Here is a 72,089-nt window from a genome sequence, read left to right as displayed (position 1 = left end):
TAGTATGTGTGCACGTAAAGCAATTGATCGCTTAGCAGTTTTGATTTCCAGATAAAAAAAGATGCATCCAGCTCACCGACTTCACCCCGAATTAAGCAGCCATCTCATCCATATTTGGGATCCCCGCTGCAGTCTCATCAAACGGCTGAAAAAATTCACAGGACGGTTACGACTGTGTAACGCGAGATTCAGCGATACCTCTTTAGGCGTGTACATTTGGGAGTATTTTCCTGGCGCACTGGTGTAGCTGTCAAGCGATGCACCCCTGCACTGGCAGGTAGCTGATGGACACAGAGCCACAAGTAGGCTTGTGCAACCGTTCGGCGCAACCGGTAGGGGCTAACACCCAGCCGTTACGCCGACGGTGGCGAGGCCGGACGACTACGACGCACAAGCCAGGGACGGCCGCCTTACTCACTCGTTGTGGCGATGAGGTTCATACTCGCTTCCCATGAGAAACTGCTGGCTTCATATCCGAGCCAGGGAACTTTTTGTGGGATATTTCTGTTTGTGTGATGCAGCAGGACCACCCTTAAATCGCTGAAATAGGTCGTCAATGCCAGTAATGCTTGAGCATTGAAAAGCTCTGTAGAGCTGGAAGCAACAACGAGGTATGATGTGTTGCAGTGCTACAGTGTTTGCAAACTGTGGGTAACTTGCATTTTACATTTGTCAATATTGCTACTACTTGTTAAGTTTTACTACTAGGAAGCAGCGAAATAAAAGAGCGTGATTTTTTTTCCAAAAATTGGCGAAATGAAAAGCCACATATGTGTTTCCTATAAATCTGGTCCTAAGTGCTTTCACAATGTAGGAGGGCGTCCATTATTTTTTTTCCTAGCTGCCGCCTCGGTCACAGTACGCACTGGCTGTATGCGGCGAACAGGTAGCGCTTGAAATAATGACAAAATTGGCCAGATGTAGCAAGCATTACCCAGGGCGATGTTAGCAAACAAATCAGTGGCGCCTTTTTCCCAAGCAGAGGGGTCAGGGTGTGCTGAACTCTAGCGTTTCCTCACAGTCTTGCGCCTGTAGCCACGGAAGCGCCTTTTATGCATTTTTTATAATAAAGACGACCGCAGTATTCATTCCCGCAACTTTATTGAAAAACAGTGATTTAAGTACGCAGGCACACCAAAACCCTACACGCTTGAAAAAAAAAATGTTTGGGTCTGCCCTTGGGTGGGAACCAAGATTTAGCACTCTGGTCAGTGCTTAGAATGCACTTTTCGTCACAATTGCTAGTTTTTATATTATTTATTCTTCTGAGGAAATTCATATAGCTAGCTGCCAGAAGCCCATTTCAGGTACAATTTCTCTTGCAACTTCGAATTTCCTTACCAGTGGCCGGCACCTGCAATGAACACTCGAATTTAAACCAGACAGGAACCATGCATATCCGGGCTTGGACTTGCAATCAAAGAGGCCTTCATATTTTCAGCTACCCCCTCCGATGATTCGTACTCTTAATGAAAACAGCGCTTGATTTTGTTCTGAAAATTGCCGGGCTGGAACGTGACAAAAAGTTCTACGCTTCCTAGAAATTTTAGCAAAAATGCGCGTCTACCGCGCAGTAAGGTGCTTTGTCAGCTAAATTTGTGCTGATCAGATTTTTCAGCCCAGCGGGCGGCTGCGGTCTTGTAGAGAGTGCTTGTGTGTCTGTAGCGCAATAGAGCAGTAGCTTAATAATGAACGGAATGTTTCACCAAAAACTGATGCTGAGTATTGTTGTTGCACCTGTTGCTTTGTTTCACATACTGCTCTTCTACATGCCAATAAATTACTTCTGTTCTGTGATATAGAAGTTTCATTTTATTAGTTGGTTTGTCATTGAGACTTAACTGCGGTAAAAACATAAACATTGGTCGGGATAGACGAGCAAGCTTGAGGGGTTCGCCAGCTGCGCAATTATGTCGCAACATACACTTCAGCTTTGCTTCAGTCGTGTACAGTCACCATCATATGACACAAATGTTAAGTCGGGAGTCAAGTTTGTCCCTTCAGCTTACAACTTGGTTCCCACCAAAGACAGTTTCTTTGTCCCAAGACCATGCATACAATCAACAATGCAGGAAACGACGTCAGTGATTCTGGCAACAACGTAGCAGGCGTCACTTGTATTCTCAGGAACTGAAGCTTCTTGGGAATATATGTCAGTTGTTGCCTACAGGGATTACAGTAATGAATGATTGCACATTTTCTTGACAGCACTTTCACAATGCTAGCCTCAAACCAGTAAAACACAAATATTGAGCTGCCACTGGGCAACCAATACGCTGTTGGTGAGGACTAGCAGAAAATCAGCCTAGAAACAGTCGACCCATAACACACACACCACATGGGTTTCAGAGCTTTAGCAGCTAAAAAGGTATGCGACTTCCTTGCTGTTGAGGTTAAAGTTTTAGCGTGAGCAATGTGTAAAATATGCAGACTGGTGCAGAAATAGACAATCCATATAAATTTGGCCAACGAAACGAACAAGAGCAACGGCTTTCCCTAAAAGCTTCGAGGGCACCGACATGGTAATGAATAGAACCATCATTTACGTCAACTCTGTTTATTAGAGATGTTTATGTGTGTCTCCTAAGCAGGGGCGGCTCTTGGAATGATTAACAGCCCTCCTTAAAAACTTCCCATCTACCCCGCCCTTCTTTGCACCCCAAAGCAGTGCCAGTGGAAGAAACCCTGCGCAGGATAAGGTTTTTTTTAACTCTGAAACAGCACTGAAACGATAGAATCTTCAAAAAGAAAATATCAATTTTTTTTGTATTCGAACACCGAAATCATATTTACGTCGTTTGCATTGCAAACCAAGATGTAAAGCACATTGATGTGTTCTCTGTTATTTCGGTGGAGACCAAGGTATTTGCTTAGTGTGCGTTTTTATCGCCCAGCACCTATTTCTCGTGAGGCCGACATCGACTGCGGGCGCCTTCGCCAGGACTCCAGCACGCCAACCTTGGATTTTCAGCCAGCAAGATGTAAATAGTGTTTGATCATGTCAGAAACGTCTAATGAGCTGAATATACCCCCTCCCGCCTTCGAGGAGTACGTTGACCATGCACGGTTGTCTTTGTTTGCATAATTGCTGCACACAAGCGCGGTTCACATGGTTCGAGTACAACAAAAGTGTGACTATTACAGAGTGCTACCTGTAGTCAAAGCATCCACAACCGGGTCTAAAATAAATGAGTCTTCATTAAACTCTGTATTTTGGTAATGCTCTGAAACGCATAACTTCTAGCGCTGGCACAGCAGCAGAAGTAGATATAACATGCTCTGCTGCAGTTTATTCCGTGGCTAGCAAGCTGGGCGTCACTGAAGCAGCCATAGGATTTGTCGTTTTTTTTTCGCTTTTCGCGGAATATTTCTGGCATAGCGGCACTTTCAATTTCTGCGGTTTTCATTATGTTACGTTGTTTCATGCGAAATGCGCTGCGTCAACATCAAGATTAAATTTTGGAGGAGACACTTAGGCTCCGTTTTATGGGTATGACACGATAGCGTAATAAGTAGCCTCCTATATATGCAGAAGGTCATTATCGGCTTTCAACTCATAGATACCTGGAAGTCCCCATTAGCCCTCCAGACGCAGTGGTGCAGCGGTTCAGCGATGCGCCAGTGTCCTGCAATGATAGGTGCTGCCACCGGTGGGCCTTGTGTGGCCCTTTAACTGTCATTAAAATCATTAACTGTCACCTGCCACGGTGGGCGGTTTGCTCATAATCCAGGGCGAAGGTTGTGATGACACCGCCACGTTACGCGACATAGATGTCCTACCAGCCTCCTAGGTTGTTTCGCTTGGGATTTGTCGAGGATTTTTCGCTAATGATGAACGGCGACGCCAACACCGGATTTTCTACGACCCGAGCAATCAGTGGCGACACCGAATTTTCAGTAGAACAGCGCCTCATGCGTATGCGCCCTGGACAATACTGTGGACGATAAATGATGCAAAGCGATTCGTGAAGCCTGCCGCAGTACTGATTCTTAAGTGGAGTCGCCCCTGCCTGGCTGACGGTAATAGCGCATGTTTCAAAAAGCAAGTTCTGGTACTCCCCTGTTAAGGTACAGTCGGGGACAAAAGTCTCTGCACCACGCGTTCCTCATGCAATGCCGATGGCTTAACTATTAGCCGGCGGCTGGAGACCACACCTGTAGAAATGAAAAAAAAAATCTGACACCTTCACAAGTGTGGTCTTCAGCCGGCGGCTAATAAAAAAGCTACCGGCTTCGTTTAAGGAATGTGTGGACCAGAGAATTTTGTCCCCGACTGTACGTGGTCTCGAAGCCTGGGTTCACTGTTACGCAGCCCGTACCTGACTGCTTCTGCACGGCGACCCGGTATTACCGGCAGCCAACGCATTCTACGGCACTGGGCAAGATGGCGCAGCTATCGAACTGCACCTTCGCAGAAATCTTATGTCAGTGATGCATGATAGCTGCATGATAGGGCTCATATCACTCAGAAGTCCACGTTGCCGAATCGCTGTCGCCGTCTGTTGTGTTCGCAGCGGCGGAGGACATATCGCTTTCGTCACTCTGATCGTCGCGTTCGGAAGGGCTGCCATAAGAGCAATCGTTTTCAATGGCACTGCTCTCGGCCCTGTCACGAAGAGGCGCGATGTGATATGTTACTGCAACAAGGTTGGCTGTCCACCGAAGTATATACAGTTCGACCGCAGCTTAGTTTTCTAACTCAATATCCCGGCACAGACAAAATTTTAACGGCTGAACTTAGTGCGACAAGCAACCCGCACATTTTTTGAAGATCACTCCGCGTATTAAAACGTACCAATTCGCCGACGGCAGATCGGCAAGCTGCCGCACGACTGGCTGAAACCCTCCGGGCGTTGTTTGACTGCTACTACTCTCTGCGGTGAGATAAAAAGAAAAAAAGCGGGAGCCGAAATATTAAAGCCGATTTGACCTTAACATCGGCCACAAGGGCTATAATTCAAAGTTTATAAGAGAGCTCAGAGCGTGTAGATGGAGTTCCCGCGATTAAAATACGAACTCGGGAGTCTTTAGTGTGCCTTTAATCTTGATAAAGAAGAGTAGCGACAATCTCCACAAACCACTGCCCTTCTCAACGCTCTTTCGCCCAGAGAGCCAAGTGGAATGGGCTTCCTGCCCACGCAGCTCACCACACTAATACAGCACACTTCTGGTAGGTAATTAAAAAAAATCATTAATAAGCTGTAACAACTCATCCCGAACTGATAACACCCTCAAAAAACGCATTCCGTGTAGCAATAAAAAAACATAGACATCCCTTATCCTACCTTTAAGAGTACAATGCAACCGATTTTTCATCGTTATTTTTTACCGCGATCACCTTTCTTCTTTTTTGGTGAAACTAGTTCTTCCATGTCACTAAGCTCTCGGCCAATTCCGCACTTTGTGAAAAAGAGAGATTAGGTTTTTCCTTAGTACGGTACCTCTAAAGTTGCCGCGTTTTTTCAAGGTTCGTTTGGACTGTAGGTCATAGAAGCTGAGAGTGCCGCCTCCCAGGCCTCCATAGAAGGGTGGGAGATGAACGACTCGAAAGGGTGGGGATTGGAAGGGCAGGCCCAGACCATGTGGAAAATGTGCGAGAACGTCTCTCCGCACAGGCTGCAGCCAAAATCAAATTCTGAATTTAAGTGCTTCAATGCTGCCGGGCACAGCATTGTATTTGTAAAAATTTTGAGGAGCCGGTCGTCTGCTCTCCGGAGATTCGTACATTGTTCCGGAAAGCGACGATGACTGTGCTTATAATACACAGTGATGTCTTTGATTGTAAATAAAGATTGGGCAGGCTTGTAGTAGACTTCCAGAGCAAGTGTGAGTGCCTGGATAGAGAGCGCGCGGGCAGCCTGATCGGCTAACTCATTGCCCTGGAGTCCCTGGTGGCCGGGAGCCCAGATGAGATTACAATTTGGAGCAGCGCTGGATCGATAGGAATTTTTTTGCATGCGCCAGGAGAGAGGAGTTATCCAACCCAACCCGCAAATTCTGACAGACCCCCTCCAACTCGCTAATGATGTGTTTCACTTGTGGGAGGGAGAGTGCGAGCGCAATCGCGATTTCCTCCGCATGTGTTGTGCTGCAGGCGCGGAACTTGAGTCCTGCCACTGTGGTGGTGTTGTGGACAACTGCTGCGGTGAACCACACCCCACGATGGGGACCGGCAATTTCCAGGTGCGCGTATCGCCGCAAAGCAGAAGAAAATCGGCTGGAAGAAGAAAATCAGTATCACTGGCGAAAAAGTTCACATATCTGGCCGAGTACGCCATGCATATGGCGACATTCCATTTACCTAGCCGTATGTTTCATGTTTTAGCCATATATTTTATGTCACCTTGGTAATGGTCTTATTTCCCACTGGTGTGCATGCCAGGTGATTTAAGTACGCCTAATAATTTTTTACTTGCAGCAGAGCCGTGTCCGTGTTCGTTGCTTTCCTAATATTTGCCGTTCCTGTAGCTTTGTTTTAAGATGTCGAGAACAAACTCTGCCAACCTTGGGTACGCCCTTGCGGCAGAACTCCGACTGAAAAGTAAATTCCTTTTTGTAACGTTCAAAACTTTTAGTTTAGTTAACAATTTTATATCTTCTCAATAAAACACCTGAGTAAAAGAACAAACTTACTGAATGAAAGTATGTCACTGTGACTCCTTTAACCGAGGACCATTTGACCTCCTCTGCAAATTCCGAGCTTTCTACCTCGCAGCTTTGTAGAAACCATCTCTGAGCCCTCGATAAATGTAGCAATTTCCAAATTTAATAAATCGCCCAGAATCTCCGACGCATCATAATTCTAACCTTATGGCGCTCAGATACCTGTTCTGCGCTGCCACCTGCTGTGAAATCAAAGCAACGCACAGCTAACATTGGCTGCAAGCAGCTAAGTAAATCGGCAGTGCAGCTCAATACATATTCTGCCAGTCAAAACTTGGGCGATATGCTTCTTCGCAGCTGCTCCAATATGCGCTATCTTCGCGGCTTGTCCTCCTTCTGCGTTGTTAATTTACCACTGAATTTAAGCAAGAAAACCAGCGGCGGTAATTGCTGTCGACTGCAGCGGTTTCGATACTCTTCTTTTCACGGGTGCAGATGTGTAGCCGATTTCAGAAAGTCCCCCACAGCCTTGTTTGAATTGTGGTCACTTGAAATACTAAGAACTATCTAGAAAACACAACTCTACAAAATCTCTCTAAAGCACTGAACTCACTTAAGGCCCACAATTATATCACTTGCGGTTTTAGGCAGGAGCCAAAACTAAAGTGAATTAAGCGACTATGGCGCTGTTGTCGGATAGGAAAGAAATAATTGTATATGCATGTCCAACATACTTGGACAAAAACGTTGAGTATTAGAAAACCTAAAAGGTAATGATCCATTCTTCCAATATATAGCAAAATCTTTTTTTGATAGGGTTTACACTGCTTGCGTCGAGAAGTTAAGACTGCTGTAGAAAACCAATGAGGAACGCTTTTGACGATAACAAGGTAGTTATCATTAAAAATATTCAAGCCTGCCGACGGCAGATCTCTGGATATGTTGATTGGTGTAGTGAAATCCCGCAACATATGAAAAATTTTGCTCATAAACTTTTCCCGTTCCAAAATACTTTTGCTCAAAATAGTTGGGTATGGTTCAAGCCCCCCCCCCCCCCCCCCCCCCCGCTTTCATCTTCTGGACAAGCGAACTCGCACGACGCAGTTGAGAAGCCGTACGGAAGAAGAAAGTGTGTGAAGCAAAAGATAGGGGGTGCAATCCCAAACCTCCATTTTCTGCTAAAACACAGCTTTCTTTCTCACAACGTCATCAGTACCTAGTGAACTTTCAGGCTGACATGCGAAACAGTGCGGGGTTAGAATTGTGATAGCCACTTTCATGCGCTAGGAAACCTTATCCCTGCAAAGCCAAATTGATCCAGGTTCAGGGATGTATCCCTAGCCAGAAATGTGTCATTCGACTCGACCGTGTGCCAACGTACAGCGCACCGATGCTGCATAATAAAAGAGAAGGAACACGGCAACATCAACAGCTACTGCAAACCTCTCTGGCGCTTCCCTCAACCACGAACGAAAATCGCACACTTACACGCTTCCGCCCTTATAATAAGGAACATTTAGAAGCTGCTATTAACGCCACGTGACTGCATTCCTAAGGGCATGCACCAGAGGACTCTTTCAGCGTCCTTCGTTCGCTTCCACATCAGAAAAAAGGCGCTAATATTGACCAAGAAATATTGACCAGTGCCGTGGCAGACGAGTTGCTGTCGCGGGTTGTTTAACCAAATAGCTCTGAGAAGTGCGGGTTTCTAGCTTGCAACTAAAAAGATGTTAAATGCACCCAAATATTTAAATTCATCAGACGTTTACTGCGCAGTAAGATGATTTTCAGGTGCAGCTGGGGTGATGCAATTGCTGATGCCATTCGGAGGTTTAATAGCCCTTTGTAGAAGTATGAGATGCTGGTTAGGAGTGTATGGTACAAGCTCATCATTACGGCTGCCGCATGATCGCTCATCAGTTCATGTAAGACGGACGTCACGTCCAGCTTGACAGGAGCAGCGAAGTAGGGCGGGATGTGGCGGTGCGTCGTTCATGGTTTTCCAGACGCTGTAGGAAGTAATGGGGTGTGCCGGTGGGCGGTTAACGTTTGAGATTATGGCGGGCGCGACATCAGTGGACGAAGCCGAATGATTCCGACAACCATTGCTATTCGGCTCTCAACTTGAAAACTCTTTTAAAAAAACGGGCCAGAGCACAGAAAGAGGTTGTGGACAGAAGTCTTGTATGTGTAACGTATTCCACGGTATCAGATTTGCAAACTACATTTGGTAGTAGTATTTATTATCTGTTCGACGCTTGCTTGAAAACATTTAAAACTTTAAACAGCGTGCGTATAAGAAACGACGAAAATTAGGAGCCATTTTGGATGGCAAAAGTTAAGTTTTTGAATGTCCGATTTGTCCAGTCGCTTTTCCAACTTGCTGCCAAAAAAAAATGAGGAATAAAGAATGGTCTTATAGGGCTGCTGCGGTGGCTCAGTGGCTAATGCGCTCAGCTGCTGACCCGAAAGACACGGATTAAATCCCGGCCGCGGCGGTTGAATTTCGTTGGAGGCGAATTTCTAGAGGCCCGTGTACTGTGCAAATTTTACTACACGTTGAAGAACTCCAGGTGGTCGAAATTTCCGGAGCCCTTCACTACGGCGTCTCTCATAGCCTGAGCCGCTTTGGGACGTTAAACGCTTGTAAACCAAACCTAAACCATCATTGGGAAAGCCTGGAGGAGGGCACCAGTGCAATCCAGCAAGGGAAGGCATTTTGTTTTCTCGGCGTTTCTGATATCGTTTAGCATACAAATCAGGCACATTGCCAGTGAACGTAGGAGCGCTACGAATACTGCGAAGACGTGGGAGGTCCCTAGTTCCGGATGGAAGGGACTCTTCACACGATTACCCACTTCCCTCAGTCCACCCTCCAACTCCACTCGGTCGTAGACACAACAGGAGCGGCAAAACCATATCTCCAACAAATTCTTCGCGAATTCCTGTCGGACTGAGCAGCGGAATGACGGCTCCCCGGTATTCTTTGCTGGCACCCCATTTTGGCTCCCCCCGCCAATTAGCACTGATGCACGCTCAGCCACTTTGTGCCAATATTTGGCAGCCTTTCTCTTCGGCAACTTTGCTTGAGTTTGGCACCACAGCCCCTCTGCCAGAAGGTGACTACTAAGGGTGCAAACCTTTTGAGTCGACAACACAGAGTAGTATTTAGAGTCGTTCATGGAAACCTGCAGTGTTTTCGGCCCACAATGATGCAACGCTGATCAGTATGTCTCCGTTCCGAAGAAGCCCACAACCTGCTGAAAATGTGAAGACCTGCAGATGAAATAGCAGGTAGTAGCAGCCTGCAACGGCGGCAGGGCGGCAGCGCGCCCTCTCCTTGCGCCTTTGCCCTGCCGCCTGACAAACCACATCGGTTTTACTGCTTCAGCACTGTGCAACAATGTCATGCTTTGTCTGTGCCATCCGTGACGACGCGGAAGCAGGCTCGTTTCCTTCGCCGGAGGGTTCCACAAGAGAAATGGCGGCGCCACCCTTTGTTATTTTTTGCGTTAGTACAGGATTCCTGTAGCCTACAGGAAAGTTATTAAAAACTAGGTTTACGACACAACCAACTTTGAAGGCACCGGCGGCTAGAAGAGGCGTTTATTAGAGTACCCGTATATCTTCTCAGGTTGTCAAACAATGACAGGGAGTGCCAAAATTACCCACGGGGCCTATGTGTACTCGATATCCGACTGTCTTCTCAAGATACGTTCCTGGACAGGAGATGACGATGCACGTCTAGGATATGAAGCTGGTCGTGGTGAAACTTCAGGAGCCGAAGGTCGAGACGACGCAGGAATTGCAGATACTCCAGGAAGAGTTACAGGCAGTGAACCAGAAGGCAGAAAGAAAGAGTGCAGAGAACTGCAGTACACGCTGAGAGCCTGTTGGCCAGGATACACCAGGTGAAAGTGCAGAACCATGGTATGGAGGCGGCGAAAAAGGCTGGCGAGAAAGTCCGGTGTATGCAGGCGGTAGCAAAGGACGGGGCTGAGGCTCCGGGTATGGAGGCGGTTCCAGATAAGGCCAGGATGCAGGCCTGTCATGTGGAAGCAGTGGAGAATTAGGCCAGGATTCAGTCCTCGTGATTGCTTGCGGTGCCAACAAAATGCTGGAGTCAGTCCCCGGATACGGAGGCGGTGGCGAAAATGGCCGGCCTAGAGGCCCCACGATTTGAGGCGGCTGTGGAGGCGGTGGTGGAGGAAGCCCGGATGAAGGCCCCGAAGGTGAATGTGTTAACGAAGCCCGGGATGCACTCCTCAACCTTGGAGGAGCTGGTGATGAACGCGGCGTGAATCCTCGAGGCGAGTTACAAGCTGGGATCCTGTAAGCAGAGGATGTAGACTTGACATTATGTGTACACTGAGCTCAGTGTAAAAAAAGCCGTAATAATGGCGAAAACGCGTGCGGTCAGATTAATTTCACATTTGTTGGCGGAGGGAAATAAGCGCGCAAGGGCAGTATCCTAGCGACTCTACGTAGCCTGAGTGTGACGAGTGTGAATATCCGTGTTATGGCGGGCGAAAGTGGAAAGGCTTGGTCGTATATCTGGGCATTTCCTCCTGCGGGAGAGTGAAATAGTCGACCCTCGGCGTATTTTTTTTTCGTAGTTCGGCCGCGAATACGACCGTACATAGAAGAGGCATCGCACTTTCTCTTTACTCTAGCAAAAACGGAGTGTCCATACTGTAATTTTGATCCTTTCAGTGGGTCACTCCTTGAAGCGCTCAACGATTCTGTGAAGCAGCTGAAGCAGATGATGCGTAGAACACAGTCTGCAGTAGAACCAGCAGTCTAACAAGAGGGTAGCTCGATTCTGCCACACCGTTGGTGCACTGTATGGCCTTCGACACCGCTTACAAGGCAGTAGCACCAGTAGTCTAGAAGCCGCGCAAGCTTTTGAACAATCACTCGCGGCAATAAGTAAACTGGATGTCGCAGCAGTTCTGTAGTAGCTGCGCTCAGATGAAGGTACCAAAATGGTCATTTCTTTTGCTGATTAGCAATGGATCAGTCTTATATGCGCTTTCTAGACCGATAATGAGAATATTGCCGCATATAATTTGAATTTAGGCGTGTTGAGCGTGGAGCTTCAAAACGCAGCTAGAGCAGCTGTCTAAAATTGAAGATGAGTACCGCAGAAATTGCACGCGTCCTAACAGCGCTTCTCATTACTGTTGGCACCTACAACCACCCCCAATGCTTCAGCCAATTCTTCACGTCCCTCGTGTGAATAGTCTCTTGAGACATTGGGTTGTATATAAGCACGCAAGAATTCAAATAAAGAGGAGCAGCAATTGGTGTCTTATTTTGCTGCCTTGGTTCACAGCATGCCACAAGAGTGCTGTAGAGCGCTAATGCGGACACAATGAGCAGCACCTAACAAGTGTCCTACTGCACCCTATTATTTTAACATGGCTTGATTTTATTCTAAGCGGGAAGGGACATGTGGCTCGATGCATGCGTGGCGGAAGCACTGAACGCATTAATATCCAGCATTCTTGAACTACAATTTTGAATATTAAAATATTGTAAGGTAATATTATGAAAATGTTGATGGTAATGCTCCATTTTCCCTATGTGTAGCAAAATCTTCCTTTTAAAGTTTTTTCTTCGCTCGCATCGAGCAGTCAAGACTGACATAAAAGCCCAATTGAAAACGCTTTTGGCGACAGAAAAAACATTATTAGCAAAAAAATTCAAGCCTGCCGATGGAGAGCTACGGGTATATTGATCGTAATAATGACAGCTTACAAAATGTGAAAGAACTGCATTCATAAACTAGATCCCGTTCAAAATACTCTTCTCCAAAAATGATGGGTATGATATTCCTCACAGGATTGAGTTGACTGCCTCAGCACGTGGGTTGTTTTTTTTTTTATCAACTCGTGAGGCGGTGAGAAGCAGGGGTTAAAACGACAGTGCAACCCTCTTCTCAGGAACGAAGTAATTGGCATTGGGCCTTACTGTCCACGTATTCCGTGGTAGCTTTCCAGTTCTCTTCCATGTGAGCTCTTTCTGACTTTCTAACGAACAGGGGCTAAAGATTTTCGTGACCAACAAGCTGTCATTATTGAGTCGAAAGACATCTTCCATAACGATTGGTGCCATGAAAAGAGGGCGATCTTTAACTGAAGCCGCATTCAATGCGCCTTGTCAGAGCACACAAAAAATATTGCCTTGAACAAGAAACGCACCATAAGAATACAAACATTAAATAATTGCGCGAAGCCCGATGACTCAAGACTTAAGACAAGCTAAGTAAACTTTTTTCATAATAACAATTTTGTACACCGCTCTTCCTGGCTATACTTTGGTTTGTTTTATTTTTTGTGTTGTAGAAAACTGTATTTTGAATTTTTTCGCCTTTTCAATTAAACCTGGCGATTCCAAGACTAAAAACATCTCCTTTCACCGTCGCCAAGTTAGTGGCGGTGTAACATAGCTTAAGGCAAAAAAAGTCAGTGTGTAGCCTGGCTTCGGAAATTTAAAAAATTGGACGGGACAATTAAGCTTTACCTTAAGGTTATGACGCGATGCCGGTAAGGGGTTAGTGCTCATATATGCGGAACTGGTCATTCTCTACTTTATATTCATAGATCCCTGAGCGTCCTCATTCCACTCCTGGTGCAGTGAAGCGGCGACTAAGTGTTGCGCCGCTACTCTGCTATGGGAGGGGCTGACACAGGTGGAGCTTATGCGCCCCAGGTCACTCTTCCCGAGCGGCCAGTCATTAATTTAGCTGGTACCTACCACCGCAATCAGTTTACTCACAATCCGGTAGATGGGTTGAGATTACGCCACAAGGTCACGTGACCAAGGTGGCCCACCTAGGTTGTGTTTGAGGGGAGTGTTGGCTCACAACACTGACAACGGCGGATTTTGCGCAGAATGGCAATCTTAATGCTATCGCTTTTAAAACTGCCTTGCTTTGATCGCGATTGCTTAGTAAAACGTCTGGTGATGGCGTTACCGGCATTGCATTTTTTACCTTTTCTGGTTTATGAAGCTGTTGCTTTCAGTGAAAATAGGCTGCTTGTCATCAGCACGCAATGATCTATCAATGCACGTTAACCTGAACTTTTCATCTACTGAACTATTTTCTAAGATATAATTAGCCAGTTGAAAACACCGTATTGCTTGCCGTACCTTTGGCCGTACCTATCGACGTGGCATACGAAAGTGTGTTAAAGTGCTCCCTCCTCATTTACTGGTTTGATTCATCACAGCAACGTCTATTTTATTATGGCTCGCAACCCTGCTGCCAGAGATAGATAATAGATAGGTGTTGATATTGCACGGTGTGGCTGCGTTTAGTTGTAACAACGTGCCAACATATTTTCATTACAGAACACCAGTGACGATTGCCCTTGTCTAGACGTGTTAAAGAGCGTTTCTTAGAAGCTACCATTTCTTAATTTCTTTCTCTGTCAGACTTTAGGTCCCCTGTGCTAACGTGCTAAGAGTTACATGAGCGCAAGCACCATATCAAATAATGCGATCGTGATGGCTGCCTCCACAAGCTACTCTAGAGCAAACTTTCCCCTCTACTCTCCGATACTTAGAAAACGCGAGAGAGTGATGAAAAAGTGAGTGAGAGAGCCTTCATTGCATCTTTCTTAAGAGGTACCTGGAGTACAAACCGGTAGAAAAAATTGTATTTCCATACATTTAAAGCTTCCGTTTTGCAGAAAATCAGTCGTCGTCGTGCAGGTGGCGCACCTGTCGCCTAGGTCACGTGACCTTTTGACGTCATCACAACCTGCCCACCGCGACCATCTCACCGTGGCAGGTGGCACTTAAATTTATGATCAGTCGCCAGAGGTAGAGCAACATGGATATCACGAGCCCCACCGGTGGCTGCGTTTGAAACATCCGCTTGCCGTGACAGTGCCGTATCGCCTAATCGCTGCAGTGGTATGAGGATACCCAGGGATCAATGAATGTTGAGTAGAGACTGGCCATTTCCGCATGTATGGGCGTTAACCTATTAATACTGTGGCGTCCTACCCTTAAGGCAGAGCTTTACTGTCTCTTCCAATTTCTATTTGAGACTGAACTTCTCTATCGTGAGAGTTGTGCTGAAAATGAAACAACAACGGACTTTTTTGAGACTCAACGACAAGGTTGTATTATAAAGTTAAACGAAATGCATGCTATTCTAACGGTAAGAATCTAATAAGGAGTATGAGCACGTATATTTTCTTTTTCTGGAGGCCTTCTAAATCTGCATATGCAACGTCCCCTGTAAGTGATCTGCACAAAGAAATAAGTTAGGGCTGGCAAAAGCAGCAACCAATACGCGCAACTACTGACGTCAGTGAAGCCCTCTCGAGCAAGCCAACAGCCAGGCTGCTATCCAGCAGTGAAGGAGCTTTCTTGTCTTTCTTGAATAAGAACTGCTCTGACAATACGCAGCCGCGCTTGTAAAAAGTACGGTACATAATCGTTTATTATATCTAGTTTATCACATACCGCCTGGAACACGACCGACAACGTAGCCCTCCGGGGACGGGACACATCTCGAACACGCAACTCTGTATCTATAAAGCCTATCATGCGGCACAATTCGTCCGTAGGACTTTATTGAGTCCTTTACTAGAAAACGGCGCGGCGTGTGCATATCCGGCTCGCAATGTCGAATGCGGAAAAACCTACGTTCCCAGTGATACACATCGAAGTGTTGCGAACTACAAGGTAAAGAGCTGTCGACAGTGGTCAGTTCACAAGAGCGCGCATCGGATATTCGAGGCGACGAATGCGGTTCTCTCTTATCGACATACAACCATTGAACTCATTGTTAAGTTTTAACGCGATAGCGTTAAGGAGCTAGTGTCGCAGAAAAGCCTGTCGTCGGCGTCGGCCGTGAGAGAAAAATCTCTCCTCCTCCTCGTTAGCGAAAAATCTCTCCTCCTCCTCGCAATTTTGCGCCACTGCCGCAACAGATTGCGCGCGACGGCAGCGCCTCCTAGAGTCACTGGATAATATCAGAGTACCGCGAATCTTTTCCCCGCGCCGCCCCGCGCCGCGGCGCCACCTATTGGTCAACACAGGTCACGTGGTTTGCCGCCGCCTGCGGTCTCTCGCAAGCTTCCAAACAGACGAAGCTTGGACGCCTCTCGCAGCAGTTTCAGTGTGCGGATTGCAACGTTTCGCGCTTGTCGCTCAGGTTTGGAATAAAAAATCGCTTCGAGACAACATGCCAGGTTGCTGCGCTTTCGGGTGCAGCAGCAGGACAGAGTCTGGGAAGACTTTTTTCTCCATTCCACGGGGGAAAAACAACGAGAAACGGCGCCTTGCCTGGCTTCACAGGATCAGCCGGGAGAAGTTCGTGCCGACAAGAAACACACGCTTGTGCGAGGTAAGTTCGATTGGTTCATGGCAGAGGTCTTGGGCATAGCGTAAAGTGCATGAAATTAGGTTGTAATAGAACTGCTGCACGTGCGGACAAAAGCAAACAGAGCTCGCTGTTGCCGTCTAACATTTGCCGCATGATGCCTAATTGTAACTGCAAGCTCTGGTATGTCAAGACTGGCAGTGGACGCGAGTGCGCTTGCTCTTGAACAAAGAATATTTTATGCCCGATAGGAAAGGCGTGATTGTAATGAACACGGAACAGCGTGCTCCTTTTGCTTATGTCCGCACCTGTACGAGGACGTAGTTTGAATCGACAGCAAACGATAGAGCTGTGTGTGCATGGTATTTCTCTGACAGACATGTGCAGGCTCATTGAAATGATCAAATGCAGGATAAGGGGACCATGAAACAATAGTGCATAATAACGAGGTCGTTGCGATAACGTTACGCGCTCGAACGACCGCACATTGAACATTCGGGCTTGTCTCGCCTTCTATGCGTGAATTATTGCGTCACTCGGGTTGTAGGGGTTGCATATGGTACTGCGCTACTCTTCTTTTTTTGCCGCAGTGTTCAGCTTTCTTTCAACACACACGACTAGATTCTTCCAAGGTTATGAGCTTGTTTCCTAATGTGTCAGTGTTAAAAATTTTTAGGGTTTCCGTGTTCGTAATGCAACTGAGTGGCCTTTTTGAAGTGATGACGCTCGTAGCAAACGACTATCACAAATTGTACAGGGAAAAATGCTGCTTACTTTACAACATCCAGCACTCCTTTTAAATTTAACCTCGATCTAATTAATTTGCATAGCCAAGCTATACTTGTGTTCACAAGGTTCTGAAACTAGCTGTTAGCTTTTGAACGCTGAAATCGCAAAAAAATTCACCAAGATAGCGTTTGCGTACGTGCTATATTCCTCTAGCTATGTGTGCTTTGAGACATATAGCGCGCTGTCTGTTTCATATAAATATTGCTTTTCAGAACAGCTTATAGCCTCTTACTTGTAGTATTTGTCTATGAGTACCATCCTATTGCCAAGATGAAATTGGTTGTTCATCTAGTAGTTTTTTGTTAGCATAACTGTATCAGCTTATGGTATTGCCTTTTGATAATTGCAAATCAAATGTGACTTGGGATAAGTGCCACTCGTATGCAAGATAACTTTTAGATGTTACTGTGTACACTTGATTTCTCAACGTTATGGCATGAAATAAATTTTCAGGACCACTTTGTTCCCGAGGACTTCGAGAAGCCAAGAGTAGATGAAAAAAAACTGAAATGGAAAGCGGTGCCAAGCGTATTTTTTCATCGTGGGCCACGGAAGCTGAGAAAGCCACCATTTCCGCGTGGGCTGCAGCTGCCGCCAGCTGCTGAAAACATGGAAGCTGTGCCTGTACAAACTGAAACCGCAGTAGAGGGTGGCTGCAAATTTTTCTACGCATGTTCATATGGTGATATTAGAAAAGTAAACAAATTAATTCATGCTAGAGAGCTTTTTGTAATGAAGGAATATTGTGCAGTTTTTTACAAATCAGAAATGAGCAGTTTTGTCCACTAGGAACGTGTGAGAATTTGAACAAGTAATTTATAAGCATGCTCAAAGTGCCTTCGATTCAGCCGTGGCTCACTGCATCAGTTCAGAGTTCTCCCGTGCACTGCCTTCCTTGCTTGAACTGGATGCAGATGCGGTACCGCTGTGGTGCAAAGAACCACTGCATTTGGTTTTTGGCTGCACATGCACGGTAATAATAGTCAGGCATGTGCTAAATTATATCACAAATTCTTTCAGTGTCAGTTGAAACTGTGCCTGAGGCAGCATCACTGGAAGCAGCCAGCACTCAAGACACAGAGCAAGATGCTACCCTTGGTGAGACTGCTGTGGGCTACATTTGACTGATATCATTGTATTTTGCTTTATGCCAAACTGTTTTTAACGATGCTGTGAACAGGTACTGAATCGAATGGAGTTACTGTCTTGTAGCTGCTATGTTGCTGCAACTCAAGTACAATGTATATGTGGCTGTACATGCACTTTAATGATAGTGAGGCATGTGCTTAAATTATATCACAAATCCTTTCAGTGACAGCTCAGACTGTGTCTGAGGCAGCATCACTAGAAGCAGCCAGCACTTCCATTTCTGTGGAGTTAGCTAGCACTCAAGACAAAGAACAAGACGCTACCCTTGGTGAGACTTCTGTGTGCCACATTTTGCTCATATCATTATGTTTTACTTTATGCCAAAATGTTTTTACAAATCATGTATGAATACATTTCAGGACAAATCAGCAAAATGCCAACAGAAGTGCAGAAAGACGGCAGCGTAGAAAAAATTTTCGACAAAACAGCTCAGCTTGACAAAGTCACTGAAGAGGTTGCAGCTCTCAAGCATCGGCTAAATATGGAAAGGAAAAAAGAATCAAGGCGGAAACTGAGTGCAAAAACATGAAGGACAGCCTTAGCCACCTCCTTGAGGAAGACCAAATGCGTTGCTTACAGAAAGAAAGCATGGGGGGTTCTTCATGGACAGCCAAGGCTATTCAGAAAGCATTGAAGCTCAGGTTGTCGTGTGGCTCAAAAGGCTATGAGCACCTCAGAGAAAATGGGTGGCCCTTACCTGGAGAGAGAACACTCCAACAACATATTCAGGATCTCAAGTTTGCTCCTGGTATGCCTAGCTCCTGCATCACACCATGTTCTCTCTGCATTTGGCATTTGATCACCAATGCCGCATGTTTGCAATATATACCTTTTAATTTGCATTTCCTAAAATTATTTTCTAGGCATTCTGGAAGAGATGCTCAACGCTCTTGAAGCCAAAGTGACTCATTTTAATCCAGAAGAAAGAAGTGCAGTTATAATGTTGGATGAAATTCTGCTGACTGCTGGCCTTGAATACGACAACACTACACAATCTGTCATCGGTAAAGCCTATAGTAAAACACGCCCTGCAGTTCTTTTAAATCTGTTTGTTGTCTTTTAGGACATCCAACCGTGCCTTTGTCGGACCCTGGAGCGACGGCCGTGATGGCAACACATGCCCTTGTTTTTATGTTAGCTGGTGTGACATCAAGGTGGAAACAAACAGTGGCCTACCATTTAACCGGTGAATTACTGTTTATACCTATCTGTCATCCATTTTCCATTCATACCTACGCATAAAGTGATTGCTCCATACAGCCTTTTACTAAAGGGGGGTATGTTCCTTTGAGTGGAATAGTTTCTTGGAAAATGGAGTGAAAAAAATTGACTAAATGCTTGTTTTGTCCTTCAATTATAGGTGACTCCTTTGATGCTAAAAAGGTGCTGGATATCATGTTTCAAATAATTCGACGCTGTGAGGCCATTGGTCTTTCAGTAGACTGTGTGACATCGTATATGGGCAGCGGAAACCAAGCCATCTGGAGGCTGTGCAACATTGTGGCCTCAAAATATGGCCGTGCTAGGACAATGTGTCCCCATCCCTGCGGAGATGGCCGAAGCCTGCATTTTCTCGCAGATGCGCCCCATCTACTCAAGAATCTCCGAGGTCACATGGTACGGCAGCAAAGAATACTTCTTGACGACGAAATTTTCCAGAGGCACAATTTGCCAACCAACGAAGTGAGTGAACTTGAATTTAATTTTACAGCATTTTTCTTAACACTGCTGCCTAAATTAGGCAGGCTTTGATATTTGTAAGCTTAGGGTTAGTTTTGTTTAATATGGGATAACGTCCCAAAGTGACTTAGGCTATGAGGGACGCCAAAGTGAAGGGATGCAGACAATTTCGAGCGCCTGGAGTTCTTTAAAGTGCACTGACATGGCACAGTACATGGTTCTCGAGTATTTCAGCTCCATCGAAATGCTAATGCCACAGCCAGAATTGAACCCACGTCTTTCGGGCCAGCTGTCAAGAACAGTAACCGCTACTCGGCTTAGAAGCTGCTGCAGCTAGACCATTTTATTTCAGAACTGAAGCGAATACTTCTTTTAAAAAGCGGTAGTGCAACCTGTAAATTTTAAGCAATACTTTTGGATGTTAGTGATAGTGTAAATGACAGGTGAAATGATGAGCATACAGTTTTCCTAAACTTCCCTAGTCCAACGTATATAGATCCAGAAAGCAGTACGAAAACATACAAGCTTCCCAAAAATATATAAGTGCCTCAACACCAGAGAAAAACTGAGACATCCGTATATGATTCTTACACATGAAACTGCGAAGAAAAATTTCATCCCAATCACTTTAGTCGCATGCTGAGTAACCATGACATTTTATAACGCAGTACAATTTAGTGGCTAAGAAAGCTGCAGCAATTATTTTTAAACGCCAGTCACTCAACCTTCGCATGGTCAACTGTTCAGGGCGACTTGCTTGGTAGTGGCTCACCATCATTGGTACAAAAACCAGCATGCAAAATTGAACCACATAAATAACACTGATCTGACCCAATTTTTTCTTCCACCATAATAATGCTATTTTACTGTGTGGTTTAAGCTAGCATGCGCTAAATAGCTGCAAACGTACCTCGCTTCTGAAGTTTCATTCTGTTATGTTGCAACTGAGTCTCGTCTCGTCTGTTGCGCAAACTGCCTCATGTAACAGCTGTCGGCTTTTCACATCCTGGCGTGCATAATTGATGCATACTAATTCATTGATTTTTCAGGTCTCCCTAAAGTACGTGCAACAGCTCTGCGAGATTGATGAGAAGAACGACCTTAAGCTTGCCCCACGGTTAAAGATTAAGCATTTGGACCCATGCCATTTTGAAAAAATGAATGTTGGTACGGCCTGCGCTTGTTTAATCATGCCGTTTCTTCTGCACTGCGGCTTCTTGTTGACCAAAACAAGCTAGAAAGAGAAGCTCTAACAGCATCGTTTTTAGACAGTGTGTTCAGGTGGTTTCCTTTAATGACGTCTAGATCCATCTCGCTTGCACTCAGCGACCTTCGTCGAGAGAAGGCTGAGGAGGCTGAAGCTTTTTTACTTGAATTTATGGATATGTTCAGGAAACTAAGCATATTTGATAAAGGCAGACGTAACCCAGCATGGAAACCAGTCCAAGCTGGTGTTATCATCACTACCACCACAGCGCTCAACCTGTGGCAATTTTATGTGAGGGACCGAGGTTTCAGATTTTTCCTCTTGAGCCGTTTTTCTCAAGACGCCTTGGAAAACCTGTTCAGTAATCTAAGGGTAAAGTCTCCAGTGCCACGGGCAAGGGAGTTCAAATACGGGTTGAGACTTATAGTCCTGGCACAATTTTTCAAGCCTAGCAAGCATGGATCGTATGATACTTACGACTCTGTGCAACTGGCAGATTTCTTGAGCTCAAGGTCTGACCTGTGTGCTCAGCTTGAAAGCATAAACTTGCCAGAAGAGGTCGAAAACGTTGTACCAGAGGAGCTCCACTCCTTAGAGTACCTGTCAGGGTACATCGCAAGGAACATCACCAAGAAGCACAAGCTTTGCGGAGAATGTAGAGCTGCGTTAGTAGATGAGAGTGCTGAAAACAGCAATGAAGATTTAAGTTTGCTGCAGCTGAAAAAATATTCTAACAAGATGTCGCTTTATAGACCTTCCAAAGCCGTAGTAGCTTTGCTTGAGACAGCCGAGAGTTATTTCAGGTCAAATGAGAACTCACTTTTAATGGGAACCCTTAAAATAGAGCAAGTTGAAAAACTGATAGCATCAATCGAGCAAAGATTTTGTGAACTGCCAGCATGCCACCATGTCGCCGAAAAAACCGTGCATGAGTTCCTGTTGTGCAGGCTGCGATTTGCACTACGCAAGAAAAATGAGGAATTTTCACGAAAATTGCCTCAGCAGCCAAAATGTGGATCCGAAAGCATAGGCATGCGTGCAGCAGCTGCTGGTGTGAAATGATTCGTTTTTTTTTTCATTTGATGCTATGTAGATGGTTTTGTGTATGTCTGTGATAAGTAGCAATGAATATGTTTAAATATTGTCTCCGGCTTCTGTACAATGAAAGAATAAAGTGCCGTCGTGTAACTCTTTCTTTGGGTCTGACTACATTTACACTGCGTTCTTCCTGGGCGTTCCTTCATTACGCGCCCAAGTTGGAGGATTTTCTGCTGGAAAGCCAAGGAATAAATCTTGAAAATTTATTACACAACCAGGCTAATTATGATTGCCCGTTACTGGAACTGTCATGCGGGACCTTCAGAATATAACTTTCAGCTTTTGTTTTCTAGTTAAAGTTTAATCCACCAAGCAAGTTCACATTGTGGAACACTATTGAGCCAGACACTGGAGCATGCTTGTGTTGCCGTTCCCGCACGGAAAAGTATTAATCTCGGAAGATCTCTTCTGAGCCTTTTCACGCTTTTTTAGACTTGCACCATCCAAAAAATATTTATAAGAATCGAGTGAACTTAAATGATGGAAGAGGGAACAGTGGATGCTTTATTATCCTCAGTACAGCAAAGCAGTTTTGCATCGATGCTCATGTAACATGAAACTCATTCGCTCCAAAGCGAAAAAGTCACGGAGCAAAAAAAAAGATTGGCTTCCTGTAATCCAGTTCAACAGGTTGGACACCGAAAAGCAGATACGCTCATAGAACGTGATTAGAATGCGCACGCGAGTTTTTTTCCGTGTGTGTGGGGGAATGAGCGGCGAGTTGCCTCGATATGCATATTTTTATGGTAACTGAGGACGTAAAGAACGCTCTAGAGACAAAGACAAACACCACCGAAATAACGTAATAATAGTGGGGTGCAGGGGTAATAGAAAGAGCTCATTGCTGGCAGGGCTGGAAATGTCCTCGCGAGAACTGCCGCGCAACGTTCCAATACTCGCTTACCTCATACAGTTAGCAAAGTCTACTGTTTTATGAGTAGAAGTTGAACTCCTTAAGGCAGTAGAGTATGAAAATGTCCTTGCTGCACTCAAATCTTTGCCCACTTTCGGCTCGCATGTAGCCACGCCGAACGCACGCTTCAGGCAGTTTGGAAGCTTCATGGGCGCGCCGATCATTGTTGCCAACACAAGGTGGGACCTTCGCGGTACTCTGAAATTATCCAGTGACTATAGCGCCTCCTAGTGCTCCTTTATATGCTCCCGCAGGGAGCAAAGTTGCGCGAAGGTCAGCCATTATGTTCCAAGCTGTGCGGGAAAGCCACCGATCGTGCGTACAGGGGCTGCGTTCATGGGCTCGCTGTGTAGAGCGCTTGGGCTTGTTTATTTTATTTGCGTACAAATTACACTCGATCGCAATTTTTTAAACGTAACGCCAAAATCTAATCTGTGATCTGCCGCGGGTGTGCATACAGCTTGAAAAAAAATTGCCAAAGATTAACAGCAAATTGTAGTCATGACAAATTGTCAAAAAATACTAAAAACGACCTGCGAGTTTTTTGTTTTTTTTGAACAAATAATTTCAGATGCACAAGCAGCCCCGTTCTGGTTGGGACAGCGTCTGTCTCATCCTGTCTTCCTCTTTGCGCGTCTTAAGAAAAAAAAAGTGTATTCCGATGAATTACTTTTTTCACAACTAGCCCCACCGCATATTTTGTGCGAGTTATGCACGGAAAACATGAAAATGCTTCTCCCTAGAACCACATTAAGATGATTCTGCAGTTTATTACAGGCAAGCAGACTAAAGCAAGACCAATGCATTGAACAGGCGAGTCTAACGTAACGAAAAATTTTCAAACTCAATTGCTTCCATAAAACATTTTACAAAATGTTCCCCGTTGCTAAATGCACTGAAATGGCAAATCTTTAAAGGACCCTGAAAGTACTCTTTCTAGTTGATATTATTAGCTCACGTAGTTTCTATGAAACATTATCTTTTCTTCAGTTGTATTTCGTCGTGCTTAACGCGGCCCATTCTCAAAAGCCACTTTAATCTCCGACGCACTTCAGCCGCCGAACTTCCAGTGCGGTTGCTGCAGTGTGGCGCACTGCACGCAGTAACAGCTGAGAACTTCATGGCTCACTGCCACAGCAGAACCCCAAACCTGACTCCACAGGTGTGCACGGGAAATGTGTGAAATGTAGCCGACAGCGTGGGCTCACGTGAGGCGTCGAGCTGACGATGGGTCGCTCGGCACTGCGCATGTGAAGTCAGCTTCCCCGCGGAAATTTTAACACCTGACGTCACTAAAATCATGTGACCGCCTTTCGGCGAATGGCGTTCAGAGCGGCGAGGGAAAACAGACGCGCAACTTTGCTCCCTGCGGGAGCATATACAGGAACACTAGCGCCTCCCGCTCGTCTCGTTCGGGCGCAGTGGGGCCGTGCGGGGATGTAGGAATCACGCGGTGAGCGGCGAACAACGCAGCGCACATCCAAAGCGCATTCACCATGAAGCTTGCGGCTTGCTGCCGGTTCGTTCAGCGCGGAAGCTATGCTGGCGTTCGTGGCATCGGGTTTCTCGAGAACGATGTGCCGACGAACTATGACTGCAACTTGAGTCCCGCACGTTTCGGCAAGGCGCGTCCGTTGCACCGTACGTAGCACAGCGATTTTTCTAACGTGCAAGGCGTCGCGCCTAACGGTCGATGGCGTTCCGTGGACTCCCTGGCAGTGCTGCAACACGCTTTCGCGTTCCACTCTTAAAAGCGAAGCTTAAGCGTCCTCCCATTTTTTTATTCCTTCATTTTATTTCTAAAACGTTTTCTGTCAGGCATGATAGCTACTCATGAGCCCACATAACCTGTCAAGAGCCAGTGCAAGGAAATGTGGGCGAAGCATGCAAAAACAATTTACAATGACATAAAACGTGCGGTCAAAAGTTTGAATAGATGCTGATTAAATCACCGCCCTTTGGCTGCACGGAATTTATGAATGTACTGAGAGAAATTCAAAGGTATTGAGGTCAAACTTGTACTTTTATCAGCAAAGGCTTTTCGAAAGAGTATTAAACTGCCCACCCGATACACACGATCAATTTGGTTACAGAGGCGCGGAGAATATCCCGCACTCCGATGTCCCCGACAGACGCGCGTAGCTTGTAATGCACATCCGTCCTTCTTGGCGTCTGCAAAATATCCATCACCTATGCTGCCTAAGTGCCTTTGGAAGTCAGAAATTGGTCACTGTCCTCTCACGCAGTCACAATTTGAAGAATTTAGTAGTAGTAACAGCATGTAGCGACCACCTAATTTGGTTCTACCGTCTAAATCGGCTTCCAGCTCCGAGCCACCAAAAACACAATTTTCTACCAAGATCATTCAGAGTTCCGCCTTAAGATGTGATATTCTAGGTATGCACAGTAGTAAACATCATTCATAATACGTTGTTGGTGATGCCATATACCCCCCTCTCATGTTTCTATGACGTAGGAACCCGTAGAGAGAGCAGAAAAAGATAAATGAAAAAGAACCGTTTCCGACCATGACAACTCCTGGACCTCGGAAATACATTTTATCAACGGTGAAAAACCAAACTTCTGCGCAGGTCTCAAGAAGATGTAAGCTGTTCATGCCTGAACAATGTAAAAAATCTCTCAATCAAATAAGCAGTCAAACCCTCTTTGTGCAGTTATGGCTTTCAGGAAGCGTGTCTAAATGGGAGAAAAAATTCAAGCGAGATGACTTAACTGCAATAAACTGCTTAACACTTATCTGCATACATATGCACAAGAGCCACCACTCAAATTGCATTTAGCGATGCTTTTCTCAGTCTATTTCGTCGTTTTTTTCTTCACTTTTTCTCTTGCAAGAGCGGGGCTATCATTCCAATTAAAAACTAGGCGGCTTGCTTGCTCGGATATTTTGCTTTTCTGGGGAAAAAAACACTTCATCATTGACGGTGACTTAGATTAAGTGTTGATAACTTGGGTAAGATGCGTATTTTCAAACGTCTTTTAGAAGGCAAGGATATGGGTCATTATATGACTTTCTAGCGGCTCAAATGACAAAATAAAATCGACTACGAGGCCACACATTTCTTGAGATGAGGTTTGTTTACCTTCTATGTCAAATGCACTGGCATAAGCATGTGGCATGAACCTAAATTCCACATACTCATGAGCTACGCAAATGATGATGAAACAGTATTATTTGTTTCTTCTGGGCTGCGGCGGTCCGCTCGACGTGCATAGCATATGCCAATTACGGCTGCGTGGCAATGAGTCACAGTGAGAACTAGCTTTATGAGAATTTATGCAATGGGGCGTGGCGCTTCTAAGTCGTATAGCAGAAGCCTACTTACACTCAAATAAATATCTAGAGCGCTATTTGAACCCAGCACATCGTAGATGCTCCCATAGTGCGTTAGATGAAGCGGCCTAGAATATACAGCAGAAGGAAGAATATAAATGATCCAGGGAAAAAGAGATGTTTCATAGCACTAGGAGAATCTTGCTTTCACATAAAATTGGGCGGAGACAAAATGAGTTAAACATATATAACGCATATTCATCTAAATTTGTACTCATTATAAACACTTCGCATGATTTGTTGATATCCAAATTTCAGAATTATATTAGGACGAATTTATATCCTACTTTATATATAATTGCTGTATCCATACGTTCATTTTGTAACGCGTATCAGAGTGCGGCACAACGATGTGAGGACAGCAAGTTAAGTTTTAAGAATTGTTCTGATCAACCAGAGAGTACGAATTCCGTCTCAATTTCCATAAATCTGCAGTGGGTATTGGTTACTGCCTTTGCTCTTGCTGACAAACAATGCAAATTTCGCGACAGTTAAAAGAATCACTCTTCTGATCAGCCTCATGAAATTTAAAACCGGACTTTATATGAAGTAGACGCTTCAATACGAAATTATTTCTCATTGGTGAACCATGCATCTCCATCCCACGCGAGAAAACCATCGACAACTATATTTTACTCCAAAAAAAATATATGTATCGAATATAATTTAAAAATCGCAGCACATAATATATTAATGAGATTTCTCCTGGAAGTTCTCTAGATTAGGATCCACTGCCTCGGATTCTGTGCTGCTGCTTCATCGGGAAAGAGAATTTCTTCCCTAAATTGCTTATTACGGATGAATAAAGCTGGGAGTTCAGATATCCTCGGAAATCTCACTCTTGCAAAGCCTTCATTAAAATGATAATTACTGTGAAGGCAAGAGCATAAGCATGTCTGCACATCTATCATCCTATTGGTTGTCCCAATTTGCACATTCTGAAAGCGTAGCACGTGGTCTACTCTGCCGTTAAAAAAAGATATTTTGTATTTTCTTTTCTTCGACTCTGCAGCGCAAAACATGTACACGTCGTGATATATTCGTCCCATTCAGCGAACAGTATCACTTTAAAATGGTACTTTATGCACCTCTGAAAACCTTCATCCACGGATACACAAAAATGCGGCTGACAGCGTACACTTTCATACATAGCGACCTTCTGACTTTCCTTGAAACCATCTCCTTGGTGTCAAGCTTTCCGGAGTAAAATAAGATATGTTCCCTAATATAAGATAATCTCTCGACCTCCAAGGGGTGCTTTTGAAACCAATATTTTCTCTGCCCGATTTTAAACTTTGATTACAGACATGTAAACACCAGAGCATTACTTCGTTTAAAAGCGCAACCAGTGTTCTAATAAAATAGTGCTTCCATTTGTCTATCACTCTTACAATCACTTTTATCTCTTTCAGTTTTCTCATTTTTCCAGGCTTCGCATGTGATCCCAAATGTGCCTATTTGACGACTCTCTTCCTTCTGGCCGTCTCAAAAACAGAAATTTGTGGATATTATCAATTCTTTTACAGAATATTTGTTCTTGGTCAAGCCAGATCAATGGATGGACCATGACACAAGATTCTACAAAGAGACGCTGCTCTACTTCTTATTCCTTCGCCCCCCCCTCTCATCCCTCTCCCACAGTGCAGGGTAGCCAACCGGAACAATCTACCGGTTAACCTCCCTGCCTTTCCTCTACCACTTCTCTGTCTCTTTTTTTACTGTTCGCTTAAAAACGGTCTCAAGCACTAGAGCAGTTCTGCGCCATCTTGAAGTGTGCTGCAAATATGCGTTCGAGGACTGCCGATTTGTTAGAACTGAATTCCACTCAAAACTCGAAGTAATGTATACAGGAGTAAAAAGAAAGCAAGCTGTAATCAGCGTACTCGCTTTCAGAGGCAGGATATGCTGTCCAAGCCCTAGTGTAGATTTCCATCTATAAAAAAACGAAATATTTATGGCTGGATGCCGAAACTAATTTTCTCTTCAGTACATGCGAAGTTCTAGCACTTACAAAGGCCTGAGCCTGGGTTTCAACCTCTCTGTTTGTAATTCTCAAGACGTCCCATGCTGCGTTTCAAAGCCTCCCAATGATAACTGCATAAAGTTACTATGCTACGTAGCTGGTATCTGCCTCCGTTGCGATGGCTAGTGTCACATTTACTTTCTAGCTCACTGCATTTGTGTAAAAAAAGTTAATGCGCTAAAAAAGCCCGCCGCATTATGCGCCACACAACAGTAGATTGAGACGATTAAGTCGACTTTCGCACTTTGCGCAAACACGATCGTATCGCATAAAAAATTACGGGAAGGGAGTTTGCAAAGTTTATTGAAGAAGTGCAAAGAAGGAAGGGGCGTAGCTCAGCAGCGGCGCATTTCACAATATTACAGAAGCAGGCAAAGGACCCAAATGCACACGTTGGGAGCAACCAACACGAATGGATATATTAAAACAAGATGCCCTATGATTAGCAAAATGATCGGTCGAAGAAACTAACCTTTTTTGAGTGGAGTGCGAGTGAAGGTTTCCTGCAAGAAAGAACAGCATTCGTGATCCGACAAGCTTCGACAAGCCCACGCCTGCGTTTGGTGGAATGCTCAAGCGGCATGGACGAGTTCTTAAATAAAGGGGCACAGCCTCTCAACTAGTCAATGGCTAAACTAGAGGACATGGCGCCAGGAAGCGCTAGTCTACTCTCCCAGAGGTGTTTTTTTAAGAATCCACCCGTTTGCTCAATGGTGCATTTGCCGCAAGGCAATGGAATACGGTACACAACGCAAGCGACATATTTTTTCCGATGGTTCACCTTTTTCTGGGCCGCCGCAGTGGCTGAGTGGTTATGGCGCTCGGATGCTGGCCCGAAAGACGCGGGTTCGATCCCGGCCGAGGCGGTCTAATCTCGATGGAGGCGAAATTCTAGAGGCCCGTGTACTCTGCGATGTCAGTGCACGTTAAAGAACCCCAGGTGATAGAAATTCCCGGAGCCCTTCACTACGGCGTCTCTCATAGCCTGAGTCCCTTTGGGACGTTAAACCCCCATAAACCAAACCAATCACCTTAAATTTCCGAGCTGCTGTTTTTCAGCTCTCTCACTCATGCAGCCGCGGACACATTCTTGAATGCCTGGCACAAAACATTGCTTTCACACCAGACCTATAGAACCAATGTTTTCCAAACCAAATTCCGACTGCTGTGCATAAGAATTTACGGCTAATTCTGCCCACCTGGGGTTTTCTGGTACGCATACGTCATAGGTGTCCTCTTAAATTTCTTAACCAGTGTCTCTGAGACCGAGATAATTACAGAATACGTCTGATTTCCATTCATCAGCCTAACAACATGGCCCTTGTAGCAAGATGCGGGTACTATCCCAGCCGCGGCGGTCTCTTTTCGATGGAGGTGAAATGCTAGAGGCCCGCGCACTGCTCGATGTCAGTGCACGTTGAAGAACCAAACGTTATCTAAATTATCTGGAGCCGTCCACTCTGGGGCTTTGCTCACAACCTGAGTCGCTTTGGGAAGCTAGACTCTGTAAAGGGAATTTAACTCCTGACGCCATCGGCCGTGCAATGCGTAGACGTTTTCGACAGACTTTCTACCAAGGCGGAAATGCCAATGTACCTGTTTTCTAATATCTTTGTGAAGGCTAATCGTTGATTCATCATGTAGAGTGGCAGCACCAAAGAAGCGGGGAAGAAGATATAAAAACGGGAAAGGCAGAACAAGCGCTGATTCGTGATTCTTCTGGCGTTACTCCAAGACGGTTCACCAAACACGAACGTAGCCTTGGTTTTGCAGAGCACCAGCTTTCGCTTGAGGTAGTACGACTGAACTCTTGATTTGCAGGTCGTGATTGCAATTAAATTGCCAAACATGATGCTTATGTGGCCTCTTGCGAAAGGAAGGAACCAAATGTAGCAGAAATAGCATAGATTAATATCTTGGTGCGGGCTTGTTGGTGATTCATCATGGAATGTTTTGTGATCCTTCGGGCGTGACCATAAAACGGTTCTTCAGACCTGAACGTAGCCCTATTCAGTAGTCCTGCCGTCCATGTTTCTATATCTTCGTCTCCGCTTCTCTTGCGTTGTGACTTTCCATGATGACCTTTCTTGACGATTTTAGAGTGGCCAGATATGTAGTAGAGGGTCGGTTTTGCAGCCCGGGGCTCATAGTCCCAACAAACATGATGTTTGATATTGAGAAAGCGAATTTTTTTCCGGCATCTCCAAAGTGAACGCAAGGCCGATGCCTTTCTCGGTAGAAACGTGGGCCTGTGGTCCCCTTTGCGTATCTATTCGCACCATTGGTTATTCTCTGCTTTATATTCAAAGATCGCGGGAAGTCCTCAAGCAACTCCTGGCGCAGTGGTGCAGCGGTTAAGTGATGCACCGCTGCCCCGGCAGGTAACTATATCAAACACACCCGCCGCTGGCGCTTGTGGCACCAAGGTTGTTCTTCCCGAGCGACCACTCGAGACCAATTATTAATTTCACTGCCACCCGCAACCGTGCACGGTTTGCTCATAATCTGGTGTTCAGATTACCACCTACAATGGTGGGCAAGTTTTGACGACGTCACAAGGTCGCGTTACCTAGGAGCCAGGTGGGTCTCTTGCTTTTTCCCTAGTAACAATAATACCGGATTTTCTGCAGAACGGGAGAATTAACGGTACCGCGATAAAACGCCCCAAATGTTCTATCAGTGCATTATTGCCTACAGAAAGGGTCAGCTGCCCGTCTTCAGCGCTCAGTTTTTCCAAAGAACTGTGGTAGTGCAGGGCATTGCAGTATTTTCATATGCAAGGAATTCTATGTTCATTTTGTGGGCATATCGGGTTCGTTGTTTTATATCGCTTTGAATTTCCCTCAAGTAATATCGCTCAATTGGCGGCTACAAATTCCTGTTTGCCTCACATGTGCTCTGCATACGGCGGCTGAGTGGCGATACCGTATGACTTATGAGCATGACTTCGCCGGATCATTTGAAATGCGGCCAGCTGCGGAAGTATAGTCAGCTGGCCTTATTTCTATGAAAATCAAGTCTAGGGCGGTTGCACTAAACTTTTCAGTGCGCAATCACGAATGCCACGTGCATTCCGCAGCTCTCATTTAAGCCAGGCTTCATGGCTAAAGAATGCTATTTCCAAGATAAAACTGTAATTGCTTATTCAACAGTGATCCAGTGTTTACGAGCCGCGTGAATTCAAAGATGATGAACCAGTACCTAATTTGTCAGCGTTTGAAGATGGCCACACAATCTAAATAACGACGTAGCATTTGAAGTTCAGGCGCAGATTATAATCGCTACTTACTACGTCGCACAGTTAAATGAGTTCAGTCAGATTTAAAGCAGGATGGATATTGGCAACACATTCAATCGACAGGAATATTGTAATCTGGGGTGCGCCCGCTGTTTGACCGAAAGTAGCATCTAGAGCAGATTTTTACGAATAAGTCGCGAGCATCGATAGCGTTCTGAGCGCTTTCGCTTTGGCGGATGTCGGGAAAGTGAAGAATATTTCATTTGCTGGCGCAAAAGGCTGAATTTACATCATATGTCAGTTACTGCAGTCCCAGTGATATAAAGCGTTACAACAGCCACCACCTGCGTAAATATATTTCATATGTAATTGAAAGTTGCTGGGCATGATTTCAAACGCAGTCCCTTGTCAGCAGTGAGGCAGGAATTGCTCCAAGCTAATCGCGCCACCACAACTCATTAGAAATAAAAGATCTATATTTTTGCACGCTACTGAGTAAATATCACTGCAAGTGAACCTTTTTTTTTTATCCTGAGCCCGCATTTTTGCAGCACGCAAGTGAGAGGAGCGAATCGGTGTAAAGTACGGAATATTAGTTATCACGCTTTATTGTTAGCGCTACCGAAGCAATAGAAGAAAGTTTGCGTAAAGATTCTGTTCGCTGCGCACATAATTAAGAAGTTGTTTTTTTTATTTTGTATGCCGGACATGTGACAGCTCACATGAAACTAACGCACATTGTGTGCGTAGGCAGATATCTTGCAACACCTTCGAATAACACGTCTGACAACCGGCGCTGCTTCGTTACTTGAGATAATCTACAATTCTGCCAGATGCGGAATCCTTACTTCTTTAACTGATAATCTTCACATTTAACTCAGCGCTCTCTTGAATTTCTCCTTAATATTCCTGTGTTCCTTTCCCTTAGTGCAGAGTAACAAAATGTCGCCTATTTCATATCAACTTAACAATCATTCATTGTTTCATCTTTCTCTAAAAAATTCATTCATCTGGAAGTGACGCGATTAAAAGTGTGAATGCAATGAGAAGGTCGCCGCCTGTCACCACCGTAAAGTTATGCTGGCATTTGCATGTGACTTCATCGTAGGACGTTCATTATACCATTGTAGCAATGCTACCCGCAGCACTGAGTATCTCTTTACTGGCTGCAGCCGACATTGTGTTAGCAACCAACTTCGAAGACGATTCGAGGTACTTCGGATCGCAGCAGATCCGCATGGTGAGTGGAGTGGCGGATTTCTGGGCGGTGGTCAATTTATCTCTGATAATTTAACGCAACTGCTTTAAGGCTCCCCTTCTGCTGGAAACCCATTGTCGTCGTCGGCAGCGGCGTTATAAGCGAAAAATCAGCCGGATAAGGGCGATCCAGGATGGCCCATTCACCCGGGGTGGCCTTCTCACCTCATCTCAACCTTCCCACCGGATTTCGCGCAAACTGCCCACCGTACCATGTGGTAGTTAAATTAATGATTGTTCGCGAGGGTTTGCTGGGGAAGAGCGAACTGGGTCTCACAAACTCCACTGATGGCAGTGCCTGCCGTCGCAGGGTAATGGCGCATCGCTTAACTGCTGCGCCACTGCGCCAGCATTGTATGAAGACTCCCAGGTGCCAATCAATGGAAAACAGAGAATGACCACTTCCGCACATATTAGCTTCAACCCATTTTCGCTGCTGCGTCATATCCTTAAGGCGGAGCTTGAGCTTTCTACAATTTTTCTAAATTATATTGAGGATTCGGTTACATCTCTTTGCATAAGAAGTACCTCGAGGTGACACTAAGAAAGTGGTAATAATTCTAGATGTCATCGCTGTACGGTTCATATAGAGCACTAGTAGCGCAGTTCACTATTGTTCGCCTCCAGGCATACTGGACGGTACTGTGCCATTTTGCGGATCGCAGCGTGTAATTTGGCTCCTTCAGTCATTGTGAAATAATTTCTAATCGGTATTAGGGAATTGTTTATTTTCTCATCTCGCTCAGCTAAAAGAAGATTAAAAGATGAACATAATCAGAAAAAAATACAAGACTGCGAATAAAACAATTTTGATCTAAATTGTGGTGTAAAATATTGTGTAAAATCAAGCAAGGAGCACACGGGTTTCTTGCTCCCCGGCAAGCACAACTGGGTCTTGTCTACGCCTACACTGAGCCTCATTAGAGCGACAAGCGTCCTCCGTATCACTCAATGCACTGCGGCACAGCAAGTTCTGCGCCTTCCGTGGGAGCTGGTTTTCGGTTTGTTTTCTTTCCTTGGCCGCCCATGCAGCGTGCCCGTGTGCCCGTGCAGTTTCCACAGCTACCCTGGCAACTAGAGATTCAGATCTCTTATTTCGCTGTCTCCTATCGTAACCGCGTCGCTTCGTGTTTTCCCCTTTCTGCTTTCTTCCTCCCACTGTAGCCAGTCTTGTTATCTTGTTTCTCTCTCCCTCTCTCTTCTCCTGGCCAGCTTTTTTTTAAAGCGCGAGCATTAGAGGGGGCATGTCGAGGAGAAAGTGACACCCTACTTGAAGCTCTACGAGTGAGGCCCTGCCCACCGGAATGTGAGCAAACTGCCTACCGTGGCAGGCGGCAGCTAAATTAATAATTGATCGCGAGAGGTCGCTCGGGAAGAGCAACACGGGTCGCACAAGAGCAGCCTGGGTTGCACAAGTGCCGTCGATAGCAGCGCGTGCCAACGCAGGGCAGTGGCGCATCGCTTTAACCTCTGCACCACTGCACCAGGATTGGTGTGAGGCCTCCGAGAGATGTACGACTGTAAAGGAAGGAATGATTGATGTCGCGACGTTAAAAGGATATGGAAAGAACGCAGACACCAAGAACAAAAAGTAGCATATATTAAAAAGAAATCAGTACGTTGTCAATGAGCGTAGTTCGTAAGGTCGGCCGCTTACGCATTGCCGTCGTGTCGCCCAAGCAAGTGTCATTGAGTTCTTTCTCTTATTCCTACCTGTCTGTCCACTAGAGTTTCCCTCCATTTTTGCCCCCACCTCCCTTCCTTCTCCCATCGCCGCTCCTGTCTTTGGGCGCTCATCATCTTCTTGTTTCGTTCCGATCGGCGATCTTGGATGGATCTCAGTCATCTACGAGAGGGCTTACAGAGCAATCAGTAAAAGGCCCACGCCTTAAAAACAATTTTCATTGCCTAATATAATCAGCAACGGAGCACGTCGGCAACATTATTCAGGCAATATACAATTACTGGCCAATACGCAGCACCTTATGTAGCGTTATATAGATGTACGTTCTACATGAGATAAGTTTGAGGGAATAAGGTGGCGACCGCTACCGGAGAACAGCGTATGTAGTTAGCCTGATGATAACAATGGAGGTGGTGGTGATGATCTTTCATCCTTTTTTTTATGCATTTCCACAGCTGACCACAGTAAACGATCTGCTCTACGTCAGAAGACGGAACTTTCCTTCGAATACCATCGTTCGCTGCCACGCTATGAGAAAGGACGAGCGCTTGGGAATTAATTCCTTCCGATATTTCGTGTATACGGCACTCAACCCGCAACAGACTGAATAGTGAGTGTAATATTAATCAATATCGATGATTTTCACGAAATGAACGCTAAGCTGCGGTGGCGCCGCGAACTAGTCTGAAAAGGATCTAGCGCAGAAACTCGATGTCTGCTACTATGTGCGAGGTTCACCGGCACACTCAGACTCTGTTATCAGTGTTTTAGTCTAAAAGTACATTTTAATAGCCCTGTTACGCGTATGTGTGCATGATGACGAGACAGAAATGGTGGTAACATTTACAGCGCGAGTTTTCTGATTCCAGCAAAACAGAGAGAGCATGGAGACGAAGTTTGCGCGATGTGTTGTAGAGCGGTTGCAAGACCATGAGAACCGAGGTCATATGAAATGAATCGGGCGCCTATTTCTAAAAGGTGGTCCGATGAACGAACGAAATAAGAGCCGTTATTTGTTACCTAGCAACGTTGGGCAGACGCGACTAACGGCCGCACTTCAAGTGCGAATAGTTTAGTGCGGAAATGTCTCTCTAGAGCGAGGCACAGTTGAAGCGTCCGTTTATGATATGTTATAAACGGAGAAGCGGGGATCGAGTAATATCATTTATTTGATATCCATTTTATTATATTTACTTCCTCTCTGAGACGGATGGATAGTAGGAACCGAGTAGAGTGTGATGAAAATATTGTATCATAAGGGCGTAACATTCATTTCGCGCCTTTTATCCAATGCTTAGGAACAAACAGAGAGCGCAACGCGCTGTTTATCCGGGAAAAAAGTGCGCGGGGAAGGCGGCCTCGTGTAGTTCTCGCTCTCCACCTGTGCACACAATTAGAAATATATATTCGCATTTAAAGTAGCACATGGTGATCACAATTTATGAGCGGGCATAAACAAAAAGAAAGGCTGCAGTCTTAGCAGTTAAAACTTGTGCTATAGAGACAAAGTCTCTGGCTTGTTTCCTGCGCAAGCCGCATGAGAGTCGCTGAGTGTTGTCAATCATTAATATTAAGTTGGACTTTGCGTTTTGCCAGTCACGCTCTGTGCAAGCCTTCAACATCAATATTACTGATTTTAAATTCTCTCCAAAGTGCGCGTCTGCCGTCTAACGCTCCGCATTCACTCCAGCCGTTGTCACACGTCGTAGAGTGAATTCTTCCTTTTCTCTTGTTGACTCCTGTTAGACTGCCGAGCAACCAAAGTCTGGGTCCCACAGGGTCACCACCATCGACAAACTAGAGCGTAGTTATCGTGCAATTTTAAAACAAACACAATACTACCAAGGATGCGCCCAGAAGTAGCTATGTTTAGTGCCGCTGTAGTGGATGAACTGAGGCTCCTCATCTTGATCATGATAATCGCCGGTACTTGTATTTGCTTCGTCGTGATGGCCTAACTACTAACGTACATGTCGTAAGAACAACAGCTTCTTGTAACTAACTGCATTCCCTTTTCGTGTTTCTTTCAAAGCACTATATTTCCAACACCACTGGCTACTTCAATGACACATCCGCACACTGTGTATAACGCAGCCGCTTTTATGACTGAACTCGGTAAGTCGATAACGTAACAGAAACGGCATGCTGGCTTTTGTTGGAAAGAAAGTGGGGTGTGCGAAAAATGGTGCCGGAGAGAAATATGAGCGCTAAAGGGCGTTTTCTGATAATAATCAGCATGAAGCAGGCATTAAATCTAATAAAATTTTTTTGGCGCGAAACAAAATGAGGGATTGCATTAACCTGTCTCTGGTTCCAGTACGCATAGATTACTGAACGAGTCACTCAGCTGGCAAGCTGCGGCGCTCAAGAAATTTCTTTTCAGCCTTTTCCACGGTCTTGGTAACCCTGCGTTAACATGGTCATCACTGTCGCCAAGACAGACCGAGACTAAATTAACAAAGGTGACATTAACTGTGCGCCATGCACTTCGAATTTCTCATTACCCCTAAACCGCATAGGTTCAGGTGCCGGCATGTCGCTAGTGCTTGTGTTTATATCCAACAAAATAACTTCATGGCAGCTACATATCAACCAACGCGCCGTTCTTGCAGGTAATGCCTTTGATCAGCGATATAAAGATACCTTCCTCACCTATATAGCCCACAAATTTGGACAAAAGCATTTTTAAACGGGAAATAGCTTGTGAGCGTAAATGCTTATCTATTGTAAGATTTCACTATAACGATCAATTTTTCCCGAGATCTCCCGTCGACAGGCATGCATTTGTTTCCTATTAACATTTTGCTATCGTCAAAAGCGTACCCCATTGGTTTCCTATGGCGCTCTTAACTGCTTGATGCAAACGATGAAAGTAGTTCTCGTTTACTCCAGTCTCACAATAGCTAGGCAATGCTGCCAGCTTGCGACGGCGTCCCCAACCCACGTCATCCACTTCCGCCCCGAAACTGTCCCTTTCATTTCCTAATATCAGAAGCCTAGTGCCTAAACGCGATCAGTTCTGTTCCTTTCTAGAAGATAGTGAATCTGGTATAGTTGCTTTAACAGAGACTTGGTTGCAGGTCGGTATCGAAGAGTGTGAAATCTTTCCCGACGACCATGCTTACAATAACTACAGACATGACCGTATAAATAAAAAAGAGGGTGTGGTGCTCATTGCAATCAAAAGAACATTACCTTCCATCGCTATTGCATCAAACTTTGTAATCGAAATAGTACTGGCCACCTTCAAAACTGTCCCTTCAAACCTTCTTATTGGGGTGCGTTACCGCCCACCTGACTGTGGGATATCTTCCATTCATAATATCCGGTATAGCATTTCTGCCACTGTTGACCAATGTGCGCCCAGTAACATTTTCTTTCTCGGTGATTTCAATTTTCCTCGAAAATATTCGGTTAATATGTCTTCATCTCGTACTGTTGCAACAGAATTTGTTAAATTAACTTTGAATTTCAACCTATTTTATGTCATTAGCCGGAATACCTGTGGGTCTAATATACTAGATTTAGCTTTAGCCACCGCTCCCGACACCATAAGGCCAGTGACGCACCTTCATGGATTTAGCGACCATAAGATTCTGCAATTTGAAATTCTAGTTCCAAGTTTGTTTGCAGGTAAAATAAGAAAGCATTAGATATTACAGTAAAGCAAGATATAGTGAGAGAAATACAGAGCTTACCAAAATTTTCAATGAAGAATTTTTGCTGCGAAGTAACCAACGATCTATTCAAGCCAACTAATTGCTTTTCAAACACAAACTCCCTACGCTGATAGACAAGCATGTTCCGCTAATTTCAATAACTAATGACAAAATCAGTCCATGGTTCGACAAGGCCCTCCGTCGATTAGGAAATAAAAGGAGGTGCTTGTACCGACAAGCCAAATCTGCTCCCTCCCCATCCTGGTTCGATAGCCATAAACAGTGCCCGAAAACACTTTGTTCTGCTATACCGCTGTCAAAAACAAATACTTTACTCATGATCTCCCAATGCTTTTGTAGACTAATCCTAAGAAGGTTTAACAAACTATATCTCCCGAATGTAAACGACACTTCATACAACTACACAATAGTGATGGGTTGCCGCTAGATGACACTGAATGTCCGACTGCGCTTAACAGACTTTTCCACCAGTATTTACTAAGGAGCTCATTCCAGTATGCCTACTGTTCCCGACTCTGACTACCCATTCATGGAGCCTAACAGCATTAGTGCCAAGGGAATTGCATCAGTCATTATAATCCTTCAGTGGACGACATAAACTCGAAGATTCTTAAAAACTCCATTTCAATTTCCAGCCAGATTCTGTGTCATATATTTCAGCAATCTTTAATACCCTCAGAACTGCCTACTGACTGGAAAATTGCCAAGGTCATCCGTGTCTTCAAAACCAGTAGCAAAAGCTCACCTGATAACTATCGCCCTATCTCGTTAACAGGCATATGCTATAAATACTTTTAAATATTCTCGCTTCCCACATTTACGACCATCTAGAACGTAATGACTTTTTCTTTTCTAATCAGCATTATTTTAGGAAAGGCTACTCGGGTGATACCCAGTACTGACTTGCATTTTAACATGAACGATAACCAGCAAACATATTACATTTTTTTAAATTTCTCAAAAGCGTTTGACAGAGTGACACACGGCCGGCTGTTTACTAAATTATCTACCCTTTCTCTTGATTCTGTCACATTACCTTGGCTTCGTAACTTTCTCTCATTTAATCAACAATTCACTGTTATCAATGGATCTTCCTCACTATTATGTGGTGTAATCTAAGGCGTACTTGAACCGTTGCATTTCCTAATTTATATTAACGGCCTTCCTCATAACATTTAATCCCGTTTACGACTTTTCGCAGATGACTGTGTTGTTTACCGCAAGATTACTGCCGAGACGGACAAACTGATCTGATTTGATTTTATTTGATTTATGGGAATTCAATGTCCCAAAGCGACTCAGACTATGAAGGACGCCGTAGTGAAGATCTCCGGAAATTTCGACCACCTTGGGTTCTTTAACGTGCACTGACATCCAACAGTACACGGGCCTCTAGAATTTTGCCTCCATTGAAATTCGACCGCCGCGGCCGGGATCGAACCCGCGTCTTTCGGGCCAGCAGCCGAGCGCCGTAGCCACTCAGCCACCGCGGCGGCTTTTGACCACCTGATCCTTCAAAGTGATCTTAGCATTATTGTTGATTGGTGCAAAAACCGGCAAATGATACTAAACCCAGCTAAATATATATCCATGACATTTAGCAGGAAACATGATATGTCTAACTTCAAATACTTCATTAATAACACCTTCCAATACAACCTTATGTCTTACAAATATATCGAAATTCCGCTCACACCAAATCTTTCATGGTCTTGACACATTTAGGAGTCTGCAACAAAGCGTCGAGGACACTCGGTTTCATATGCCGTGCAACTCTCCTAGCTCAATTCGTAAACTCGCATACCTAACTTTTGTTCGACCCCTGTTGGAATTCGTCGCATCTATACAGGTCACCCCATCAAAAATATCTTATTAAAAAGCTTGAGACTATTCAAAACACAGCTGCCCGGTACATTGTTAGTAATTATTGTCCCCTCGTCAGTGTTTCTCAGCCTAAAACCCATAATGATAAACAGATACTTGAAATTCGTCCTGTATCACTTCTGTGTTTATTTCACCAATATTGCCGCGAATCTTTGCAGGGTTTGTTTCTTATTCAGATCTGCCGCCACGCCACTTTCTCGCTTTGTTTTCGACGCAAGACGCGACTAGTTTTATCTCGATTGATCGCAGCCAGGCAGAGCTGGTTCTACGTTGTTCCGGCATGTTCTAGTAACTTTGCACGCTTTATATCGAAAGTTCGCTATCAGCTTCAAATTTTGCACGGCTGACAGCGGCAGGCATTGTTGGTAGCGCGCTTGTTGCTACGCCGCCGCTGAGTGATTCAGTCAATTGTGGGCGCAGGTCAGCCCAAATAAAGTGTTTTGTTTAGATACCATTTTAACAGCCTTTATGCTCTCCAGAGTGCAGTCACAACTTCGGGACATCTGGTGGAGGTGCTGATACCCTTCCATGTACCGGACGCCCCCTTCAAGTCATGACGCCAGCCCTCTGCGCTTCGCAACTGAGGAGGAGCTAGCAGCTCAGCCAGCCAGCCGACGTCTCCAGGGAGAGGAGCCTGAGTTCGGGACCCGGCCGGACCGCACCAGACAGCGAAAGGACGCCGCTACAAGCGCCACTACTTCGCCAAAGGTGTCGACCCCGATCATACTGCAGCAGCCGCGGGTGCTGTCAACGTTCAATGGATCCCTAGGCGAAGGCCCCGAAAAATGGTTGGACCAACTCGAGCGCTTGGGATCATTCAACAAGTGGGATGATGCGGCAAAAATTGGACACGTATTTTTCTCATTGGATGGCTCCGCACGCACGTGGTACGAAAACCACGAGTCTTCCCTAACGACATGGGAGCTATTCAAAAAGGAACTCTTGAAGGCATTCACAAGTGTCGTGAGGAAAGAAAGATACGAACGACTCCCCGAGTCAAGGATCCAGCTTCCCTATGAGCCGGTCCGCGGTTACGTGGAAGAATTGAAGCGCCTCTTTCGCCGCGCTGACCCCGGAATGATCGAGCAAAAGAAATTTCAGATTTTCATGCGCGGCGTAAAGGCACAACTCATTGGCAGCCTCGTCCGACAGCCGCCGAAAATAGTCGAGGAATTCATGCAAGAAGCTAGCACGATCGAAGAGACCCTCGACGTCCGGGGGAGGCAGTACAACCGCCCTTCCTCTGTCTGTGCAATGTGTCCGGACATGACGACCACCACCAGCGACAACTTGCGAGAACTGATCCGTGAAATCCTCCGCCATGAGCTACGCCGATTACTGCCATCCTCCCCACAGCCGCAAGCAGCGACTCTCATGGACGTGGTACGGGGAGAAGGGCAACAGGCACTTGGCAACCCGACGGCCGCAGAGCCCCAGGCCATGACCTACGCCGCTGCAGTAAGAACTCCTCAGCCCCAACGACAACCGCTACGTCCTCTCCGATATGAACCACTTGTTCCCGAAAGCCGCCTCCCTGCCCACGCCCACCCAGCCTATGAGCGACGCTCAAGCCCTAGGAAATGCGACGCCTGGAGGACTTCCGACTACCGGCCGTTGTGCTTCCATTGCGGTGAGGCCGGCCATATTCTTCTTCATTGCCCGTAACGACGTATCGGTATTCAGGGATTTGCCGTTGATACCCCACTGACACGCATCGGCCAACGTCCGCAGGATATCGACGAGTACATACGTGAGAGACGCCGATCCGCCTTTCGCGCTCACCATCGCCGTCAGCCTCGCGCTTTGCGTCGCCACACCGGAACTACGCAGCCGCGCTACGAGGAAGGTCTCCCAGGCCCCATAAGGGAAACTAAAGACAGCAACTTCTGGAGGTGAGGTCGCTCACGAGCGAAACGTCGAAGATCCTCCACCTACCTCGCCCCATGAAGACTCTGCTCCCGCTACTCTGCATGAAGACGCCGCACTCGCTGCACCGACGCCGCACAAAATGGCAACCCCGACCACGACACGAACTGCATTTCAAACGACGCCGACACTGAGAAAAGCTTCGACGACACACCCCACCCGCGATTCGCATACGCGACAAAGACGTGACTCAACGCCGAGGCCGAATTGCAATGCAAGAGCCAGGACATCCGACTTAGAAGTGACTATCAACGGCCGGAAAGTTACCGCTCTAGTCGACACAAGAGCCGATTACTCGGTGATGAATGGAACATTCGTTGCGCAGCTGAGGAAAGTTATGACCGCTTGGGACGGCCCACAAATTCGCAACGCAGGGGGCCACCTCATTACGCCACCAGGGCGATGCACAGCGCGAGTGACTGTCAAAGGACATACCTATACTGCGTCATTTGTTGTGCTACCGCATCAGGCAATCATCAACCTGCGATCGAAGCTGATCACACTTTCGACGGACGAGGCCATCCCTTCGATTAAAACTCTGAGACATCACGTTGCCTTGAGTGTCCTGGAGAAAGAAGTGAGCGTCCCACCCTGTTCAAGCGTTATCGTGTCCGCAGGCGCCACGAAAGCCATTAACACTGAAGCAATCATCGAGGGGAACATGCAGTTGTTTCTAGACTGAGGAATCAGCATCGCAAGACGCATCGCACATTTCCGCAATGGCCAGGCTTAAGTACTGCTGACAAACATCAGCGAAGAATATCGGCAAATTAACAAAGGAACGACGATTGCTTTCTTCGACGATATATCCGACGTACGGAACTCCTGCGCCCTCCCCGACCCCTCCGCAGAAGATTCGTCTGACCCAGAGAACTCGCCCACTTTCAACATCAAAGCAGCCCTGCCCCGGACGAGACAAGACCTGATTTCACAATCTGCTTCAAAACTACAGTGGGTGTTTTTCGTCGTCGGCGAAGGTCCGACAAACGCCGATTGCCAAGCATCGCATTATAACCGACCAGCACGCCCGACCTATCCGTCAAAGCCCCTACCGTGTGTCGCCGCGAGAACGACAAGCCATCTTGTACCAATTGGAAGAAATGCTTCGCGACGACGTCATCCAGCCATCAAACAGCCTATGGGCGGCACCGGTTGTTCCAGTGAGGAAGAAAGATTGCGCACTTCGATTCTGCGTTCATTACCGTCGCCTGAAAGCATAACAAAGAAGGACGTCTACCCCCTCCCCCGCATCGACGACGCAACTCACCAGCTCTGCAACGCCAAGTATTTCTCATAGATGGATTTCAAGAGCGGCTACTGGCAAATTGAGGTCGATGAAAGAGATCTCGAGAAGACGGCATTCATCACTCCGGATGGGCTCTTCGAGTTCAAGGTGATTCAATTTAGTCTCTGTTCCGCACCAGCGACGTTTCAGCGAGAAATGGATACAGTGCTGGCAGGCCTGAAGTGGCAAATTTGTCTGGTATTTTTAGATGACGTCGTTGTCTTCGCCTCGAACTTTGAAGAGCACCTCAAAAGACTTCGAACAGTACAAGCCGCCATCAAGTCGTCTGGCGTAACCCTGAAAGCAAAGAAGTTCCACTTCGCCTATGAAGAGCTGCTGTATCTAGGCCACATCGTTAGCAAAGAAGGAGTACTCCCAGACCCTCAGAAAGCTGCTGCTATTGCACAGTTTCCCTCGCCAGCCAACAGGAAAGCAATGTGCAGATTCCTCAGACTGTGAGCATATTACCGACGGTTTGTGAAAAACTTTTCGCGCAACGCCGAGCCCCTGAGAAAACTGACGAAGGCAGACGTGCCATTTAAATGGGAAGCCCCGCAAGCAGAAGCCTTCAAAGAACTTCTGCGTCGTTTACAGTCCCCACCGATCCTCGCCCATTTTGATGAAACCGCCGATACTGAAATTCATACCGACGCAAGCAGCGTGGGCCTAGGCACCGTCCTCATTCAAAGAAGTGACGGGCTGGAGAAAGTCATCGCATACACTAGCCGTGCCCTTTCCAAGGCCGCGGCTAACTATTCGACGAGTGAGAAGGAGTGCTTTACCATCATCTGGGCTACGTCGAAATTCCGCCCCTATCTGTACGGACGACCGTTCAAGGTAGTCAGCAATTACCACGCGCTGTGTTGGCTTGCGACTTTGAAGGGCGCCTCTGGCGGCCTCGCTCGATGGAGTCTGCGCTTCCAGGAGTTTCACGTCACCGTCATTTGCAAGTCCGGACGCAAGCACTCTGACGCCGATTGCGTCTATGCCTTCTTGGGACCCATCAGCTCCAGCTCTTTTGCCCAGCAGCAACGCTCGGACCCCAACATAAAACGCCTCATCAAGTACTTGGAAGGCAAAGTTTCTTCACCCCCCGCCTCATTCAAGCGAGGACTATCTTCCTTCTGTGTACAGAAAGATGTTCTCATGAAGAAGAACTTCGCAGCGAACCAAACAGCCTACCTCTTGTTGTACCTGCTTGTCTCCGCGAAGACGTTCCACAGGCTTCACACGACGAGCCGACAGCTGAACATCTCGGGTTTACTCGCACCCTCCGCCGCATTCAAGACAAGTATTACTGGCCCCGACTGCCTGCAGATGTCGCACATTATGTGAAAACCTGCCGAGATTATCAGCGACGAAAGACCCCTCCCATCCGACCAGCAGTATTTCTGAACCCCTTAGAACCCCCTCCAGGCTCTTTCAGCAGATCGGCATGGACTTGCTTGGTCTTTTCCCAAAGTCAACGTCTGGAAATACGTGGATCATAGCGACCGACTACCTGACCCGCTACGCCGAGGCAAAAGCCCCACCGAACGGAACAGCAGCAGAAGTCGCCAAATTTTTCGTGGAGTGCATTCTTCTGCGACACGGCGCCCCTGATTGCTCATCACGGACAGAGGAACAGCATTCACGGCGGATGACGCCTTTTAGGCTCATCCATGGCAGGCAGGCAAAGACCACGCTAGACGCCATGCTGTCAAACATTACCGAAGAAGAGAACGTCGATGTCGCTGTCTACCTTGAACGCGCAGAAGCAGCTCGAATTCTTGCCTGATTACGGATCAAAGACCAGCAGCAGACCGATGCCAGACGTTATAACCTACGAAGACGCAGCGCGAAATACAAGCAAGGAGATAAAGTTTGGGTTTTTGCGCCCACTCTCCGCTTCGGATAGAGTGAAAACCTTTTGCGCCGCTATTTCGGCCCTTACAAGGTTCTTCGTCAGCTAGTTGAGCTCGATTATGAAGTCATCCCTGACGCAATAACTGCATCCCAGTGACGCCGCGTACGACCAGAAGTCTGTCCATGTCGTCCGTCTGAAGCCCTATTGTGCGCGCTAACGGACGCTGCATTTCCACACTCTGTGTTTATTTCCGCACGATCCGTTTTATCTGTTGCCAGTCGCATTATTTGTTTTAATGCATCGGGTCGATGCTTCTTTGAGAGGGGAGTAATGCCGCGAATCTTTGCTGTGTGTGTTCCTTATTCTAATCTGTCGCCACGCCACTTTATCGCTTTGTTTGCGACGCAAGACGAGCCTAGATTTATCTCGATTGATCGCAGCCAGGCAGAGCTGATTTTACGTTGTTCCGGAATGTTCTAGTATCTGTGCACGCTATATCGCGAAAGTTCGCTATCAGCTTTAAATTGAGCACGGCCGACAGCGGCGGGCATTCTGTTCGACGACCGCCGAGCACGCTTGTTGCTACGCAACCGCGGAGTTATTCAGTCCGTTGTAGACGCAAGTCAGCCCAAATAAATAGTTTAGTTCATACACCAGTTTCACTGCATTTCTGCTCTCCGGAGTGCAGTCACGACTTCGTGACAATATGCTTACACCCGCCCCTCGTTTCAACCTCTAGAATCTCCTTTCCGCTCTTCAGCGCGCTTGCATAATCATCTCAGCTTCAATCATACACGTGGCAAAGCTAAATCATTTAATTCGTCGGCATTACCTAAAGCATTCAGGCTCTGGAATAATCTTCCCGACAACAAAATCTCCTGTCCTGATCTCATACACTTTAAAACGGCACTATGCATGCATTTATCCTTTTAGTGTGATATCAAATATTGTTCTACAGTTTCAGTTGCTTATATATTGTTGTCTGATGTACTATTTTTTTTGGTTTGCCTTGATTACTACATCTTCACATACCCGCATTTCGCACGTATTTTGTATTGTTTTGTTAAGATGTTATTTTTGCTTAGTTGTAAATCATCTTTGTGTTCGTTTTTTCTTGCTTTGTACCGCTTAAATTGTACCGTTATTGTTGTTTTTTATTTCTTTATATTCCTCTTCCTTGAGGTTCCCTTAACTCAATGCTCTTCGGGGCCTATGAGTGATCAATAATTAATATTAAAAGTGATTTTTTGCACAACGAAAGAAAGAAACATTACATTCGATATTTTCACAACAGTACCTTACAATTTTCTGATATTCAAAACTTTCGTCCAAGAATGCTGTACATGGCACCTGTATTCAGGTCTAACCTGCCATTTTCTTAATTTTCTTCATCGACGGTCGTTTACCAGTGAAGCAGAAACGGGCAGAGTTTATTTATAGTGAAATCCAGGCGGCTCGCCTGGAGATATTACCCTTTCTACTGCTACTTCTCGCTGGGAAAATCAAACTATAATGAGGGGCAGCATGACTAAAGTGGAAGTACAAATAGATAAAGCGGCTTGATCGGCCGCCCAGGTCACAACCGTAAGTTGGGACACACCCTGCGCATCAATACAAGCCCAAACAGCTCAGAAACCATTTTCAGTACGTGTTCAAGGAAAAGGTATGAGGCCTTCTATGAAGGCCTGATCTCAAAGCATATCAAGTAAGCCGTAAAAACACGTCGCCCTCACGCATTCTTTAATTGAACGAAATTCCGCAGCACTGTGCCGATGAAACGCTGCGATATAAATGGACTTCACGAAACATACTTCCGATACCATTGTTAGAACGCTTGCGTGTCTAACTGGATGTCTCGCGGTTCGAAACTCACGTTTGAGTTCACACTTGACATTCGCAGTTCTGAAAAATGCAATTCACTTTAGTCCTTCGCTGTCTCCGAATAATTGGAGTTAGGGAAGGCAGCTGAATTTCGATCGTGAGAAAGGAATAAATCTTTGCACCATGACTGAACGTCACTGGAGCTTTTGAAAACCCGCGTGAGCATTAACATGGAGCTCGCCAGACCTTGCAATACGCTGGTGCACAGTACGCGGAATTTTACGGACCAGTGCAGCAAGGTGACATCGGGGTTCAAGTAATTATATCATCTCCGTCGGTCCACGCGTTTCAGTAGCTTGACTAGTGTTTAAGTCTCAAAACATGCAGATAATTTAAAGGTTCAAAGCGAACTTTCGCCGCTCGCCTCTTTGAGCAAACCATAAACTTGCTATAGCTTCATTGGATGCCCATTGTATACGTTTCATTCTTAATTAAGGTTTCATCTCTCACCGTTTGGAGGTGACGTCGAATGCTGCGCCCTCAGGACATCGCATCTGTTTGGCCAACGCGGCAATAGTGAGGGCGACGTGGCGACCTTTGGAACCTTGGCCCCTCATACCGGGCCCTTCATCATTTTTTCTAGAATAGGAGCCTTATTTCCAATTGCACGTGCATTTGTGGAGCCCCTCTAGGGCGTTTTTGCATACTCTGCCTAAAATTCTCCACTTTAGGAAGCTACCATTATTTTACCGCAGTTACTGACACCCTTCGCCTCACCTCCTGGAAGGAGGACGCGCTGAGAACAGGAGAAACGATCTGTGTCCCTGCTTCCGCGGTAAAGTGGGTGGGACTGTTTGCTCAAATCAAGTCAATCAAGTAACTGAGCGCTGGGAAATAAAAATATTGTACGGATGTGCGTAGACTGCCAACGTCGTAAATCACCCTCTGAAAAACAAGCCGGTCTACTCCACCCTCTTCAAGTGCCAAAGACACCTTTGAAGCAAATTGGCATGGATCTCCTGGGACCATTTCCGACGTCTACTGCCGGGAATAAATGGATAATTGTCGCCACCGATTATCTAACTCGCTACGCGGAGACAAAGGCTCTGCCCAGTGGTACCGCCGCCGAATCAGCTCGGTTCTTCGTTGAGAACATTGTCCTGAGGCATGGCGCTCCGGCACTCATTATAACTGACCAAGGAACTGCCTTTACTGCCGAGCTTTTGGAAACCGTTCGCCTCAGCGGTACCAGTCATCGTAAAGCAACGGCCTATCACCCCCAAACCAATGGATTGACTGAACGCCTCAATAAGACAATCGCCGACATGCTCTGTATGTACGTGGACGTAGACCACAAGAATTGGGACGAAATTCTTTCCTACGTCAAGTTCGCCTACAATACGGCACAACAAGACACCACTCGCATGACGCCTTTCAGCCTTCTTCATGGCCGACCAGTGACAACTATGCTAGATGTCATGCTGCTCCCGAATGCCGACGGCGACGATGTCGATCAGGACGCCGAGGAATTCGCACAGCGCGCAGAGGAAGCTCGCCAACTAGCGCGTGTGCGCATCAGAACTCAGCAGGAGGCTACGCACGACGCTACAATCTTCGCCACAGACATGTCATGTATGAACCTGGCGACAAAGTGTGGGTCTGGACGCCTATTCGCCGTCGTGGACTCTCCGAAAAATTATTACGGTGGTACTTGGGGCCTATGTTGTGATGCGACGTTTAACCGACGTCACGTATGAGGTGGTGCCGGACGGGTAACTGACATCCAAGCGACGCCAGCAACAAGTCGACGTCATCCATGTTGTACGTATGAAACCGTACTACTCGAACTGATCTTTACCTCCTACTTCCTTTTGTTACAATTGAGACGATGCTTCTTGAGGAGCGGGGCAAATGCCGCATGCAAGAAGACGCCAAAGATGAAGACTTGGTCTACGAGCGCGAGGCAAGAAGAGGAAGAAGCTGAAGTGCGCAGGGACTTTTTCTGGTTAACCAGCAAACCGCTTTACCTTCAGCTCTCCTCGGGGTTCTACCGAGTCCTGACAATATGGTCTGCAGATTGAGCACACGATATGTTCCGCTCTGAAATTCTCTAAAAGCTCTGCATGAGTAGTTAGGAGTGAAGATAAATGTGTGCCATCTATACATACTCTTACAAGCTGGACTTCAGTGCCTTGCTGGGCGTGCACACACGTTAACCGCTTTATACGTCGTGATTAATTATCTAGGCATTGTCACTGTCTAAATAAATATGGATCAGTATGGAGCTGAAAATATCCTTAACGAAATCCTAAATGGACGCGCAAAGTGTATATTATTTCATTGAATACTTAATGCAATACTTAGAACAGTTTTGCAATTATATGTCGGGACTGCTCCGAAGCCTGCAGGAGCCCGGAGAAAAACTGTTGATTCCCTGTTAGACGCAGACAGACAAACCTTAGCGGCGCTAAAATGAATTGTCATTGTGCCATAAGTAGCAAAGCGCCCTTTGGCATCAATACCGGCTACTACGCGGCAGCTCCATGATTTCAGACAGCGTATTCACGGATATCAGTTAAATGTGACAGGCATACAAGTTTCGAATTTTAATTTCATTCGTGCTTTCTGATTAAGCACCCCTATGGACTCGAGTATCACATTAAACGAGCAAGGTCTTAAGAGAATACGTCGTGACATGAAAAACGTTCGCTATCCGCTGAGGTCCCGTGACAGTAGCCACAAGATTTCACTTAGGCTACAACTCAACAAGATTCTCGTCTCCGTCTTTCGCGGCCGAATTCCTCCAACACAAGAGACTGGCTGCTGCACCGTGTCCTCAGTGATCAAAACTTTGAGGTGTCCTCAGCCCATTGTTTATCATTTTAACGCCCATCACTCTCAGCACAGAACAGATTTCATGCATAATTGTGGAAGCTACCCGCCGATCTTTACACACATTCAATATTTAGTGACCATCAAGGATGATCCTTTTCCGTATTTGGCAGGCACATCCTACAGTAGCTGTTGGGATCTAAATGCCTGTTTCTGTGAGCTGGTTTATCGATGTCGAAAAGTATGGAAGTGACTCCAGTCTAACATTGACATGTGTCAAGGAGTCTCGCTCATTCTGGTTTTTGTGTATTACGCCCTCCGGGCGGGACGCCACAAGGATCTTAAGTGTGTCCTCGCCCAGAACCACTACTTATACAGAATTCGAGACACCCGTGATTAGATCGGCGCCGTGCTTAGAGGACTGAACGACAAAATTAACATCTCTGGTTCTTCGAAAGATGGCTGGCTCAAGTTCAACAAGTCGTTGGATGCTTGCGTTGTCGCGACAAAGAATTGTCTCTCCGTGCTTTAGCCTTTTACCCACGCTGTATGGAAGAAAGAGGTAATAATTTTTTCAAGACGCTCCTGGGTACAACAATTTCCGCATCTCCTTCGCTGGAAATCTTTGTTCCACCTCCGTATTGCCCCACAACTTTATTTGCTTTTTACTTTTGTTTTCTTATCAGCCCCGGAACGCTGCCTTATCATTTTGGTGACCGAGACACAACCAGTGCGCTCCGGACGGGGTATGATCAGGCGCGGCATTTTCCGCGACTTTCCAGATTCTCAATGTTTTAGGCGCCTTGTCTTGAAAATTCATCCTCGTCTTTAAACTCAACGTCATTAGAAGTGGCGGGCTTTTTCGCCCGTCGACTACCAAGTGCACTTGCTGCTACCCTCGATGCTGAATTTCGCTTGCTTCGGCGAAAACGCGTTCGTTTTAGTTCTGTGCCAGTTTGCTCCGTGCCTATCCTCTACGACTGAATCCAGGCATGTCGCAGCCACACGTCAGTCTCCCCATCTCGCATGGTTTTTTTACAATGCTCGGTTAGACGCTGCACTTGCCCAATGGAGGCTCTCACCTTCACCTCGTCATGACGAGATTTCGTACTGAGCTCTCCTTGACATAGAGGTGAAGCTTTGTAGCCTGCTAATTTCTCATTTCAATAATGAATTGGCTTCAGGGATTTATGCCTACAAAATTACCCCTACAAAATTAGATCCCTAGACGCAAATTTCAAACAAAGAAAACGCATTTACGATCTTGGCGTAAATCGACCAGGAGCTCCTGTCAACTTCCACGATAAGGTGATAAAACAAGCGATGCTACAGTGAGGCTTCAATGGTGTACAGAATTTTTTCGATCATGGATTAAGATATATACACTTTTGGCCAAAGAAAAAAGTGAATGTTAGCCATGAAGCCTTGGCCCAAGAGCGTAGACTGTGCAATTTATTTACTATCCTTTGCGGTGTTTTTATTATAGGTGGAGAGATGAGCCTTTTCAAGCTTATGTATGCCGCTGGTCCCCAAGGCTGCTTCATCTTGGTGCGCACCCGCGCCCACGGCGTAAGAGCCGAGTTTTGAACGATAACATTTTTTCGCGCCGAACCTTGCAACAAAATGCTTGAAATTTAATCGATAACAATGTAGCATGTTATGGAATGGAAAACTAAGGGTAACGTTACATGACTAAAGGCAGTAAAGAGACTGAAAACAAAACTCGAGTATTTATATCTTAGCTTTAGTGAGGATGAAAATGTGAGCTCAGGCAGGGCATGTAATGAGGAGAGCAGAGAGCTTATATGGCCAGTTATGGCAACGAAGTGGAATCCAAGTGCAGGAAAATGTTGCTGGTGGGGGAAGAGAGTAAGGCGATCAATGAGACTGGGAAACTTGAGGTGAAAGACCGGCCACAGCTGACGCAAGGCTGGGTTAACTGGGGGTAACTCCCAAGTTGTTTTCTCTTGCAGCTGGCACGATTACACTGATGATTATTATTCACTTACGTACAAGAATTTTGCAATCAGCGTTTTTAAGTGTTTCGGTGCCATATCCGAAAAAGTTACCTTTCTGAAAATTTATTTGCTAGACACGCCGTATAGAGATACCTTTGAATATTGTAGAGTTTTCTGCTAACGTTTTATACGGCGCAGTTCTCTGCCGCAAGAATTACCAATGTTTAAATGTGTTATAACTCTAGGACTTCCTGAAAGTTTGTGGCAATGGTTGACAGCATCGCTAATTTATCAGCATTTTCTTTAGTTTTGCAGCTTGTTAATGCAATAAAGTAGCAGTCCGACCCTTATGCTATGAGGCAGCAACTGACCAGATTACTGCAATCTAAGTTTCATTTTACAGTTTGTTGCTGAACGATATACATAAGGAAGTGAGAGCTCTGTCTTAACTTGGCGCTTAGGTACATGTGATGCAAAAAGCGCCAACAATGCTAGAGTTCACTGAACAGCCTTTAGAGATTGGGATTACATTTTGAGTAAACCCTCCAAGTTATTTTTCAGTAGCAAGTGAGTTACAAGGCACACGGGAATTGCTGCTTGAAAACTCTGCACACTCTCAAGAAGAACAATTCGAAGTTTGTTTAACGCTTCTCGCGTTCTTCAGTCACTGCTATGTGGGTGACTAAAGAACGCTTTTTGACGGTCCTTGAAATGATTTTTTTCCACCGAATGTCTGCTACTTCAGACGGCCTACACTGCACCAAAACCTGTTCCGCCAAGTTGTCAGGGTGTCTACCTGAACCATTGTCCTGGATATTCTTTTGATCTTTACCATCCCACTTGCAAGAATCTATTAAGGCGCAACCGGCAGCACGGCGGCTAGTGGGTAAAATGCCTTTCTTAAATGATCCATTACCGGCATAATAAAAGTACTTGTAAAAAAAAAACTCCGCAGTCTTCTCGTTTTTTGCTGGCAAAGACGTGTACGTGAGGAATTTTTTTCGTACCTGCAAAAGCTATTAACGCAACTACTTTTTCGCGCAGAAACTTCTAACAAAACTGCTTGAAATATAATTATTAACAACAAATTTAATGACAGTTTAATGATAGCATGCAACTTATGATATCCATTCTCATTTCTGGCACAAGTGTATATTAGTGTGAAGCATTTTCGAAGCACCGAATGTGGTTCGGTCCTATCTTGCCTGAAGAACGATATCCAGTACTAATTCACATCACAGTAAGGCTAGAACTCATCTGCAATCTCTCACTCCATGAGCTGGCTCCCGGGCCAGTTGGGTCCAGATATTGAGCAAGCTGTTTTAGAACGAATTGACAAGGTCAAAAGCAAGAGAAAAAACTGAGTTTACCGTCTCTTGTCCTTGTCAATTCGCTCTATATAAATCTTGTTGCACAGTGGTTTCAATTCTCTAATTTTCCACAGTAGCTTACCTACCCCAGAAGTTGTTTAAAGTGTCGACTCACATATTTCAATTGAAGCTTGCGACGTAAAAACAAATCGTTCTTACATTATGTCTTTTGTTTTTTGTCCGATGAGTTAAAATGTAGAGTACTAGCTCATAAGAAAAGAAGCATCATTGTCATCATCAGCCTGACTACGTCCATTGCAGGACAAAGGCTTCTTCAATATATCTTCAAATAACCCTGTCCTGTACCAGCTGCGGCCACCTGATCCCCAGAAACTTCTTAATCTCATCCGCCCGTCTTTCTGCCGAACCCTGCTACACGGTAAGATAGAGGTTTTATATGCTTTTCTCCGGAGAGATATTGGTAACTTTCCATTCATTATCTGGGAGAACTTCCTGATAGCGCTCCGCCTCATTCTTATTCGTCTAGTTATTTCACTTTTGTGATCTGGATCTCTGGTCACTACCTGCCCTAATGGTAATGATGTGTTGCGCACACATAAAATACGAAAACAGGAATCACGATGAAGACTTAACTGCATTCTATGCGTCTTCATCATCTTTCATGTGCTCGTCTTTTTATATGTGCGCAACTCGTTCTTAGCAATAGTCGTGCACCATCTCGCCCAGCTCGAAATTGTTCTAAACTACCTTCTCTAAGTAGACATATTCCCTTGCAACCTTCAGCGCCTCATTTTGCCCGGTAGTTCGTTTCGTTGAGAAAAGAAACAAATATACTATGCAACCATTGCATTTTTCAAAAAAGATTAAATGAGCCCTAAACTTTTTATGTCACATCTAAGCATATCGCTGATCCAAGAGCATCGTCTCAATCAAGGCGAACGCACTCTTCCACTGCTTGTTAAATTTGGTTTCTCACTAGTGCTTCTTTCAAGGATATCCCAGGATACACTTTGTCAACTCTGTAGTTGTCAAATGCCTCCATTAAGCGCTGCAACTGTCCAGCAACCGCCGACAACGGCCGACTTCCTAATTTTTCGACGGAACCGTTCACTGGCATGGTGCTCCCAGATCTCGGCACCACCCCAGCTTCACAGTTTTCTCAACTATTGGAATCCTATTCGCATACTTCCCTTAATAACCTCAACCCTTTCCAAGCTGCAGCAGTGACTCACCTCTTTGACACCGGTGGTGGCCCACTTGTTCTCCATAGTCCACACAACATCTGCCGCGCCCTGCACTACGCACGCGACGACTTCAGTGCTAGCCAAGAAAACTTCTAAGAGCGTTGGCTTGTTTCTAGGCCTCACTAATCGTATTCAAGAAACTCGGGGCACACTTACACTCCGCTTTTAGGCCCCTCTTCTCAACAAATGGAGAGGGGGAGGGGCAGTTGGGAAGTGGCAGGTAGATAGAGGAAGATTCCCTAAGCACCATCGGTCACGATAGACGGGTGGTCGCTTTAAACAGATGCCGCCGCCGGACAGTGTTTGCCTTTAAGGCTTTCCCAATGCTCTCGCAGTGAAATCAGCAAGCGCGACGTAAGTGAAATATTCAGATATTTTTATAATGGAAACAATATCTGAGTTTCATTCAGCCACTCGAAGATGTCCAGTCCTCACCAGTAGTCGGAAGGCAAAGTGAGTACCTTCTTGGTGGTGCTTCCTCATCGCGTTTGTTGCTCGGTATGATTGCCCTGCAAAGGAAACGATACAGTTGCACTGCCTACGCATCTCCGCAACGAGATATGGCGATTCAATTCCCTGGGAACTTCGGCTACTTGTTCCTCCTATTAGTAATCCCATTCCTGTCGGGAGAACCCCATCAGACGAGGAAACTAGTCCTCCACCCGTCGATCGTAAATTACGTACACCCCTCTCAAAAACAACTGACATGCTTACAAGTAGATGAAGACACACTGTACAAGACGCTGACTTGTTGGTATTACCCAAAGCCGTCACAAACATATGGAAACGAAAAATAAATTGAGAAAACTAAAAATCTTCGGGTAATCATACGACGTGGTACGACAATCCTGCATTAGCTGTATTGATTGTACCCACATTTCAAAATTACGCTGATCGACTTAACACGTCACTGTATTCGTCCCACTGCTGCGTGTGCTTCTGGTGAATGGAAGTGTATGGTCGGTGGAGGAAGACAGTCTGCAGGGTGTAGATGGGTGGTGGCTGTAGTTCAGTGATTTCACTGGTGGCTGGTAGATTCCTCTCATATACTCCTGATGGGTGGAGTCTTCTGGAGAGTGAGATGAGGTGGAGAGATGGATGAAGGGTAAAAGTGGGTGGGTTGGCAGCTTCTTAGCTAGGGGTTGTGGAAAGGTGGGTAAGGGCGGTGCTTTTTTCGCATGCAGGCTTTGCACACCGCCATTTTCGGGGAATGATACCCATACCGCTAACGCAGCAAGAGGACGAAGAGCCACAGCTTCTTACATTCTAAACAGGAATCAGCCTATATACGCTTAAAATGGTATAAGCTGTCCTCTAGCACACTCCTTTTTAGGAGGAGGGCGTGTTTTATAAGCCCTGGGGTAGATTTCTGAGTAAAATGCGGAATCCTTACAGGTGCCAGCGGAAAGAAATTATCTCTCTTGAAAATGTCCTGAGTTCTAGCAGTTACGAAGACCATAACCAAGTCTTCAGTCTCCTTTATTTGCTAACGTAAAGACGACTGGCGCTGCGTTTGAAACAATCCTCCCACTACTTACTGCGTCAAGTTACTATGCCTTGTACTAGCAATATGTGTCTGTTAGAAACAAGAATAAGCATTCTTTATATTTAGTGATCAAAATCTTCTCCGGAACTTGGGAAAAACACCGTGTCTTTTAAAGAGAGCGCGCTTGAGGTCAGGTTACTCTCTCTTTAATAAAATGGCGTTTAAGCAGCGTCCTGTTCTCTGGCGTTTCAAGAAAGGCTCGTGCTTGTAATGTACAGTTTTGCCACGAAATATTTGCAGTACACAAATGCACTCTGTGGCCTCCACGCTAGATTTTCACGGACCCTGCTTTGAGTACGCACTGCAAGGCCCACGATAAGTCAGCAATCTATGTCCCTACTGACAAGGATAAAATCCAAACACTAAGCGCGTACTTAGCATAGTTGGATGCAACTCAAGAACGAAGAGACAAGTGCATCTCAAAGGAACCCTTGCACCCAATGGCATCGACCGACTGCAATGGCATGGCAGTGTGTGTGTGCGTGCGTGCGTGCGTGTGCGTGTGTGTGTGTGTGTGTGCGTGCGTGTGTGTGTGTGTGTGTGTGTGTGTGTGTGCGTGCGTGCGTGCGTGCGTGCGTGCATGCATGCATGCATCAGGTGGCAGCACCTGCCATCCCAGAGCAGTGGCGCACCGTTTAACCGCTGCACTACTGCGCCAGGAGTGGTACGAGAACGTAACGAAAGACCAATTCTGCGTATAGGGTCGCTAACCCATTGGCTATCGCGTCATGCCGCTAAGGCGGAGCGTGGTCCGCGGTACGGCGACTCCCTTCACGATGTCAGCGCGCAGATCAGAAGGGGGGCGGTGGCAGCTACTTAGAGCCATGCAGAGGTAGAATCTCCGCTGCTACGTCAGCTAGAGATGGAAAATGTTTTCAAGAGCATGATGGGCAATTCATTGCCTATAAGTATTTCGCTTTTCTTGCATGCAGTTAAACCGTTGCACGGACCGTTTAATTCCAAATACGTCATTTGTAGCACCGTACGCTATTTCAATTGCGTTATTCTCTGCCTCTATTACTGATTTTCTTTTCTAGGGAGCTTTTTAACCGTAACGAAATGGAGCGCTTGCTCAAGCGTCATCGATGTTATTCATTGTTAGCGTTGAAGTACTGCCTGACGATCTTTTAAGACGTGAACTGTCATGCGCAGGGGCTGGGCAATGCAACGGTAGAAACAATACAACCTCAAGTCAAACAGGAAGAAGGCTATGTAGCCACCGATCCTTTCCCTGTTTGGGAAGACGTTTCGTCGGACACTGTTCTAACGGAAAGGTTCGCGAGCTACTTTTAATGTATTTTTTAATCCTCAGTAACAAGGGCATATATTTGTCAGCGCTTCTAGGGGGCAACGTTCCACTTCCTTACTACTACTGCCGCGCCATTTCTAAATCCAGTAAGATGATGCTCAACGTTTACATTACTTATTGTCAGCTATGCAAAGCCGAGAAGCTTTGAATGGATGAATAAAACTTTATTTATGAGCAGCAAAAGATGTTAGTGGAGTCCTTAGTCCAGGACCCGCCGTTTCGGACACTGCACCAGGACTTTCTGGTCCCCCAGGGTTGAGCTGGTCAGCATGCCATCCCACTGCTCAATTGTGGGTTTTCTCATGATCGCTACCTCCTCGATTTTTTGGCATGCCCGCACCATATGAACTATATTCGAGTATTCCTCACAAAATGGACATTTATCTGAAAATAACGTAATTGTATTTCATGCAGAAGGCTGAGGGGTGGGTAAGTATTAGTATCCAGTTCCCGTAGTACTATTCTTCCTCCTTTGTTCTTTGTGAGCCAGTGGGTATGTTTTCGTTTCCATTCTGTAATGCTGAAATAACTCCCAGTATGTGGTTAGTCTTTCCTTCTCACTAACTTCGGATAACTCCCGGTAAGAAAGTGCTCGCGCTACGGCATGGGCATCATTGTTACCTCAAAGGGGTTTGTGAACGGGTGTCCATATTAGGGTGACCTTCCCTATCCTGGTGAAATTTTGCTTCATGATAGTTGCCGCCTTCTTGTCAATTCTCCTTTCGACGAGGTTTCTGCAGGCAGCTTCCGAGTCTGTGATCACAATCTGGTTACTTGGATCTGCTATCACTAATGCAATCGCTGTCTCCTCGGTTTCCTTCGGTTTACCTCCTTTAAGGGTTCCTGCCGCTTTGATGTTAAGGTCGTTAATCTACCTCTGCCACAATCATAGCATCTTTGTATCTGTATTCTGGCAAATCCGTTAATAGAACTTCGGCTTATTTGCCATACAAGTCCTGAAAGTATCTTGCGAGTGGTTCCGGGACAAGTCTGTGAAGTCAGAATTAACGCATGGAAGAATGTCCTGACAGTAGATGTTAAATCTCATGCATTAGTAGACAAGCTGAAAGAAACTAGTGTCCTCGGTGGCATGGCGGTCCGCTCCTACGTTGCTCACTGGAAGCGGACTACCACTGGGGTTATCACTGATGTTGACCCGCAGATAGATGACAAGGACCTCCGGAGGCTGATTAAATCTACGGCCCGGATAGTTGACGTTCAGCGTTTCGGCCACTCCAATTGTGTCAAGTTAGTTTTTAAGCTGACGATCTCTCATCCCACGTCAAGGTGGGCCATGTTAGGCATCCTGTCCGCCTGTATGTTCCAAGGCCTGTTCAGTGCCACAAGTGCAACAAGATAGGTCATGTGAGTGCTGTTTTCAAAAATGAGGTATCCTTCCGTCGATGCGCCGGGATGCACCAGCATGACACCTGCACGACGGAGACTATAAAGTGCGCCAACTTCTCAGGTGCCCATGAAGCCACAGCTAAGGACTGCCCTAAGATGAAAAACAAGAGACTCATCCTGAAAAAGATTGTGAAGGGCATTTCGACCCACCAAGAAGCGGCTGCGCGTATTCGTCCCCGCAAACATTGTTCCCGGCGGTGTCGTCCGGATCTACACAATACCAGTCCAGCTGCACCAAAATCGCAGGAAGTATCAGCTCAGCCAGCACAGCAGCATGAGCCTAAAAGCGATAACAAGACGCCTGCGACAGTGTCCCTTGTTACTGCAGTGGCTCAACTTGCTCTGATGCTGAATGGCCTGCTCTGCCATCCAAGGACATCGCTACGACAATACCAAGACTGGTTGCTACTTTAGATGACACTGCTGGCAAGCTCGAAGGTCAGTATGTGATTATTATGTTAAAAAAGGCTTGTATGTTCAATGCGCGTGCTCCTTTCAGGCATTACCTCGCCAACAGGAAAGATTATTGGGAAGTTTTTGGATGCACTTGAGCCGCTCTTGGCGGCATTGCAGCAATGAATTATAGCACAACCAAAACCCACGTCCTCTATGACAATGCACGTGCGCCGTAGTGTAGTGGTGCAATAGAATTCCCGAGGCCTACGAGGTCGTCCGAGTGACTTCCGTTAACGTGTCCAAAACTACCGCTTCCCTGTGCTTGTTATATGTGAGCCCAACATGCCATCTCCTTTCCGCCTTTCTGGGTACGTGCTGCTTTGGTGTCGCGAAGATAACGAAACAATCAAAATGTTACTTTGCATACGCCAAGACATTGCGCACGTCCACCAAGTCCTACAGCCACACAACACAAACCATTACATCTGTTTGACAGTCACGCTAAAAGGACGGGTCTTTTTGATAATTGGTGCCTAGATTCCACCCAGATATGTCATTAGTACTTCGTACCTGTATTCTCCTATCCATAGTAGCACAGCCCCACATGTAATAGTAAGCGATTTTAAAGCTTATCGCCCTCAGCGGGGCGGTGCTGTTATGAATAATGAGGCAAGAACCTGTTTGACTTTATGCATTCCCAGAATTTCGTCAATATCAATGATGGTTCACCTACGTTTCTTCGTGGCACATCGTAGAGCAGCTGCTTGGATCTGGCGTTTGTTTCAGCAAGTCTCCAGTCTTATGTTAGCTGGTGCAGTGACGTGGAAACACATTGGAGTGACCACATTCCAACGTATATATGCGTCAAATAGTACGCGCCGACTACTTGGTATCGCGTGCGATATACAGACTAGCCTGCCTTTCGGACGTCCGTTGAGACTTCCTGTGTGGACCTCACAACACCGTTTAAAATAGAAGGCCGTGATACCACGCGGTATATATGTGCGCCTACGCCAGGATCTACTATTGACGCGGAATTCTAAAGACTATGCGCAGTCCGTCGGCACGTAGAAAGGAAATACAGAAGAACAAAATCCACGTGTGATATGGCCCTTTGTCGCCGAGCTCAACGACAAACAAAGCGCCGCCTCACGAGTTTAGTGAGACAACGCTGGAGGCAGTTCTGTTCATCGCTGGGCGTTTGCAAAAACCGCTGTAGCGTATTTGGCATGTAGCCAGGAGCTTGCGATTAACCCACAAGAACGGGAACCTTTCCATGCCCTGTCCATTTACCAACGCCGTAATAATTTAGAGGTAGCAGAAGAATAATTCTGCAAAATGGTTGTGGGCACAACTCGGGTAGCATCAAACAGTTTGGAGTTGAGGTTGAGGTGTTGAATGCTACAGGTAAGGTTAGCCTTGCTTTGTCTGCCGGCAATTGCTCCACCGCAGCGTCCCTTCGATATTAACAATGCCGCATCTACCCCGCTAAGCGCACAGACTCTTATAATAGCACACACTCTCTCCCGCAGTCACCATCTATGCACACAATCAATCCACACAGTTCACATCACAGTCAACTCCAGAAGTCACCATCTATGCACATATTCAGTCACACTAGAACATAGGACATTGTAGTGCCACACTCCATACGCACATTCACTCACAGTATAAAGTAGTCCACTCCGCAAGACACCATCTACGCACACATTCAATCACAGTAGGCCATTGTCCGTTCCTGCTGTCACCATTTAAAAACAAGAACCGTGTTCTGCAGAAATGTTAAAAGACGGCGTGCAGCCTCCATTCTGCATGTCTGGTTTCCACTCGGGTAGACAATGTCCTGCACTGTGCTGTGACGGGTTCCTGCCTTCTTGAAGGAAGCGAACATCACATGCCTTTCCGCGTTGTACTTTGGGCAGTACATAATATAATGTTCGATATCCCCACACACACCACATAAAGAGCAGAGCGGAGGCGATGCTATGCCGGTCTTATGCATCCATGCAGGAGTGCGACCAGAGGCCGTGCGAATTCGATGTAGAAGGGTCGCCTGAGATGTTCTCAGTCCCTTGGTCACACATGGCTTGTGGGACGCACTCCACAGGGTACTGAAGTGATCGAGCACCGCTTTCCTGCAGAGACTTTTCCCATCTTGAGGTACTTTTTTGTTGTAATCCTTTAGAGAGCTTTATGGGCGAGACTGTCTGCCACCTCATTACCGTTGACTCCTATGTGAGAGGGCACCCACTGGAAATGTAGAGTAAAGCCTCTGCTGTGCAGATTCTGCACCAAGCGCAGAGAGCTTAGAGACAAGGTGTCAGTAGGGAATCCGCGCTCTAACCTCTGAAGGGCAGATTTTGAATCAGGATGACAACAGGTTGAGCCGGACAAGACCCTAACTTCCGTAAAGCCGCCTCAATAGCAACACCTTCAGCCATTATGGAGGATACAACAGCAGTACAACGTACGGACCACTTACAGTCCAAAGAAGGAATGTAAAAAGCCGCTGCGCTAGCTTGTTTGACCTTGTCCACAGAACCATCCGTGAAAATTTGAAGATGGCAGGCATACTCTGTTTCCAAGTATTCCAGTACAAGCGAACGCGTTGCTGCCAAAGGAGAGCTGCGATTTGCGCTCACATGGGGAATTGTGACCTTACAGTCGAGGGTCGGAAAAGACCAGGGGTGTTTCAACCGTTTCCTTTGCCTTCGGACATTAATGTCTAAAGAACTAAGAGTATTGAGTGCCAAGTAAGCCTTCGACTCATATCTCTTGCAGAGCCGCTGGAGAAGGGATCGCCCAGCTACCGTCTCTCCTAAGCGGTCAAGATGCATTAATAGTCTCTGAGAAGCGATAAGGCTAAGAGGTATCGATAGGGACTCATGAAGTACTGTCTTATTCACAGCTGCCTGGGGAAATCCAATGGCTCTTCTTAGGCCCTTTCTGTGGACAACTTCGAGACGCTCAAGTTGTGATGCCGAGGGCTAAATTAAAGGTAATTGACACATTATCCGGCTGACCACCAGCGCTTCATGAAGTTTGACCATTGAAGAAGGATGGTTTCCCCATTGCTCACGTGCAATTCTACGGATCACATTGAGATGAGAAGATATAGATTAAACAATCGCGTCTACAGCTTTTCGCCACTGTAGACGGGAGTCAATAATGACGCCCAGGAAACGCGCGTGGTTGAATTGACGGATGCAAGAGTGACCGAGGTCTATCTTCAACCGCGCTTGACGTCGTACTACACCTGGAATCAGAATAAAGCCGGATTTGTCCACTGACAAAGACAACCCCACAACTTGAAGGTAAGCATGTGCCGAAAGTATAGCCTGTCGAGCTATCAGGGATAATTACTTGTGTTGGTAGCCAGTAATCCAAATGCAGATGTCGTCAGCATAAAGTGACATACGCACTTGCCTCCAACTTTTTTCAACGAATCGGGTAGGCCAGCCATTACGGCGTTAAAGAGCGTGGGGGAAAGAACACTTCCTTGAGGCACACCTCGTGACAGAACCCTTTTGGTGCTTAACGTACTCCCTAACCGTACACGATCCGCGCGATCACTTATAAACTTGTAAAGGAATCTTACCATATGGCCCTGTATACCCATGCCTTGCAAACTGTTTAAAATTGATTCTTGGTGGGAACAGCCGAAAAAACCAAAACGCAGACACAGAAAGGAACCCACAGAACGTAGACGAGGCTGACTGTCAACTAAAATTTTTATTGGAAAATCCGCGCTTTTTGTTTCCTTGTCAAAAAGATCTTGCTTTTATCTCCCGTGGGGTTCGTTCAAGAAGGAAATTTCTTTTCTTGATAGAGAGATGGATGGTGTGCTGACGCACCGCTGTCCTGTTTCCCGTATCGCCAATGTCTCAAGGATCTCACGTGTCAATTTGTTGACTTTGTAAGCTTTCGCAACATCAAGAAAAATGGCTAAGGTGGAAAGGCCGAAAGCTCTATGGTGTTCAATGTGACTGATCAAGTCTAGGACGCTATCTTGGGCACTAAGACCTCGGCGAAATCCTGTCATACAGGATGGTAGTGCCTTGCTGTCCTCAAGCCACCATGATAAGCGTTCATTTACCAGCTTATCCATCAACTTAGCTACACAGGAGGTCAATGACACTGGGCGATACGAGGCAAGGTCTGTCATGTCTTTGCTAGGCTTCAGTACCGGAACTACGTGTGCCACCTTCCATGACGGAGGAACATCGCCAGTTTCCCAAACTCGATTGATGAAGTTGCTGAGCTCCTTTCTGAGTTGCAAGGGCAGATTATTCAGCATTTAATTGGTGATGCCGTCGGGACCTGGTGAAGACCGACGCCGCACGCCACTGAGCGCAGTCTGAAGCTCACGAAGTGTGAACGGGACGTCCATGATACACCTGAAGGAAGCAGGTGGTGAATATATATCTATTCCAGAATCAGCGCGTACGAGTGCGTCCGCAAATTCCTCTGCCAATCACCCAATAGGCTTTTCCTTGCGTATTGCAAGAGCTTCAAAAGGCTTCAAAGGGCGAGATTCTTTAGCAAGGGTGCCAATAACTCGCCATATTCTCGTTATCGGTGAGAACACAGTCAAACTAGCACAGAATGAGGCCCATTGCGACCTGTACAGCTTGTTCGTGTGCCGTCTAATAGCAGAATTCAGCCTATAGAAGGTCGTCTTCAGTTGCCTGTCGTCCTTCTTCCGCACGAGTTGACGCTCCGCCATTCTTCTCGCTGCGCAAAGGTTCCTGAGTTTTAAATACGGGGCCGGAAAATGATCAGGTAACTTGACCGCCGTAGTTGCTGCTAGCTTACTAGAAATCATTTTGTCAACATCACCAGAAACGCGTTCTAGGTGCTTTCTGTACTTGTCCCAGTTGACCACGTTGCTAATTTTAGGAGCATGCATACGAAAGTCGGCAGCAAACACAAAAATCGGATAGTGATCACATCCCATGCGGTCGGGTGCTGTTGACCAACTCACGTGGACGTCAGGTGAATGCAGTGTCAGGTCTACAGCTGTCGCTGAGGCTGGAGGCCGGAAAAAAGTGGGGCTTCCGTCATTGGCAACACACAGGTCCAAACTGTCAATAACCTCTACAAGTTTGCGTCCACGGGAATCCGTGTTCTGGTCACCCCAAACGGCTTGATGGGCATTGAAATCACCGCAGATGAATCTAGGTGCTGGGAAGCGGTCGCAGAGCTGCTGTAGAAACAAATCTAATGCTACCTTCTTCCGCGGAGACACGTACACGGATGCAATAGAATGGGTTCGAGAGCCGAGCTGTATTCTTGCAGCCGCTACCTCAATGTCACCCGTGCAAAGATCGGCAACGCTTAGAGAAACATGTGGAATTTCTCTTCTTATGTAAAGCGCAGTACTTCCTGCAGGAAATGACTTTATGCTGCAGTTTTTATGGGCGACATATCAAGTCAAACATCTCCCGCTTGGCAGGCCAGCTTCTGACGGGGCCAATACTGGAACACAAGTCTCTTTCAAGAATAGTTTAAGTTCTGCTAACCGACTTAACATCCCAGCGCAGTTTCACTGCAATATAAACGGCACTTTTCGGTGCATATGAGATCCACGAGGTTTAGCCCCATGTATTTTAGTTCGCAAGGACGTTTGCTGCGAAGGTGAAAATTAGGGACTCAAAACAAAGCACCATCTGTAGGAAGTTCTTCAGGCTACCAGGCGCCATCGCTGGAACATGTGAACGCAGGGCCCCAAAACATGAATGTCAGACATACCTTGATTTTTGAGCTCCTTATTTTGCGCAACGCACTCACTTACAACATCGATTAAAGATGCCGACTGGGACACACTCTTGGCCGCAGTAGCTGGTTTTTTTGTCACTTGTGCACATGAGGGTCCCCTTTGCCGTGGAGTCTGGCTGTGATCCGGCCGCTCAAGAACATGGACACTTTTTGCTGGAGGTCGAACAGTCGACTCGCGCGCACTGGGCCTTGGCGTCTTGCTGGACTCAGGTCTCTTAAGGGCATTGCTGGACAACGCAACAACATCAGACTCCAATACTGGGAATTCGTCTAATCCAGGGACAGGCGTCTCAGTCGGTGGGGTTTTTTGACCAGCAATAAAGGACATCCGATGGTGCAGAGCGCTCACATGGAACGGGCAGCCTCCGAAACTCGCTGGATGATCGCCACCGCAATTGGCGCAAGCAAAATCTGCCCTGCAGGTTTTAAAGTCGTGGTCGCCTCCGCACCGCTTACAGCGTCGATCCTTTGTGCAAACTTTGGCCACGTGCCCAAACCGTTGGCATCTAAAACACCGTGGAGGAGCTTCAGTGAAATCTGCAACTGCGTGTTTTGTGAATCCCAAATCAATTTTTTCGGGGCGCTCTGAGTTGGGAGCGAATGTCAACACCATAGAGTTGGTAGGTTTTGCAGCCCATTCTTTTCCTGGAAACTCCACACGACGCACAAATCGTTTCACGTGCAGTACACCTTGTAGTTTCAGATAATCAAGTAGGTCGCGTTCTGAATACCACAGTTTGGAGCTTTTGTGCCACCTTCACGAGACGACCACTAGGACATTCTATACACAATGCCTGAGCTAGAAGCTGCTCTTTCCTCGTGTAGGCGCACATCTACGCCTGTTCCTGACGGGATTTCGTACGGTCTCTCTCTCACCTTGGCATGGAAGGCCGAACTGTGCTGCTCAGTTACTACAATGATACATGGACTTCCGCAATCGTTCCAGAACACTTGGAGATCAGCCGCCTTGTTGCTCTTTTGAAGCCTGGAAAGCCTCGTTATGAGCTTACCTCATATCTGCCAGTTGCACTAGCAATCTGCGTCAGTAAGGTTATGGAGCGAATGGTTCTGGCGCGGCTCGAATGGTTCTTAGAGCAGAATGCTCTCTATTCGGACATGATGGCCGGGTTCCCAAAAGGGACGTTCTTCGATTGACAGCGTAATCGACCTCATATCGACAGTGTAGCATGAAAAACGTAGTCGCCGAGTCATCGCTGCTGTCTTCTTGGACATCAAAGGGGCCTACGATAATGTACTTCATGACGCTATCCTTGATGCCCTTGACGACATAGGCGTTGGCGGTCGGATGTACACATCGATTGTGAGCTACCTCAACGGACGGTCCGTTTACATGTCTACGCCTGATGGGGAGACTACCCGTCATCAGGTTCGCCGTGGAGTTCCTGAGGGAGGATTTCTCAGCCCAACCCTATTTAACGTGGCATTGATTGAACTGGTGAGCGAACTTCCCACTCACATTCACATCAGTGCCTACGCTGATGATATCTGCATCTGAGCGTCGGTTTCCACGCGTCCGCAAATGCGCGCGAGATTACAACGTGCAGTGTCATCTACTTCAAGGTACCTACGACGTCAGGGTTTGCACTCAGCAGCTGAAAAAAGTGCTGTGGTCGCATTCACGCGCAAGTCTGTCTGCCTCTACCCGGTAACACTCCAAGGGGTTGCAATACCATGTCCCCCACCACAGATTTTGGGCATTATCATTGACCACGATCTGTCATGGTCGAGGCATAGAAGTATGCTAAAGAAAAGTCTCACTCTTTTTTGCCATGTCCTTCACTTCGTAGCAGGTATTTAAAGGGGGCCCAACGGAGCATTCCTTGCTAAAACTTTACTATACTCTCTTTATAGGCTACACTCGTTACAGCCTTCGTGTACTCTACCATGAGCTTTTCATGCTTGCGGATATTAGAGTGTCCAAGCACAAGTGCTCAAGATATGCCTCGGATCACCACGTTGTGCCTTGAACAAAGGCACAATTGAGGAATCTTGTGCGTGCCCAATAATGATCTACCTGTCACACGAACCCACTTCGTGTATATTTACGGGCGCTTATACGGCACCACTCTCACCCGCTGACTAAGATTTTTGATGAGCGACCGGACAGCAGTCCTTCACGTCCACTACGCTTCTATAGATCCGAATTGCCATCAGACGACGCCTTGCCTTATCATCTCTTGCAGCTACCATGGGTGATGGCTCAGCCTTCAGTATGCCTGCATGTTCCTGGCATAACCCAGAAATCTGCGATGCCGTTTAGCGGACCGAAGAAACTTGCTCTTGCCTACATCTGGTCAGAATACCAAAAGAGTGTGCGCGTCTACACATATGAATCTGAGTCACCAAAGGCATCCGCAGCAGCTTTCATAATTCCCGCTCAGCAGACGACCCGCAGATTCATTTTAGGACACAAGTCTATTTCAACCGCTGCAGAGCTTGCGTGCCTCCGGGAAGTGATTCGCCACATCTGAACCGCCTCAGGAGTGGTGCATTTTCACTGACTGTAAACCTGCGCGGCAAAGTTTGGGATGCTTCCTATGCAACGCCGCCTACCAATGTCTGGCTCTTGATATCATTAGTCTCCGGTCACCTGCTCAGGAAAAGGGCCACCTTACAGTGTTCCAGTGGATCCCCGGACACCGCAGACTCGAGGGAAATGAGACCGCCGACTCTGAAGCAAAGAGCACCTTCAACAGTGGCCTGCGTACAGCTGCGCTGTTCTCTAGACTGGACACCACTTGTCTGCTTTCGGAATCAGTGAGGAGTGTGACGCCTAGGTACTGGGCCCTGCCAGACAGTCGACACATCCGCCTTCAATGACTAGATCCGGCGATGACCTTTCTGTTCCTCGCGGAATACTACGCCCTATTGCATGCATAATCCATAGATTACGTTTAAACGTTGCCTTCACGCGCAAATACTTACACTTAATAAGACAAGCAGACTCCCCGGACTGTACCACATGTGGCGTGCTACAAACATAGAACGTGTTTTAATGGTGTGTCTAGCACATGCACGTGAAAGACTCGTGCTCGCGTCAGATATGAAGTCATGGGCACAAGGCCCCTCTCGGATGATTTGATCCTCGCCGTTTGGCCAGATTGTTTGAAAACTGCACACGCAACGCGAGCGCTCTCAAGCTTTTTAAGCGACACGGATCTTAACACGCGTTTCTGATGTTAGAAAGTGTGCCTTGTTTTTCCTATGTATATTTCATCTGCCTCCTTCCATCATCAAAATTCCCCATCGTGATCCTCTTTTTTATCCTCTTCCCGTTCCTCTGTGTAGACTAGAGGCCAGATATTTATCTTTCAGGCGAACCTCTCTGCCTTTCCCGTCAATAAATCCTCTCTCTCTCTTGTTCTTTCTGCTCTTCTTGATTTCTGGTATTCGGGATGCATATTATTTTGGTACCTGCAAGATATTTATTCTTTTCTTGAGTTACTTGCGTAGGTCCTCGTTCTTATTCTGCTCTAATGGCTTAATGCCAAGCGTTTCCAATACTTTCCTTCCGGTTCGTGTTGATGACAAAGATCTTTTCTTTCTCGCTGATATTTGGCGAACTGTAGGGCATTGCGTACGTGATTATGGTAATAATAAAGTCCTGTAAGCTTAACCGCATCCTTTTCCTTCATCCCATGTTTCTTGTTCATGATTCGCTTTATCAGTCGTAATACTTGATTGGTGGGGTCGGTGAGCTTCTTGAGTGCCGTGAGATTTCCAGTATCCGCTTGGATGTGCATGCCCAGTATCTTAATGGTGTTGGCAATTGTTATTTGTTCTCCCCCGATTCTACATGATTATTGGAGTCGTTATCCTCTGTCCGTTTTTTCTTCCTAATAAGTAATAATTCGAACTTTTGTGGCGAGCACTCGACTCCGCACGTCTCTGCGCACTGCTGCAGCACGTTAGCTACTTCGTCAAATCCGCTACTCTTCCATATTGTGATGTCGTCGGCGTAGAGGGTTTGTGTAACCGACTCTATTCCTGCTAATTTAGCTGGCAAGTTCCTTATCATTATTTTGAATACCATGGGCGACAGTTCCACTTCTTCCGGTGTGCTCTTACTGCCTAGCTGGATCTGTTCTGGCCTGACTTCCCCTGTGGTTGAAAATTGAAAATTAGCTTTTGTGGAAATGAAATGGAGCAGAATCTGTCTCACATATCGGCGGACACCTGAACCGCGCCGTAATGTAAGGGATAAAGGACTGACTAAGAGAAGAAAGTAAGAAAGAGATGCCATAGTGGAGGGCTCCGGAATAATTTCAGCCACCTGGGGATCTTTAACGTGCACTGACATCGCACAGCCCACGGGTGCCTGTGCGTTTCGGTCGGGTTCAAACTCGGGTACTCCGGATCAGTAGCCGAGCGCCCAAACCACTCAGCCACTTCGGCGGGTACCCCTTTGGTTATATTTGCTGTTCTGTCGCTAAGAATGTCTCTAACGTAGTCATATATTCTTCTGCCACAATTTTTGTATTCTAATTTGTGCAGTGTGACTTCATGTTTTACATTGTCGAAGGCTCTCTTAAAGGCTAATGCTAACATTGCCTTGATAGGTCTCATATTACCTTTGCAATTATTTCTTCTTTAAGCTGCATTATTGCTTCCAGTGTGGATGAGTGCTGTCCGAATCTAAACATTGTGTCTGAAAGCATGCCGTCTTCTTCCATGTGTCTGTGCAGTCTTTCCAGGGCGATGTGTTTCATCAGCTTTCTCACTTATGATGTCAGTGATATTGGCCTGAGGTTTGCAATTCCAGGTTCGTTCCCGGGTTTTGGTATGAGTCTGACTTCTGAGTCCTTCCATGAATGTGGGATCACGCCTTCATGCCAGCATTTGTTAAAGTACGCACCCAAGCAGCACAAGTAATTAGCCCAACGTTGGAGCCGTATTCGCAAAGGCCGGCCCTACAAAGGACCACAATGGGACCATCCTGTTGCAATATTGGGCCGATGACTTGTGCTGCTTGGGCAGTGAACTCGGTTATTGCATATTCATCAAGATTGGTTAGAGCCTTGTTGATTATCCGATCCTTCCCCGGGGTCGGGTTTTTTCGCAGCGTAACTAGGGCCTCCCAGTTTTTCATCTTCCGTTATTTCCGAGTCTAGTTCCTCATGTTCTGGCCATCTATAGGGCAGGTGGTGTTGCTTCTCTGCTCTGATTACGTATTTTGTAGTGGTAGCTTTGCGAGCCTTCGGCGTGGCGGCGCCGCCACGCTGTCATGCGGTTGGTCACGTGATGCGCACCACCTGCCGGTGGCGCTGCGCAGTGGCTGATCATGTGGTTCGTCAGGTGTTTGGTCACGTGAGCAAGTTCCACTCGGCTAGCTGTAGCTATCCCGTCACTCCAGGTTTAACCAGAGCTAAACCACCCCGAATTTTTTTCTTTTATTTGCTTGATTAGGGCCCCTTCCTTTCCCTTGCGATCCCGTATGATTTTCTGCACAGTTTTGCATTGTTTGCGCCTAGTGTGATGTGGGTCTATCATGTATTTAAGCAGATTCCATGTTCTGGACATCCCGAGGGCGTCTTGCATGCTGCAGCGTACCTTGTGCCAATTTTGTTTGCACAACTCGGCAACATACTCCTCTGCCTGCTGGGTTAGCTTCGCTATTCAGGAATGTAACCTTTGATTGTGCTTTTGCCTTTTCCACTGCGTAACATATTTTATCCGCCTCCAACGGGTGCATCAGGTGTTTATCTACCGCCGGGTTTTCCATGTTTGTCTGTACCTCCATGGTATTTTTTTGTTTTGTATGTCCGCTTGAAGATAATCTAACCATCCTTCAAATTCCCTAATTTCCGCACCGTCTCTATACCCTCTGAGCTCCCTTACCACATCCCAATTAGTTTTTTACCTCCTTGAGCTTTCTTGTGAATTTATTTTTCGAATTATTTCTAATGTGTTCATGTCGCTTCCTAGGTTCTCTTCTGTATTTTAATATTCTGCGTTCCTATGTTTCTGACAATTGTTAGATCAGGGAGTTTGTCCCTCATTATGCTATTGCCCTTTCGTGTAGGCCCCGTGGGGTTCGGGATAAGTGTAAAGCCCTCCCTTAACATGATGTCGTGTACTCTCCAAACCCGCCTGCATTCCTGCGCGCAGTCCCATACCGGGCTGGCCAGGTTGAAGTACCTCAATATGACTAACTTATTGCTTCCTGTCCTTCTCCTTTGGTTTACAGTAAAGGTTAGGTGTGAACGTGCTCTTTCTGTTTCTGTTATGCGGCAAGATTTCTCTCAGCATGTAATCTGCCGTTGGTTCCTCGATCTCGTGTTGCACAGCGGTTATGTCTTTCCTGACCAGTGTACACACTCTCTTGCCTTCCTGGTGTGTCTGTGTAGCATACCTTGTTAGTCTGGCTAATGAAGTGGTTTCCTGAAGCGCCCGGATATCTGGCTTATTCCCTCTGGTACTAAAGTACTAGTGTAAGTTGCCCTGTTTCCTCTTACGCCCTCTACAATACTATTGCCATATATTTAGATGGTTGTCACTCCTATTCTTGAGTTTACTATCTATGATAGGATATTTTGCTTCCTGTGTCCGAGGCACCTCCTTGGTAATTTTCCCGTAGTCCGAGCCTTACGTATGGTTTATCGTTTCTAGACGTCTTGGCACGGGTTTGGGCGAGTTGCGATTTGCTGCAAGACGCCTGCAGTGCTGTAAGTTGGGTTTGAGTTTGCGCTTTGACCACGCCGACAGCTTCTGAACATTCGCTTCTACTTGACACTGCCTGGTCGCTGAGCTCTTTCCGGTTATTTTCAATCTGGGCAGCCAGGTGCAGCAGCGCAGTGCGGAGCTCCTTGCGGACGTGTTTACTGGCGCGCTGGCAGCGCAGAAAATATGCACTAGTGAAGAAGCACAGCCTGCAACTCAGTTTTCTCTTCGACACCACAATAGTTTCCTTCGACGCCGGAAATAAAATTCCTCGCAGGGTTAAGCTACAGGCTTTGGCCCCTTTTCACGCAACATTGTATTAAAGCGAAAGGCTTATACGGTCCAGTAGCAAGGAAACCCAGCGGTATCAGCGTCCAGGAAAACTGCTCCAAAAACGCTCAATAACGCCATCAGAAAAGAAAAATGTTTCAGTCGAAGGTGCGCGGTGAAATGAACCAAGGGCCTCCAGATTCCCAGCCGAGCACGCAACTCATAGGCCTCGACGCCACGTTGATTTTTGGCGAATAAATGGGACCTTAGTACAAGGGTTGCCTTAGGGCAGTGTGCTGATGAGTAGGTGTGTCACAGGATGAAATGGGAAAGCATAAACAAAAATTGGCGGTGGTTTAGCTGTGGTTAAACCTGGAGTGACGCGATAGCTACAGCTGGCCGAGTGGAAATTGGTCACGGACCAACCACTTGATTAACCACGTGATTAGCCATGGCGCCGCGCCACCGGCAGCTTCTCCGCACCACGTGACAGCGTGGTGGCGCTGCCACAGGATGGCGCACCGCCACAGGGTTGCGCGCCGCCGCAGGGTGGCGG

At 46.4% G+C, this 72,089-nt stretch overlaps 1 protein-coding gene across 1 annotated transcript; it reads left to right on the top strand.

The window, feature by feature from the left end:
• The first annotated feature begins 32,462 nt into the window (after positions 1–32,462).
• LOC144120004 (uncharacterized) lies at positions 32,463–51,200 on the top strand. Its single transcript, XM_077652492.1, has 4 exons — positions 32,463–32,638; positions 34,795–34,949; positions 36,372–36,454; positions 51,100–51,200. The coding sequence occupies exons 1-4, from the start codon at positions 32,531–32,533 to the stop codon at positions 51,198–51,200; spliced, it is 447 nt and encodes a 148-aa protein (XP_077508618.1). The 5' UTR covers positions 32,463–32,530.
• Positions 51,201–72,089: the final 20,889 nt, after the last annotated feature.

This window comes from Amblyomma americanum, chromosome 2 (genome assembly GCF_052857255.1).
Source record: "Amblyomma americanum isolate KBUSLIRL-KWMA chromosome 2, ASM5285725v1, whole genome shotgun sequence".
In the NCBI taxonomy this organism is placed as follows: domain Eukaryota; kingdom Metazoa; phylum Arthropoda; class Arachnida; order Ixodida; family Ixodidae; genus Amblyomma; species Amblyomma americanum.
Note: the sequence above shows the minus strand (reverse complement) of the source record. Positions and strands in the feature narration are given on the sequence as shown.

Excerpts from the sequence above, each read along its gene's own strand:
- LOC144120004 (XM_077652492.1), top strand. The coding sequence starts at position 32,531 with ATGCTACCCGCAGCACTGAGTATCTCTTTACTGGCTGCAGCCGACATT. Across the intron at positions 32,639-34,794 it reads GATCGCAGCAGATCCGCATG|CTGACCACAGTAAACGATCT; the intron begins GTGAGTGGAGTG and ends GCATTTCCACAG. Across the intron at positions 34,950-36,371 it reads AACCCGCAACAGACTGAATA|CACTATATTTCCAACACCAC; the intron begins GTGAGTGTAATA and ends TTTCTTTCAAAG.